The following is a 70,022-nucleotide window of genomic DNA, read 5'->3' on the forward strand; positions in this document are numbered from 1 at the left end:
AACTTATATGCAGAGTACATCATGAGGAACGCTGGGCTGGAAGAAGCACAAGCTGGAATCAAGATTGCCAGGAGAAATATCAATAACCTCAGATATACAGATGACACCACCCTTATGGCAGAAAGTGAAGAGGAACTCAAAAGCCTTTGATGAAAGTGAAAGAGGAGAGTGAAAAGGTTGGCTTAAAGATCAACATTCAGAAGACAAAGATCATGACATCTGGTCCCATCACTTCATGGGAAATAGATGGAGAAACAGTGGAAACAGTGTCAGACTTTATTTTTTGGGGCTCCAAAATCACTGCAGATGCTGATTGCAGCCATGAAATTAAAAGACGCTTACTTCTTGGAAGGAAAGTTATGACCAACCTAGATAGCATATTAAAAAGCAGAGACTAATATTACTTTGCCAACCAAGGTCCGTCTAGTCAAGGCTATGGTTTTTCCCATGGTCATGTATGGATGTGAGAGTTGGACTGTGAAGAAAGCTGAGCGCCGAAGAATTGATGCTTTTGAACTGTGGTGTTGGAGAAGACTCTTGAGAGTCCCTTGGACTGCAAGGAGAGCCAACCAGTCCATTCTAAAGGAAATCAATCCTGGGTGTTCATTGGAAGGACTGATGCTAAAGCTGAAACTCCAACACTTTGGCCACCTCATGCGATGAGCTGACTCACTGGAAAAGACTCTGATGCTGGGAGGGATTGGGGGTGGGAGGAGACAGGGACGACAGAGAATGAGATGGCTGGATGGCATCACCGAATCGATGGACATGAGTTTGAGTGAACTCCGGGAGTTGGTGATGGACAGGGAGGCCTGGCGTGCTGTGATTCATGGGGTCGCGGAGAGTCGGACACGAATGAGCGAATGAACTGAAAAGTATTATAAAGCTATTACAATACAGTATTAGTCAGTTGTGTTAGTTGGGTATCTAGGCTCATCTGGTTGGACTTAGAAACGTGTTCTTAGAACAGAACTCGTTCAAGTGCAGGGGCCTTAATGTATTGTGGTTTTCAAAGTACCTCGTACTGATCCAGAAACTCCACCTTTCTCTCTTATAAGCTAATATTGAACTTCTGCTCATTTGGTTTCACTGCTGTAGTTAAGTGATTATATAATTGCTCCAACTGAAGCTGGACAGATAGGCTAGAGAATCATAAACGGAGCTCCTTTGGAAGGGACATCCCCAAGCGCACTGCTTCCTCTCCATTTCTGGATACAGAATGGCAGCACCTGGTTGTGGCTGGCTGTCCAGATCCCAGAACAAACATTCATGTGAACCACCTTACTATTAGGGACATCGAACATATATTTCTGTGCACCAACAGCTCAACTTACTCTAGATACAAGAGTACTTCTGAGTAACTAAGTAAGGTTTGGTTTTAAAGAAGTAGTTGGGGATACGTTATATATAACAAACCATGCCTTCCTACAATACTCATCATAAACGTTAGGGTTAAGAGCCGTGAGGAGGTCTGCCCCTGTGGACACCATCTCCTGTCCTGCTCAGGATCCATAGCTGGAGGCAGGAACCAGGGAAAGGAGAGGACCAGGCCTGGAAAGGCCCCTGACAGAAAGGCAGGTCCCCAAACAGAGTGGTGGGTGCGGGGCCAAGGAGACCGACCATGTGATTCCACTTGGGGGAGTTGTTTCCAGCTGGCCCCAGTGGTAAAGAATCTGCCTGCTAATGCAGGAGATGAGGGTTCGATGCCTGGGTCAGGAAGATCTCCTGGAGGTGGAAATGGCAACAGCTCTAGTATTCTTGCCTGGAAAATCCCTTGGACAGAGGAGCCTGGCAGGCTACAGTGCATGGTTTTTCAAAGAGTCGGACTTGATTGCGTCTGTGTTTGCGCGCATGTGTGCGCAAGTGCCCGCGCGCACACACACACAAATACACTGGGTTGTTTGAGAAAACTTAGGACAGTGATATTTAACTTAAGGTTATTTTGCTTTCTACTGAGATCTCGCTCTCTTTTTCACTATGCCAGCAGCACAAAGTTAATCAACATAGAACTTGGTCTTGGGAAGTGGTAAGAAGGATGTGTGTTTGCTTGGGTGAAGCAGGAAAGACAACCAAGTGCTGGAGCAACTATGCAGATTGGCTAGTGGCACAAGACCAGAGAACCTGACAGGGAGGCGTCCCCACCCTCACCCCCCAACCCCGACTGCTCAGACACACTGGCAAGGACATGGGGCTTCCCAGACATCACAATGCAGAGTCAGCACTTGGGTAATAAGTGGAGACTCTCCCGGGCCGGATGGCTTGGGGCTATCTGGTCACACCTGGTCATCTAACTGTATTGGAGGCACACCTGTGCTGTGTGAGGAGTCTGCTTGGGGCTGAGGGCACAGTGGTGCAGGATCTGGACACGGCCCTTGCTCTCGGACAATGCATAGAGCCATGTTTCTCTCAATGTGGGTCCTTCATATTAGAACCAGGTGGAAGCTTGCTAAACAGATTTGAGAGCCCATCCCAGATCTTCTAAATCAGACCCTCCGGCATTGGGGGCTGGGGATCTGAATCCTGGACAAGCAGTTCTCTCACTGGAGACACATCCATTGAAAGGACATTTGTTGTGACAACTGCATGACCATTCTGAAAAGTTGAAAACCGAATGAATGCTAAACAACACTTACGGTATTAAAAACAATACGCCTGAGGAGGAGGAGGGTGAGGCCTGTATGACCTTTTCAAATGGCAAGTGGAGTAGGAAAGATATCTCAAGCCCCGTGGGCCGGGAAGACCGATCCTGGTCCCGATCCCTCTTTGAGAGCCTCTCTGAGGATCACGATTCTCTGGCGTCCGCTCTCACACCCGCCCTCCTTTCACCCGCTGGCCGCCCTCCCAGCCTCCGGTGGTTTGGGAGCTGCGGAGACACTTTCAAGGTGACTCTGAAGTCCGCCCTGCAGCCCTGGGGAGTTGGGAGGGTGGGGTGCGCCCTGGGCACGGACGAGGCGCCGCAGTAACCACCGGGCCCGGGGCGGCTTCAGCTCCCCACACTGCGCCACCTCAAAGCCCAAGGCGGGCGGGCCTCCCTTTAAGATCCAGGCGGCGGTCGAGCCTCTCGGGGACCCGGGCGAGCCTCCCCGGGGAACCTGGGCGGCGGGAGGACAACCCCTCGGAACTCGGGCGGCGGGAAGGCCCTAAGACGCCGGGACGAGGCGGACGCAAAGGGAGACCCCTGGCCGACCAGCCCGAGCCTGCGCGCTGTGCGCCTGCGCGCGCCGCCGGACCGTTCCCGTCAGGCGCGGCGCGGACACCCCGGCCGTGACGTCACGGCGGCGCGCCGGCCGCGGGAGAGGACCCCGGCGCGCCCGCGTCCCCTCGGGTCCTTGAGCCGCTGCAGACCGCGGAGCCATGGCCCTGAGGCTGCTGAGACTTGTCCCCGCGTCCGCGGCCTCGCGGGGCGTCGCGGCGGTCGCCCCGCGCGTGGTGAGCCGGCGGCGGGCGGGAGCTGCGGGGGGGGCCTGCCTTGTCTCCTGGCGCCGCCCCTTCCTCGCCTCCCGGGCCTCCCGGGGCCCTTCCCGGCGGGGGATCCCACTGTCCTCTGAAGGGGCTGGTCGTGCGTTGCGAGGGCAGAGCTTGGGAGGGCCGCCAGCATCTTCAGGCCATTTTCTCTCAGCTCCAGTAGCACGTGGGGCTCGGAGGGAATGGGCCGCCTGGCCGCCCTGCGGTTGTGGGGTGGGCGAGTGAGCAGCTGTGTTGGGCTGGGGCCGGGGGCGCGCGCGCGCATTCCCTCATTAACTCCCGAGGCGGCGCTGCTAATGGCCGGGTAAGGGGTGAGTGACGGAGAGCAGAAGTGGCAGCAGGCGTTCAGGTCAGATCGCGAAGCATTAGACCTTCTGGAATGACACTGTACTCAGAGCCAGCAAGACAAGCAAAATGAGCTGTGTCAGGAAAACCATTTTATGACAGTGACTGTATCATAGCTTCTGTGGCTCCTAGTGACTGGAGGAACGTTGGTGGAAAATTGTAAAGAGACTTGACCTCTGTGCTCAGGATTTTGATGAGCAAAGGTTATTGAACGCAACAGTGCAGTGGTCTTATTAAAAAGTCCTGTAGATGTCTTTAGGAGATAATTCAGGCTGCAAAAGAGAAGAAAAAGAGATAATTGTGTTTAACACCCAGTATACTTCCCTGCATTAGTGGAAGTGAGAGCCCCAGGATAGAGGGGGTACCACTCTGCTGCGAGGTGCTCACTACATGGACCCACCTGTGACTTTGTCCAGTGTTGAGCATCATTCTCTGCAGGGAATGCAGATGGACTTCAGTAGGTCTAGAGAAAAACAAGTAGGATGCAAAGGGTATGCGGCTTGTTATTAGGTTGGTGCAAAAGTAATTGCATTTCACACTGTTGAAATACATTCTTAAATGTGGCTATGTTATGCATCATTTTAATGCACATTTCTCACTTGATGTTTTTTGCTAATGACATTACTTCTTGTGTATTTTACATTTATTTTAGACTAGGGAAATGATGTTAGACAAAAGAATTTGAGTGATTTTCTTTTTTAGTTCAAAATGGATCATAAAGCAGTGGAGACAACTTGCAACATTAACGCGTTTGGCCCAGGAACTGCTAATGAACGTACAGTACAGTGATGGTTCAAGAAATTTTGCAAAAGAGACAAGAGCCTTGAAGACGAGCTCAGTGGCTAGCCATCGGAAGTTGATAGTGACCAATTGAGAGGATCGTCAAAGGTGATCCTCTCACAGCTACACGGGAAGTTGCTGAAGAACTCAGCATCGACCATTCTGTGGTTGTTTGACATTTGAAGCAAATTGGACAGGGGAAAAAGCTCAGTAAGTGGGTACCCATGAGCTGACTGAAAATAAAAACATCATTTTGGAGTGTCATCTTGTTTTATTCTGTGTGATAACAATGACCCGTTTTTCTGTCGGATTGTAGCACGTGACAGAAAGTGGATTTTGTATAACAATCAGCAGTGACCAGCTCAGTGGTTGGACTGAGAAGAAGCTTCAAAGCATTTCCCAAAGCCAAGCTTTCACCAAAAAAACGTCATGGTCACTGTTTGGTGGTCTGCTGCCCGTCTGATCCACTACGGATTTCTGAATCCTGGCGAAACCACTGCACCTGAGAAGTGTGCTGAGCAAATCGATGAGGCGCACAGTGAACTGCAGCACCTGCAGCCGGCACTGGGGAACAGAATGGGCTCAGTTCTGCATGACAGCACCCGGCTGCACGTTGCACAACCAACACTTTAGAAGCTGAACGAATTGGGCTACAAAGTTTTGCCTCATCCACCGTATGCACCTGACCTTTCGCCAACCAACTACCACTGCTTCAATCACCTTGATGACTTTTTGCAGGGAAAACACTTTCACAACCAGCAAGAGGCAGAAAATGCTTTCCAAGAGTTCATTGAATCCCAAAGCATGGATTTTTACCCAATAGAAATAAACAAATTTATTTATTGTTGGCAGAAACGTGTTGATTGTAATGGTTCCTATTTTGTTGAACAAAGATGTGTTTGAGCCTAGTTATAATCATTTAAAATTCACTGTCCAAAACTACGCTTTTTCATCAACCTAATACTTGAATAATTGAAGAAATTGGAAATGTGTTATGAAAGATCACTATCCCATGTGATTCCACAGAGCAGAAAAATGGGACTGAGGATAGGAAATTACAGAAAGACTATCATAAATGTAAAAAGTTACTTTCCAAAGATTTTGAAGTCAGAATGGCTGATAGCACTGTGCACCTGCTCTGTGCCACATCTCTGGTGTCTTCAGGTTGGGGACACGGATAAGGAACAGTTTGCACATGGCTCAGAGGTAGCCTGGAGGAGTGAGTGAAAGTCGCTCAGTTGTGTCCGACTCTTCGCAACCCCATGGACTATACAGTCCATGGAATTCTCCAGGCCAGAATAGTGGAATGGGGAGCCTTTCCCTTCTCCAGGGGCAAGAGTGACTGATTTCCAGGATGCAGGGTACCAATATGATCAACCCCATCACTTGTCTCCTCTGCTCTCTTCCCCCATCCAGTCCCCTGGCACCAGCTACCTTGGCCTTGCTGACCCTTGGAGGGCTCTAGCCTCGGGGCGTTGGCGCTCACTGTTCCTCTGCCCAGATATCCACGTGGCCACTTCGCTCACTGCCTTCCAGTCTTTCTTCAGACGTCAGTGTGTATCAGGGCCCTGTGACCGCCCGTTTCAATGTACATCCCATCCCAGGCACTGTGCTCCCTCCGCAGCGCTCCCTCTAATATTTCTTTTTTGCTTTGCTATCCTGTGGGATCTTTTTGACTCACTGCTGTATCCCCATATCCTGTCCAGGAAAACGACAGGATGGTACAGGAACCGAGAAATAGTTGTTGGATGAATAAGTGAATGACTGACACACAGTTTCTGCTCAGTGAGTTAGGGTTCTCGGTTGTTGGGATTTGAGACTTTGGGAATGCGGAGACTACCCTGCCGTTTACTAAGCTGGTCTCCTGTCGATGGGCCTTTGGGGGGGTCTGTCTTTCCAGGCGTCACCTCGGGAGCATTGTGACACCTGTCGTTCTGCCCGTTTGCTTCCTATGGTTGCCATGGTTTCTCAGGTTCTCCTGTATCTGAGGACTGCGGCAGTTTGGGGCAGTACTGGGCGGGTAGTTTGTCCCTCGGTGGGACTCGTCTGATATTTTCTCATGACTAGACTGGGGTTGTGTGTTCTGAGGAGGGGCACAGAGGTCACGTACTATGCGAGGTTGCTGTGAACGTGACTTGTCACTGTCGACCTCAGTCACCTGATTGGGGCAGCGGCAGTGTCTCTGCTGTGAACTTGCTCTTTCCTCCCTGCTTTCTGTTGAGTCCCCTTTGGAGGGAAGTCACTGCATGCAGCCCACAACCAGGGAGTGGGGATTGTGCTGTGTCCCCAGGGCAGAGTATCCACATGAATTATCTGGAATTCTATTGTGTGGGAGGCTTGTCTCTCTTCCACACTTATATATTTATACCAGTATGGACTGTGTATATTTGTTTTATATTTCGGGCTAAAACTCGGTGCAGCTGTACCCTGTGGCTCAGGGTCTTCCAGCTGTGGCCATTGGGCACTAGTTCAGGTGGCTCCTGTATCCCTGCAGCCTGCCCTTCCTGGTGTGTGTGTGAGCACTTCCTTACTACTTGGCCTAGCAAGAGGGTAGCCGTAGAATCAGCCGTTTCTCCAGGGAGCCCTTGATCCTTTGACTGGAGAACAGCATTAGGAACCAAGGTGCTCAGTGTAATTGATCGGGGGGTGTTATTGCTCTAGGCCCTTCTGGCAGACAGAACAGGGGAGTCCATTATACGCACCTCTGAATACCTGTGTTCGTGAGTGTTTCCCTGTCTGACCCCCTCTGTCTGTAGTGAACTGGACATGAGTTCACACCGATGTCTCCAGCTCTAGCCCAGTACTGCACGGGGCATTCCAGCTCCTCCCTGTGCTGATCTGTGGGGTTTTTTTTTGGGAGAGAGGCAGTGGTGAGGTGTGGTGTTTGAGTTTCAGTGTGGAGAATAGATCCGGATGCTGGAGATAGGAGAAGCAGGCTTTTGCGTTGCAGACAAGGGATGTGAGATGGCTGTGTCAGTGTGCCGAGGGGAGGGAGGGGCCGCTGGCCAGAGAGACTTAAGGGTTGGGGTCAGTGGGTTTGTGTGCGTGGTGATGGAGCTGGAGGAAGGAGGAGGGGCTCACAGGTGACCCTTGCCTTTGTTCTGCTTGGTGGGTGGTGGAGGGGAGCTTGTGAGGGGAGCAGATGGGGGTCAGGTGTGGATGCTGAACTTCAGGTTTAGGTCTGTTAGCTTTCACGTACTTTCAGGACATCAGGAGCTGTTTAAAAACATTGATAACCCGTTCCAGAGACAGAGGCCTTCAGGAGCTGTTTAAAAACATGTGATAAGCCGTTCCAGAGACAGAGGCCTTCAGGAGCTGTTTAAAAACATGTGATAAGCCGTTCCAGAGACAGAGGCCTGAGCTAGAGAAATGTTCTCTGTTCCCTTCCTCCCTGCCTCCCCTCCATCCTGCTTTCCTTCCTTCATACACACACACACACACACACACACACACACTTTTTATTGAACAAGGTAGATGTGTCCTGTTCCGCCCTGAGGATTTAGCAGTGGTCAAAACAGTATCCTGCCTTTATGAGCTTACGTTGGGGGTGGGGCTAGGAGATGGTAATTAAATAGGTTGTAAAGATGTTGATGTTGGTTTTTTTGTCGCTGAGGGTGTTCTTGGCATTTATATTTAATAATTGCTAAGGAAATGGCAACCCGCTCCAGTATCCCTGCCTGGAGAATCCCAGGGATGGAGGAGCCTGGTAGGCTACAGTCCATGGGGTCGCAAAGAGTCGGACACGACTGAGCCACTTCACTTCACTTCAATGCCTGCAGTAACCACGATGCTCCCTTGGTGGTAATGTTTGGTGTGTGTTTTTCAGGGAGGAATTCATACAAGTGTCCAGTGCAAGCTGCAGTATGGCCCGTTGGCGTACATACTTGGTGAAAGAACAACCAAAAAGATGACAGAGAACAGCAAACTGATAACTGTGGACGGCAATATATGTTCCGGAAAGAGCAAACTTGCGAGAGAAGTGGCAGAGAAACTAGGTATGAACTTGTGTTATGCCGAGTAACAGCACTTTCTCAGATAAACAGTTCCTTGTCTGGGTGTGATTTTATTTTCATATTGAGAAGGTAGGTATTTTACATTTTTGAAATACTTGTTGAAAAAGCTGTTTTTATCTTCCAGATAAGGGAAATGTTTGAAGTCCAAGCTGCTTGTGAGTTTGGACTGGGACTGTATGTTGACGATGTAAGCTGAGCACATTCATGTGAGCAGCCTCAATTGTGTAACAGCCCCCTGGAGCAGGGCCGATGGTCCCCTCGCTCATGGAAATGTGCCCTCAGTAGGAAGTGGTGGCATGCAGCTGCCTGGTGCAGAGCCAGCTGTCGCCCCGGCTCTGACTCTGGGCTGGTGTTGTCCGAGCCCTTTCTCTAGTATTTGAGAGGCCAGTGCCCACATGCACGCAGCGGATGCCCGCACATCCGAGTAGCTCTCCATCTTGGGAGGAGCTCACACAAGGCTGCGGGGGACCTGCTGTCGTCAGCCCTGGGCTTCATGCCACCCCTGCACACGTTGTCTCCAGGGTCTCCTGTGCTCCCTTCTGCGTACTGGGAACGCAGGCATCAGGGTACCTTTCCCCGGGTCTCAGCTGACCGGCCACAGGGACGGTGCTCAGCTGGGTCCCCGCTGCTCCCTGTGGGTGTGATGTCCCCACGTCACGTTTGTCTGGGGGCCTGTCTCCTCAGGCCTGAAGCACTTTCCCGAGGCGGGGATCCACTATGCGGACAGCACCACAGGAGATGGCAAGCCCCTGCCTGTGCGGTTCAGTGGCAACTGCAGTTTGGAGAAGTTTTACGACGATCCGAAGAGCAACGATGGCAACAGCTACCGCCTGCAGGCCTGGCTGTATGCCAGCCGCCTGCTTCAGTACGCGGACGCCCTGGAGCACCTGCTGAGCACAGGTGCGTGTCCCTGCGCGGACGGCTTGCCGGGCGCAGGCTGCACTCAGACTCCTTCTGGGATTCAGTCGTCCTAGATTGCCTCTCTGTAGAGCTGCTTTTAAGGGGTATTTGACGAGACATGTTATGGCTTTCCAATTAGATCATACTTGAGATCCACGATGGTGGTGGTGGGGAGCTGACCCTGGGGTCTTACTGAGCGGTTGGGATGGGGGCAGGATGGGGGTGGGGGCGGGGAGTCTACATTCAAAAATCGGTGCCTTTTCTCTGTTAGCTGATGTTTCTGTTGGATCTGCGAAAGAGCAAAACAGAACATTGTATTTTTGAAGTAGATAAGTATTCTAGTTTTAGAAAATGATTTTCTGCTTAGAAGTGCATATATGACATGTGTTTTGAAAATATTTGGTTTGGAAATGGAATTGTAAATAATTTTTTTCCATTTCTAAAGCGAACAGACTGGTTTTCACTGTTGTAATTATTCTCTGATTCTGATTTTTGTTTCCACGTTTTTAAACAGGACAGGGTGTGGTGTTGGAGCGCTCTATCTACAGTGACTTTGTCTTCCTGGAGGCAATGTACCGACAAGGCTTCATCCGGAAGCAGTGTGAGTTGGCTGCAGGCTGGCCTTGTGGGTACGGGGGTGGCTTTGTAAAGGCCCTGCTAGACCCACCGTGCAGCTGGCATACGTTCCGTGAGCATCTGTTGTTAATAAGTAAACGAATGCTGCTGTTCCTCAGGAAACGCAGTCCCTGCCTGCCCCGTCCCTGCTAATGCCGTCTCTCCCTGTGAGCACGGCGGGGAGCCTCAGTGGACCATCCCCCTGTCCGCCCTGTCCCTGCTAACGCCGTCTCCCTGTGAGAGCACAGTAGAGAACCTCAGTGGACCGTCCCGCTGCCCGCCCTGTCCCTGCTAACGCCATCTCTCCCCGTGAGCACGGGGGGAGCCTCAGTGGACTGTCCCCCTGCCTGCCCCGTCCCTGCTAATGCCGTCTCTCCCTGTGAGCACAGGGAGATCCTCAGTGGACCGCCTGCCCTGCCCTGGAGTCCCTCCTGCAGCCGCGCGGCCGGCTCCTGCCTGGGGAGGCCGCCTTCTCCCCGCCTGCTGTCCTGGTGCTGTCAGTGATAGCGGCACTGGGTGGGGGCCTTGAGGGAGCCACATGCGCTGCGGGTGCTGGCGAGGCCCAGAGGGGCCTGGGAGGGGATGGGCGCGCATGAGGGCTGGGCACTGGGTTCTTCCTGAGAGTGCAGGGGAGCCCCTCGGGGTTAGGCGAGGGAGACGTGTGGTTCCGTCTGAGATCGTTTGTCTGATGGATGTGTTCATGGAAGGGAGGTCAAGAAGGAGACCCTTGGCAGGAAGTTGGGGTTGGACGGGGCACCACAAGAGGAAGGCCCGCGGCGGGCAGTGGAGCACCTGCTGGGCCAGCTGGGCCTGAGGCACCCCGGGCGCGCCCGTGGCGAGCCTGCGGGAGAGTGAGAGTGGACCCGCCAGGCCGACGGGGCCGCCCAGTGTGCCTCACGTGCAGCCAAGGCGCGTGCAGATCTGGCCTGTGGGGAACCCTGAAAATGAAGTGAAAGCGTTACGAGGCTGGGCTTAAATCCCAGTGTCTGACTTTGGATTTTTGTGTTTAGTCGCTCAGTCATGTCTGACACTTTGAGACCCAGTGGACTGCAGCCCACCAGGCTCCTCTGTCCATGGGATTCTCCAGGCAAGAGTACCAGAGTGGGTAGCCGTTTCCTGCTCTGGGGATCTTCCCGACCGAGGGATCAAACCTGCATTTCCTCCATTGGCCGGCAGATTCTTTAGCACTGAGCCACCAGGGAAGCCCGTGACTGTGGGGTGGTCAGTAGTCTCTGTGGCCTGACCCTTGTGGTCCGCAGTGACGGGGAAGCACTGCTGTGTAGGGTGGCTGTGGGTGCCGTGCGCCAGCCTGATGTGTAGCAGCCGGTGGCTGTGGCCATGCCTGTCGTGTGGCTGCCGGTTGACATGCGGCTCCGAGAGCGGCCAGTCGGTCCCTTGATTTGGGAGGGACGTGTGTCTGGAGGCGGTGTGGACCGCTGGCCGACAGGTGGTGCTTCTCTCTCACCAGGCGTGGACCACTACACCCAGGTGAAGAAGGTCACCATCTGTGAGTACCTGCCCCCCCACGTGGTCGTCTATGTGGATGTGCCGGTTCCCGAGGTCCAGAGCCGGATCGAGAAGAAGGGAAACGTAACTCGGCCTTCCTGTCCTAGACCCGCCCCTCCTGTCGGCACTCACGCAGGCAGTGCTCACACGTGGTGGGGGACCGGCCCACTGACGGCCCCACGGGGACCTGGGTGTGCGCGCGCCGCCCCACAGGTGCCGGGGAGGTGCACTGCAGGCGGCCCTGCCTGCTCGCCACTCCCCCAGGGCCCTCCTGGCCCTCGCGCAGCCTGCCCTCATCCCCGTGCCTGTGTCCGCCGAGCACAAGTGACGCCGTGAGGACGGGCGTGCCTCCTGACGGGACCTCTCTTTCTGCTTTTGATGGGCTCGGCATGCTCTGTTGTTTCCTGCGAGTTGAGAACCATCTCTGACACCCTTCGAGTTTACCTCTCACATCTAACGGGGTCGGGCCCCTTGTCCTCTTTCTCCTGCTCAGACTCTCTCACCCCAGAGGGGGATCTGCACCCACGTCCATTCACCGCCTTAGTGGTGCTGAGACAGTCGGCCTTGGAAGCCCTGTGATTTGAAGTTGGCCCTGCTGGTGGGGTGCACGGTGACCAGGCCCATAGTCGCCCTTACAACTAGTCCTTGTTGGAAAGATCACTCCCGCTGAGAGTGTGTTTTCATGGGAGGAAACGCTGTCTTTTTGACACTGTGATGTGTGATGACAGCGTGGACTTGTGTATCTGTTGTCCCAGGGTCCGTCCTGGGCGCTGGGGCTCACGTGGGTCCTCAGCGAGCGCTACTCAGGGCAGGTCCTCTCCAGGGCAGCAGAGACGCTCAGGCGCCCTCGATGCGGCTGAAGGAGCCTGTGCTCGCTGCCCTCCTTCCCTGATCGGCAGTGAGCACGCCCAGGGCGCCTGTGTCTCTGCTGGTCACCTGGCTGCACCTGGGAGCGTTTGCTCCCGAGTATGCCTTGTGGTTTACACTTTGCAGAACGTTCCGTCTGGTGGCCAAAGAAGGGAACTACCAGTCAGAGTATTTAATTATCACTCTAGGGAACACTCTGGCTGATTAAAGTGACATTTGCCAAGAAGCAGGAAGTTATATGTTAATATTTACAGTTCTCTAGATAACGCTTGTTATCTGGATAGGAATATTTAAGAGACAGTTTCTAGGAGCAAATTAGATCTATTAACATTTTTGTTTTTCCGGTACTCGATAAGTACTGTCACCAGCTAAAACTACCACTGTGTCTAAGAAAAGGAGACGTTTTATCGAAGAAACATGTCACTTTTAGATGTGTATTACTGTGGCGGATACTAATAAACAAGCAAATGCCACGAAGAAACTTGAACATGGTGAAAGATAATCTAGCCTTTAGCATTGCTAAACTAAGAGGTTTTCAGAGTGGAAAGTTGCCACTTACGATTGGAAGTTTACGTTTCTGTACTTGGCAAGCTTCATCTGAAAGATTGAGAAGGTGGGGTGTGGGGTGCGTGGTGTGGGAGGAGTGGGGGTACCGTTGGTGGCAGAAGGGTGGGAGGATGGGGAGAGGTGGGCCCTCCGCTGCTGCGGCCTGTCCTCTCTCATCCCCGCGTGGGGCACGTGGAACGGGCAGGCTCTGTAGCCGCCCGCAGTGTGCGTCTTAGAGTGTGGGGAGAGAAGGTCGCACCCCAGGTCTCCCCGGGCAGACTCCCACTCTGTGCGGCAGTGGGGGCTATTTGCAGGGGCACTGCAGCCCCTTCCCGTCATGCCCAGGCCCTGCAGCGCCCACGTGACCTGTCCTGGGAACACTGTGTTGGTTGGCTGTCTCACATTTTATGTAAGCACGGGAAAACGAAAAGAAGTCCGGGCATTTCCCACATTTTCTTTCTGCTTTCGTTCAGCCACACGAGATGAAGATCACCTCAGCCTACCTTCAGGACATTGAGAATGCCTATAAGGGGACCTTCCTGCCCGAGATGAGGTGAGCAGGGGCACAGTGGGTCTGTGTGCCAGATGGGAGCTCTGCACACATGACCCCCCAGCCCAGGGAGCGCTTCTTGTTCATTTCACTGGATCTCGTCTGGGAAGACATCATCTGATGTTTATAAGCAAGAATGACAGCAGACGTTTCAGTTTGATTTGGTCGGCTGGGAGTTGGTTTGTTTTAATAACTTAGTCAATATTTATTTTGTCGTGTCGTTAGACTGTTCTGATAGTAGAAGTGAGTTGAAGCTGTGTTCGGTGACGGGTTTTAATGCTAGAGAACCCATGTTTTCACTCTCGGTGGCAACTGAATGACCCTTTTACCCAGAAAGGTCGTCTGGAGGGACTTGGTGGGTCCATGCATGGGACTGAAGGCTCAGCAGCGCCTGTCAGTCCTTTTGAAAGCTGTTGCTTCAGGGGCCTTTGGGTTCAGTGGAAACGCCACTGGCCCCTTTCCGGCTCTGCTTCGCCCCCTCCCGCTTTCTTCAGTGAGCGCACCGAGCATCGCGCTCTGGCCGGCGTCCCTGCGGTCCCTGTGTGTCAGGCACCGGCCGTCACTCACGTCCAGCTACAATTAGGGTGTTTCAGTAATGCTGTTAAGGTTTCTAGTAGAATTTCTCAGACTTTTAGAACACGTAAGCCTTTTTTGATACCTGAAAATGTTTTGCTCTTGTTATTTAAAATTTCAAAGTAACTGGAATTGTGAACAAAGTATTGTCCAGCAGTTTTGGAAGAAAAGTTTTAAATTAGAGTGTAGTTTTTTTTTTTTAGCTGTAAGCCAATGCTTGTGATCAGCTTTTCTCTCATGGGTAGTAGAAACAGCACTGCTCTGTTTTCAGGGCCAGAAATGCAGAAAGAAAGTTTTGTGAATCTCGCTGGGGCGGGTATGTAGAGGTGTCAGAGGGAGGTGACTGACCCTACACTCTCAGTTCCAAAGATTCCTTGTGGAGATCTTCCAGCTGCAAAGTCACTGCTGAGCAGAGGCTTCCTGGCCAGTCCCAAACAGGACAGTGAGCTGTGCCATCAGGAAAGGAAGTCTGAGATTTGGCTTACAGGTGAAATAAGGTTTTTCTTGCACCTGGCATTTAATCTTCAAGAGCCCACCCTGGGGCCTCCTGTTGGTGAAGTGTCCAGCAGGGGTTCCGAGTGTCCAGTGCTCCCGTGCGCTCTGTACGCGAGCTCAGTGGGGAGTCAGCTCGCACCCCTACAAGGGCTGGGCTCCTGAGGGGCTGCTTTGTGTCCTGCTGGAGGTCAGACAGCCTCATCCTTGGAGGTGACCCCAGCCCCACACTTGCTCTCTGGTGCTGGTGAATCCCCTGTGGAGCCAAGAAGGTTCACATCCTCGCCCAGCAGGGCAGACGGTCAGACGCTCGGCTCTCCAAAATTATAACAGCTCAAGTAACATGTCCCTCCCGCCACCCTCTCTGCCCCACCCTCCCGAACCCCCCTTGGCTGCTGTCTGTGTGGCCCAGTGCGGCCCTGGGCTCCCCGTGCCTTCCTGTGATGCGTGCTGCCACTGGTGGCGCTTTGCGTGGCCGCAGAGCTGACCCGGGTCCCTGCCCCGTAAACACTGGCCTCCTGCCTGTGCGGTGGGGGCGGTCCGGTCAGAGGAGAGTCAGAAAACTGACCACTGACCTGCCGCTACCACCGTCCAGCCTTGGGCGCAGACCTGCCTCGGGTTTGCCCGTCTTAGCTGGTCATACCCTGAGAGCCAGTTCAGAGGATGCAGGTGTTTCTGTTTCGACTGGGCGTCTTGACGTCAGGTATTCATTGGTGCAGTAACAGCCGCTTGGAAGACTTACATGAAATGTCATCGTCTTTTCGTTTACAGTGAGAAATGTGAGGTTTTACAGTACAGCTCATGGGAAGCTCAAGATGCAGAAAAGGTAAGAAAACGGCTGAAAATTTTATAATTTTTCTTAAATTTAACTCCTGTATAGGGGTTTTGCAAATCAAGTGATGAGTTCAGCTCCTCCTGATGTTAGAAGCATCTGTGTTTCACGATCTGACACAAGCTCCTTGCCCCCCCCATCACATTTCTCTGAGTGTGACGTTTTGATTTTCCTTTAAGTTATTCACTTTCTAGGATCTTAAAATTATGAAAGGGTGGAGATGCAAGGAATTTTGCGTTATCTGCACCAGCGTTTTCGTTAAGCACGTGGTAAAACTGAGCATTGGATTAGTTAATAGGAAAGATTTATTGAGACTGTCGGCCCTTGAGCAACAGGGGTTCAGACCGAGAGGGTCCGCTCTTTCGTGGATTTTCTCACTGGTAAACGCTACACTGCCGCACACTGTGCGGTCCTCAGTGGGAAACACAGCGACGTCTCACGGCACCAGGGATGCAGAGGAGCCACTATGTACGCACGAGGAGGCCCGCCTCCAGACCATGCTTGGGTTTCAACTCTGGATCATGTTGTTTGGGGTCAACCACGTAAAGATACCAGTTTTCCCTAAAGTAGTGGGTGCAGGTCACCCTCTGCCACTTTCAGGAGAACTTGAGTAATGCAAACATTTGGATAGGCACCTGGCAGGAGGTGGTGTATGATACAGGGAGCCCAGCCTATCTGACGACCTGGAGGGTGGGATGCAGGGCCCGGAGGGAGGAGGGCGAGGCTTGCGAGGGGTTTACACAGGCATTGTTGCATCTCAGTGTTGTGCTTCAGAAGCCAGCATGGCCTTGTAAGGCTGTCATCCTCCAGTTTAGAAAGAGGTTTTGAAAAAAGAATAGTATTTTCCTTCCCAAATGTAAAAACATGTTACAGATTTACGGTAATGAAGGCACTGCAGTATTAATAAAAGAAATAATAGGTAGTTTAAACAGAGCAGAATCCAGAAACAGGTGCGTGTGTGTGCTCACGGTTGGAAAAGTCAGTGCTTTAAACGATGATAAAAATAGAAGAAACTGGATTATCTCTTAAATGGTATTGAGGCAAATGACCATCATTTGGCTAAAAAAAATCCCATATTTTATATTAAGTATCAATTGAAAAGTGAAAGTGAAATCACTCAGTCATGTTTGACTCTTTATGACCCCATGGACTATAGAGTCCATGAAATTCTCCAGGCCAGAATACTGGAGTGGGAAGCCTTTCCCTTCGCCAGGGGATCTTCCTGACCCAGGAATTGAAGTGGGGTCTTCTGCATTGCAGGCAGATTCTTTATCAGCTGAGGTACCAGGGAAGCCAATTACTTATTTTAAAAAGTTTAAAAATTCTAAAACAAAATATAGGTTTTTTGGTCTGGCGTTGAGTAGGTGGTGACAGCAGACAGCTCTGCAGAGGTGGCTGCTTGAGTGACAGCAGAGCCTCGGCTCCCCCCACCCCCCCACCCCACCCCGCCCCCCCAGCGCGCGGAGAGGAGGGAGCGGGTGAGGGAAACGGCCCTTCTCCACAGTGGGGGGACCCACGGTCCAGTCCGGCTCTGGCCCAGCTCCGGGGGTTCCCTTAGGCTTGTTCCTTTCTGCCTGGAAACGAGGCTGCACTTCTTTCCTTCCAGTCTGCTCTGTCTGCGGTGTCTGCTGCTTTGTGTTCAGGGGATTTCTGTTCCTCTGGCGGAGGGTTTACATGGCATGGGTCTGAGCAGAAGAGTAGTGTGTGTTCTCTGAGACTGTTATCATTGGAGTTCATAACTGAATGTGCTCACATTCTTGGAACCTAAAGAGGTCCCCGAGTTTGGCGTGTTTTGGGGGAGACCGTGTCTGAAAAGGCCACCCCACTGGGAGGTCAGGCTGTCCAGACTGAAGGCTGAGGAATGTAGGTTCTTGGAACTCTAGGAATTGTGTGTATTCTCTTGTCCTGTTGTTGCTTTCGTGGCTGAGACTTGCCTCCTGGAGTCAAGTTGCTCGGGAGGAAATGAGGAGTCTGCAGGAGGGCTAGTTCCCTCTGCGCCCCCTCCCCTCCCCTCCTGTCTCCAGTCTTCCCACACGCTACTCCTGCCCCGCCCTCCCAGCCTGCAGGGAATTGCCGCACCACCGAGGGTCAGCGGCCCAGCACCCGCATGGGGGTCGCCCCTCAACGCCCTTGGCTGAAGGCTGACCATCAGACCTCCTTTCTTTCTGACTCTTGGGGCGTGATCCTTCCTGCCAGGGGTCTGTGGTTTGCCGTGCACTGAGTGTTCTCTGTTAAGTCTCTGTTAAATCTCTGCACGCAGGTGGTCGAGGATATTGAGTACCTGAAGTACGACAAAGGCCCGTGGCTGGATCAGGACGACCGCAAGTTTCATAACCTGAGGATGCTGTGAGTCCTGGCGGGGCGGGGCGGGGCCTTGGTGGGCGCGGGGCTTGGAGAGGTGGGGCGGGGCCCTGGTGGGGGCGGGGCCCTGGTGGGGGCGGGGCTTGGAGAGTCGGGGCGGGGCGGGGCCCGGAACCTGGGCTCTCAGAGCTCTCCGCAGGTGGCCCCTGTCTTCATAGTGAGCTGAGAGACCAATCAGTCAGGAGTGGCCTCGAGGCCGGGAGGCCGGATGTGAATGTGTGACGAGTTTAACGGGGAGGAGCTCTGTGGGCTCAAGCAGGGGAGAGGTCAGAGCCAGGAAACCCAAGTCCAGGCCGGACCCGGATCACGGGCGGTGTCAGAGTTTAATGTGGTTTCTTCCGGTCTTTCTTAAAAGTGTTTGCGTATTCCTGTATTTCTAAATAATATATGTCTTTGTACGGTGACCTTTAACATGAGCGTGTCCCTATTTTGTTAAATATTTAAAATTCAGTTTTTTAATGGCTACTCATGTCTCATAACGGAGAAGGCAATGGCAAGCCACTCCAGTACTCTTGCCTGGAAAATCCCATGGATGGAGGAGCCTGGTGGGCTGCAGTCCATGGGGTCGCTAGGGGTCAGACACGACTGAGCGACTTCACTTTCACTTTTCACTTTCACACATTGGAGAAGGAAATGGCAACCCACTCCAGTGTTCTTGCCTGGAGAATCCCAGGGACAGGGGAGCCTGGTGGACTTCCATCTTTGGGGTCACACAGAGTCGGACACGACTGAAGTGACTTAGCAGTAGCATGTTTCATAAATCCTCTGAATGAGGCAAGTCAGCGGCGGGGGACCACGGCGTGTGGGCCCATGCAGCTCTCAGCTGCCAAGAATGGTCCTCACATTTTTAAAGGGTTATAAGAAGCAGAAGGTGCGTATATGAAGCCACACGTAGGCCCTTTACAGAAAAAGGTGATCTCTGAGATACAGCCGTAGTCCTTTTTGTTTCTCTGTCATCACTCCCTTGGATTATTTTCACTTCTTCATATTGATAATAACAGTAATGAGCACACTGTACTTATTTTCATTCCATTTCAGGTTACTTTCCTGAAGCATGAAAGTGGAGTTATGGGTCAGATTATGTGAACACATTTTATGGCTACTGTGTATTGTGAAATTGTTCTCCAGAAAATATGTGCCAGTTTGCACACTTGAACCTGTATTCTGGAAGTCCTTATTTTCTCTGTTTCCTGATTTTCGGTTTCCTTGACATCTATTCCAGGTTTTGTTGTTATTTTTTAAAATCTGTTCTTTTAGATTTCAATTGCTCTTCTTTCTCCAGTTTCCTAAGGTACAAGCTTAGGTGATTGGTTTTAGATCTTTCTTCCTTTCTAATATATGCATTTGATGCTATAAATGTTCCTCTAGTTTAATTGTGTTGTGGTCTGAGAACACAGTTCGTGTGATTTCAGGTATTTTGCATTTGTTAGGGTGTTTTATATGGTTGGGGAGGTTTTGTTTGGGGTCCTGGTGGGATCATTGCCCGCTCTCCTGGGGTCATCTGCCTAAACCCGCCTTTTCCCTCCTGGCCCCACTCCTTCCCCAGGTCCCGCCCTCAGGGTGGGGCTGCAGCCCCTGGTTCTGGATCTCTGCTCCTGGTTCATTGTTCTTCATCCCACCCACCCCGTGTGCCTGCCCGCCAGCTAATCTTCACGAGTGTCACAGTGACCCTGTGTTTCCTTTGCTCAGAACTTTTCTGCGGCTTGACTGTTTAGGCGTGAATCCAAGTTCCGTTTCCCAGAATTAATTCACAGTCCTCTTCGTCTGCTTCTGCCATCAGGATGCAGACAGTCTCCTGAACCTGTCAACCCCCCACCCCCCCGCCCAGTAATTCCCTCTAGACCTGAGCGTTTTCCTAACCTTGCTCTGTGCACCTTCTTTTCTCCTTGCGCCCTTCTGACTCTTCCAGACTTTGATTTGACGTGGGTATGTGTGTGATTCTCGTTAGCGCCAGCCCCTGCTGGGCAGAGTGCATGACAACCATAAAACGGTGGCTGTCCTGGTGCCCTGCCGTCCTGCCAGCACTGGGCAGTATGGGGCGACATCACTCCTTCATCAGGGGTGTCGCTGTTCCCTTCTCCCAGTGTTTTCTCCTCTGCCTCCCAAGGATGATTCAGAACAATTGGCAACGGTAATTCTGCTTATTTTCACTTAAGTACCATTTCTTAATGTGGGGGGACGCAAGCGAAATTATGACCATTTTCTGAGATAATTACAGTAAACCTGCCTTTTACCAGCTATTCTCATCTTGTTCAGAACCTGACCAGATTATTGGTTTAGAGCATTTTTGTACATCTGAGAATGCGTGTTGGTGTGTAATCATGTACGTGTGAGTACCTATTCAACCTTGGTAGCGTTTTGTGTTCACACTCGTAATCCGTAACTGACCACTGCTGCCCTGCTTGCTTCATTTTTGTGCTGGAGACGCGTTCCCAGTCAGGCCTCCACGTGGGGCTCAGGGCCCACCTCCTCCAGAGCTGGGGCTTCCTTCTTGCCCCTGCTGCTTCATCGCTGGGACGTGTGTTTTCTACGACTTCTGGAGGATGTCTTTCTAATAGGGACTTCCAGTGCTACGAAAACTGGAGGGTAGGAGTTTGGTATCAGAAGTGTAGGGTCTCACACAGAACTTTGCCGTTCAGGAGAAGCTAAACGACAGGCTTTGGACATGTTTTAGGAGAAAGTGTAAGCACTCCGTTAATTGGGAAGCAGTTGAGTTGTCAGCCACAGTGCACTGTTTTTCTCTTTCCCTTCTTGCCTCACCATTTATGTGGCAGAGCACCTCGTTTCGTGAACGACTCAGGGACGCCCTGTCTTCTCACGGGGACACTGGCCTGTGAAGTGAAGGGGCCGTGCTGTCAGTGTTTGAACCTCCTTGATTAGACTCCTTGAATGTCTTCTCCCGCCTTAGCTTCCTGAGTCATAAAGCGCGTCCTGTTGTGTCCGTTGCCTGCTTATCTTCAGTCTGGAATGTGGCTGTACTTTCTGGAGACCCAGAGCTGGGATAACAGGAGATGGGCTGCACGGGCTCTGCTTAGTCATCACGGAAGCTCACAGAGCGTGAGTGAGCAGTTTAGACGAGTTTGAATACTGGTCGAACAGTCTCTGTAGATTATTTTCTTAATCTTCAAAAGTAGTTTGAAGATATTTGTTCAAAGATACACCCTCTCTGAGAGCTCCTCAGGTGGCTCAGTGGTAAAGAATCTGCCTACCAGTGCAGGAGAGGCTGGTTCAATCCCTGGGTCAGGAAGATCCCCTGGAGAAGGAAATGGCAACTCACTTGAGTATTCTTACCTGGCAGATCCCAGGGACAGAGGAACAGAGGAGCCTGGTAGGCTACAGTCCATGGTGTTGCAAAAAGAGTCGGACAGGGCTTAGTGACTAAACACCTTTTTTCTAAGGGGGTGTGCAAACTGTAGTTCTTCAAGATTAAATGTAGATGGCGCTGTTGGTCTCCATAACACACGTTCCTAGGCCAGTTTGTTCAAACTATAGAGAAAACCAAATCATACCCCAGTTTGATATTTATTAACATTTGAAAACACAAGATTCATTTTTATTTGAAATTGTTTACAGTGAGATCACTTTAAAAATTATCCTTACTATATAATAAGTATTGAAGAAGGAAATGGCAACCCACTCCAGTATCCTTGCCTGGAAAATTCCATGGACAGAGGAGCCTGGCAGGCTACGGTCCATGGGGTCGCAAAGAGTCAGCCACGACTGAGCACGTCAGCATATAATAAATATAGAATCATGTACTTTATTGATACAGTCTTATGAAAGATATTCTGTTACCAGTTTACAGTTAAAAGGAAGAGAAAACTCTCATATTTGAGTGTGTATGTGATAGCTGTGTGCACGACCAGTGAACTCCATGTGGACACATTTAGGACAGCAGTCGTCCCAGCAGCGTTCCCTGGGGGTGGCGTTTGGTTATGGGGTTATCGGTCCTCCTGGGAGTGACGATGGGATGCGCTTCTGCCTCCTGGTCACTCGCATGCAGCCTGTCCCGGGTTCTCAGTGCCCTGTGGTCCCGGCGTGGAGGGGCCGAGTCCACCCAGGGTCCTTACAGCGTGGCTGGGAGCCAGATAGAGAGCTTCCATCTGGGCTATTTCAGCGGAGGCATCTGCCATTATAAGTCACTAATGGGAAAGGGGCCTTTAAAAGGAATCATTTTCTTGGTTTTGAGCCCTGAAGAAAGGAGACTTAACGTTTCTTCCTAAAAGCACTCAAAATGCTTTTCATCTTCTAGTGGTTATAGTCAGAGTAAATTTAAAGTAAGCAAATTATAACAAAGCATAAACATTTTAGCATTCAGAATAAAACGGCAGGACAGGGAGTGAGTCCTCTGATTGTCTCTGTGCTGAGAAAAGCAGGGGTGGAGCAGGCGTCCCACGGGGGTTCGCCGCGCCCAGCCTCCTCCATGTTGCCCTGGTCAGCCTCCGCTCCTGGAATCAGTCCCCACGTGGCGGGGGCCTCCGGGCGGAGTGGTGAGCCGGCAGTGGCGCTCCAGCGACGACAGTGGCGCTCGGGGGCCTCCGGGCGGAGTGGTGAGCCGGCAGTGGCGCTCCAGCGACGACAGTGGCGCTCGGGGGCCTCCGGGCGGAGTGGTGAGCCGGCAGTGGCGCTCCAGCGACGACAGTGGCGCTCGGGGGCCTCCGGGCGGAGTGGTGAGCCGGCAGTGGCGCTCCAGCGACGACAGTGGCGCTCGGGGGCCTCCGGGCGGAGTGGTGAGCCGGCAGTGGCGCTCCAGCGACGACAGTGGCGCTCGGGGGCCTCTGGGCGGAGTGGTGAGCCGGCAGTGGCGCTCCAGCAACGACAGTGGCGCTCGGGGGCCTCCGGGCGGAGTGGTGAGCCGGCAGTGGCGCTCCAGCGATGACAGTGGCGCTCCGCTCTGTCCTCAGCTTCCTCAGTTGTGCAGGTTTTTCAGGGGCGCCGACCAGGCGAGCAGCCCTGTGATGGGTGGCGCTGGCTCTTACCTGTGTGTTCCTGCAGAGCACACGCAGGTCCTTCTGTATGTTTTCAGATCTATGTCTTTTCCCCAAAGGGAGTGACCTGTGGCTGTGGGACTCTTAAAAGACCGTCTGTTCTGAGAGTGGTGTTGGGAGGGTGGCTCCCACAGCCCCACACGGTCTTTGGGGCAAGTTTGGCTTCTGAGATGAACGGGGTGGATGTTTTAAACAATCAGCCTAATAGCTTACTTTATTGTATTGACTTTATGTTTAGTGTGCCATATTGATTATTGATGTTGCTGTATTGATTTTGACGTTCGGTCTGTCTGACATCTGCTTGACTTTGCTGGATTTATCGTATTGATTATTGATGTTGCTGTATTGAGTTTGACGTTCGGTCTGTTTGATTGCAGGGTGCAGGATAAGCTGGAGGTGCTGAATTACACGTCTGTTCCCGTCTTCCTCCCAGAGGTCACCGTCGGCGCCCACCAGAGTGACCGGGTCTTCCAGGAGTTCACAGAGGTGAGGCCCTCGGGCAGGGGTGTCAGGCAGCCTGCGCGCAGTCCGTTCCCTGGGGAGTGCTTTCTGTGGGTCTGTTTTCGTGAGAGAGCTCCGTTTTCACTGAAATAATTCTCCTCCCCCCTCACCACTGTGCTGCCGCAGCTTCTCGAGCGGCAGGGCCGCACGCAGGGCGCTGCTCCCCCGGGCGGCCGTCTGAGCCGGCCTGTCGTCTGTCCCTCAGTTTCTGTCTGTCCTTTCCCGTCGGCCCTCACTCCTGGTGTCACGGCATGTCATCCATGAGGAGGGGAGGTGTGCGTGTCTGCGGAGGCCTAGGGTGGACGGGCGCCCTCGGGGAGGACGAGGGCAGGCGTGAGAGCTGGGCAGGTCCACAGGCTTTGTGCAGAGTGGCATGGAGAATCGTAGAGGCTGGGTAAACCTGGAGGGCTCTGGAAGCTCTGTGTTGGAACCTGGCTGGCAGTGATCTCTCCTGAATCATGGCTCCAGTGGTACTGAGAACGTCCGCGGTGGCTGTGATTGGTTATCGGCAGAAGCGCAGAATGACTGTATTTAAATCAGAGCTTCAGCCTGGGTGGTCAGTGCTCATGTGTGTTAGTTGCTCAGTCATGTCCGACTCTTCGCAATCCCATGGACTGTAGCCCACCAGGTTCCTCTGTCCGTGGGATTCTCTGGGCAAGGCGGTCGGTGCACAGACGAGTTGGCGTCTTAGTTCAGTGTTTTCGTGTGATTCTCTGACTTGTGTCCGCACATCGCTGGCTCAGCACTGACTGGGACCCGAGGACGTGCACTGCTTTCCTTACTTGAGATCCTCGGCGTTTGCTTTAAGGTGAAGTGCCTCTCAGCATAGACGTTTGGGGAGGACCGTGAAAGCGTAAAGCTGTCGCTCGAGGTCCCTGCAGTTCGTGTTTCTTTCTTCCTGATGCGTGCGTCTGTGTCTCACGCCCTCTGTCTGAGGGGAGCTGGCAGGTGTGGGGTAGGGCACTCAGCTGGCCCGTCACCACAGCTGCTGCCTCCATGCTGCTCTGCTGGGCCAGGGGCCCTGCCCCTCATGTGGTGACCCAGCGGCCTCGACAAGCCTGGCATCAGGGCTGCCTCCACGTGGTGGCTGCTGCTGTCCTGCTTGAGCTCATCCTGCCATGCCCAGCTCCGGAGTTCCAGCTCCTGAGGCCAGAAACCTAGAAGTCAGCCAACCTCTTTCTCACTTTCCAGTGCAGTAGAATACAGACTCTTGGTTCAGTCCACAGTCTGACCACCGTTCAGAACGTCTGCAGTGACCGCTCTGGTCCAGACTGGCATGCCTCCCAACCCATGCTCCTTCACCAGCCTCCCAGCTAACTGCCCTGTTTCTGCCCACGCCTGTACAGTCTGTTCTTTAACCAGAGACCAGGACGTTCTCCCCAGGTTCATGACACATCTTTTTACCTCCCCGTATCCTGCAGAAGACAAGCCAGAGCCCTCTCGGTGGCCGGAGACCTCCCTCCCTCCCTCTGCTCTAGGCGCAGGGGCCTCCTTCCTACCAGGAGCCTCCTTCCTACCTCGGGAATGTCCCAGGAGCGCTGAGCCTCACTGCATCCCTGCGTGGACCTGTGTGGTCCTCCCCAGCATCCCATCCACCCCCTTCGCCCCTGCAGGTCTCTGCTCACCCGTCACCTTCTCGGCAAGGTCCTCCTGGACCATGACCAAGACTTGAACTTCAGCTGCCCCAGCTCACAACGGCTCCGCCCTGCCCTCTTCTGGGAATTCGTTTTCTCCACAGCAGTTGCCGCCATCATTTAAAATTCTCTGCTTCACCTTCTGCTTGTTTTCTGTTTCCTCCCACTGTGTTGTCAGCACCTGTCTGAGGTCAGAGATTCTTGTCTGTGTCACACCCGGCTTTGTTCCCAGGGCCTGGGACAGCTCTGGTGCCTGGCACACGCTCAGTGAACATTTAGCGGAATAAATCATTGAGCTAACGAACAAACGGAGTAAATGCATGAAGGCGCTGGCACCTGCAGAACCCGAGTGAGCAGAGGCGGCTGCTCAGGTGCTCCAAGGGCACCTTGCCCGTCAGGAGACAGCTGCAGGCCAGGCACCCTACCGTGTGCATTAAAAAAATGTGGTACCTTTTTTTCCCCACAAATTTATTTTAAAAGGAAGCTTTATGTCAGTAATGCAAGTGAAAAGCCACTGCCACTCATCATAAACAGTAGGAAGACTCGCACGACCCAGCCACACCACTGAATTCTAAACTGACAGGTGTGGGAGACCGGGGTGCAGCAGCCGCGCCAGCCTTGTGGTGACTGCAGGAAGCACTGGGGGTCTCAGAAGTTAAAGCTGTGTGCAGAGCGGGCATTTACAGTTCCCACGTGGAAGGAAAGCACTCGCCAGCACAGAATGACGGTTCTGGTTCTCTCTGATCTTTATACTGTTCTTAACGTTACTGTGTGGGGTGCACCTTTAGTTCACGGTTGGATGGACGTTGTGACAGGGCTCGTCCTTCTCTTGTTTCCATCCCATGGAGGAAGTTCTCAGTAATTCGCCAGAGCGGTAAGTTGGCTTGATTAGTCACAGATTCTCTTTCCCAGACCAGGGAAGGTCCATTTCATTAGTAGTTTCCAGGGAGCTGCTGTTGAGAATGGGTGTTGAGTGTTGTCATGTTTTTTGTCATGGGTGATCTGTTCTTTCTGTGAATGTGGTCATGAAAATTACATGGGTTGATTTTCTAGTGCAAGGCCAGCCTTGGTTTCCGGGAGAAGTCCTGCTGTGTACTTTGTCCTCTGCGTGTGTAGCTGAACCTCTCACAGGTTTAGTTTAGGATTTTTGTATTTATATTCCTGAGAGATTAGGTTGTAATTTTTCTTTCTTGCAGTAGCCTAGTTAGGTTTGTCAGCAAGACCGTGCTGACATCGAGCACTGAGTTGGGGGCCCTCATTCCAGCCCTGGCAGGGTTTGCTCAAGGTCGCCATTGCTCCCTGCTGCAGTGTTCAAAAGGCTTGATTGCTGGAGTCGAGTGGAAACGTCTTCATTATGACCTGCCTTCATAGACGCGGAATCTTCAGCACTCTTGTTTCTTCTTGGGTTTTCAAAGTTGTGTTTGTTGAGGACTCTGCCCCCGTCTCACGTTTTCTGATTTCGTGGCGTGGCGCTGTTCAGAACGCCCTCCAGAGTTTTACCCGATCGCGCTGATGGCGGCCTGTCCCCCTCCTCACCCTGTTACTGGTCCTGGCGCTTTCCCTCCTCCCGTTTCAGACTCTCGCGAGAAGTCCGTCGTTCAGGGAGCCAGCTTCTGGCTTGTTCTGTTGTACATTCCATTCACTGACGACTGCTCCTCATTTTTCACTTTTCATTTGCTGCTTTTCTAACTTCTTAGTGTGAGTGGGTGGATCATTGATTTTCAGCCTGTCGTGCTTTTGAATATATGCATGTAAAGCTGGTCACATTGCCCTCCTAATTTGGTTTAATTAACTGGATCTCATAGTTCTTGATGTTGTGTTTTCATTAACATTCAATTCAAAATATTTTCTAATTTTAGTCTGATTTCTTTTTTGGCTGTTGTGCTAATTGGAATTATATTAGATAATTTAGAAACAGTCGGGGTGTTTCTAATGGTCTTTTTGTTGCTGGCTCCTGGCTTAACTCCTGTCTAGTCACATACAGCCTGTGATTTCAGTCCTTGGAAGGCGGCTGAGACTGACTTTTCGGCCCAGCGTTGGTCACCCTGGTGGCGGTTCACGGTCCTGGCGGGGAAGGCCCTGCCGCCCCTCGTGTGCCCGGCTCTTAGCGCCCTTGAAAGGCCGTCCGCTCGTCGCGCTGCTCAGACGTTCTGTCTCCTCGCTGATGCTTGTTGCTTCCTCTGTCCGTTTGCCGTGAGAGGCCTGGGGGAGGCTGCCGCTGCCTGGGGGTTTGTTCCTCCTTTAGTTCTGTCAGGTTTTGCTTCGTGTGTGTCTCGAGGTTGCATTATTAGGCCTGCACACATTTAGAATTGCTGCACATCCCTAATAGAGTCACCCTTCTGTTGTTCAATACCTAAGTCGTGTCCGACTCTGCGACCCTGTGGACTGCAGCACACCAGGCTCTTCTGTCCTCCGCTGTCGCCGGGTGTTTGCTCAGACTCCTGTCCGTCAAGTCGGTGGTGCCATCCGGCCACCTCGTCCTCTGTCGTCCCCTCCTCCTCCCGCCTTCAGTCTTCCCCAGCATCGGGCCTTCTCCAGTGACTTGGCCCTTCACATCAGGCGGCCAGAGTTTTGGAGCTTCAGCGCGGGTCCTTCTGTGTGTGGTGGAACTTCCTCGTGTCCTTGCTGCAGGTTCTTGCCTCAGGGTACTTGACTGCTGCCTTCCGCAGTGTCCGCAGTTTTCCTTTGGCTAATATTTGCTTTTTCCACATCTTTTAATTTCGTTCTTTCTGCACATTTGTATTTCCAGTGGACACCTTCTAACCTGAGAACAGTTTTGTCTTTAGTTTTTGCCCAGTCTAACTATGGGGAATGTTTATCCATTCACATTTAGTGCAATTGCAGATACATTTGTGTTTAAGTAGTTTATGTTAACTATATATTTTATGTTTTTCTTACCTCTTCTTTGTATTTAATTTTTTTTCTTGCCTGCTTGTGGATTAAAGTGTTGGGTTTTCTCAACATTTTTATTCCATTCCCCTCCTGTTCGCTTCCTAGTTACGGTTTTTTCAGTGGTTTTTCAGTGGCTGACCTGGTAATTACCGTGTCCGTCCTTGCTTTGTGGCTCCTCCTGTGCGTTGGTGGTCCTCTAGGGCCACAGCGTCAGGCCCCTGGAGCCCTCTTGCCTCCCTTTCCCCGGTTCTCGTGTGCTGTTTCTGTCGTCCGTCGTCTGTCTGCCTGTGACCCTTTGGGACGCTGGCGCTGCTCATGTGGTCAGTTCACGCACATGGACCCCGGGCTGCCCTGCTGCTACAGCCTCCCTGGTCTGCACACCTCTCTGGATGTCCTAGTCCTGTCTGCGGAAGCTCTGCTGACAGCAGATTCTCACCCTTGTTGGTTAAGGTGCTCTTTAAGTGTTCTGATTTTCATCTCGGAATTTTCCAAATTTACTAAAATAGCAGGAATAGAAAACTAAGTTCCGAACCTCTGTCAGTGATCAGTGTCATGCCGTGATCTTCAGCCGTCCTAACGCACGGATTCTCAGGGTGTGATCCCGTGTCAGGGCACCTGGGTGCCCGAGAGGAATGCCAGTTCCCAGGCCCTAGCCCAGTCCCCTGGAGCAGTCTCTGGGGATGGGGCCAGCAGCCTGTTTTAGGGAGTCCTCCGGCCAGTTCTGATACACACTAAGGTTTGAGAACCATGGCTTTAATGTGTAATTCTTACAAACAAGGACATTCTCCCACATGACCACAGTACAGCTGTCAAAGTTAGGAAATTAACATTCATGCATTACTACCTCTGATCCACAGACCTTGTTCAGACCTCATCACCTGTCCCAGGAAGGTTCTTTTTTTTTTTTTATTTTACAATATTATATTGGTTGGTTTTGCCATACATTGACATGAATCTGCCCCTGGTGTACATGAGTTCCCCCTCCTGACCAGGAAGGTTCTTTAGAGCAAAGTCATCGAAGCCAAGATAATGGATTGCATTTAGTTTTCTTGTCTCTTTAGAACCTGTGAATATGATCATTTCTTCAGACTTTCCTTGATATTCAAGACCTTGGCGCTTCTGATCACAGGATGGTTGTTTTTAATATCCCACAGTTTGGTTTGGTTTGGCTGTTTTCCCATGATTAGACCTGGGTTTTGTGTGGTTTTGTGGGGATGTTAGGGAGCTTACTGCATCTTATCAGGCAGCACGTGACTCCTGTCTGTCCTGCCATGGGCTCTGTTAACTGTGCTCACGTGACTGAGATGCTGTTCTCACTGTAAAGTTACTGTTTTACTCTTTGTAGTTAATAAATATTTTCAGTGGAAGTACTTGGAAACCATGTAAATGTCCATTTCCTTGTCAGCCTGTGACCCAGTAGTTAGCATCTGTTCACTTTCTTGGCTAACTTGCTGGTTAACATGATGGCTGTCAGAGCATAATCATCCGGATTCTGTCACCCCTTCTACGCTGTTAGTCTCTGTTCTATCGAGCGGTGGCCTCTCCTCTCGGCTTGTTCATTTCTTCACTGAAACTCCAGTCACTGTGGGTTCCCAGGACTCCTACCTTACGCGTGTGCGTCTGTGTTCGCTTCTGTTTCTCAGTGTACTGGCCGCCGCGAGTGCACACCAGCGCCTGTGATTCCGGGCTCCTCCTCGTTGTCCCCATCCCACGTCCTGCTCAGGCAGCGAGACCCCTGGCACCCTCGGTTCAGTTTCCCTCCTGGCCGTGCCCCCGGGCGTCACCACGCTCCCTCTGCTGCCTCTGCCCCCGTGCACAGGCCTGCGGAGGAGCCTGGTGGCGCCCCGCAGTGCCCGCTCCCCACCCCGGAGCTGCCAGCCTCTTTTGAAAGTCTTTTCCGTATGTCTCTGTCAGGGTTTTGCTTTCGGACGTGGTTCTGAGTATCTGTGCTGTCTTGGGGGGTGTGCGTCTGTACCTTTGTGTGTACTTTGCGTAGAGTTCACAGCATTCTAGGCTGATGCGTGTTGTTGGGTTTAGAACAGTCTGGCTCGCACCCCGTTTTCTTTCCTCTCTTGACCCCACGCGTTGGGCCCTTTCTGCCGTGCCCTGTGTCCTCCTCCCTGTGTCTTTCATCCTGTTTGCTCTGTGACCTTCAGCCCGGATGTGTTCTTCACGCTGTCTTAATTACTCCTTTCAGCTCTTCCGGACCTGCTCTTAGGCCTGTATTTTCTATATTTGAGATTTTAACTTTCATCATGTTTGTTTTTGATTTTAGAATTTCCTTCTTTTTTTTAAAAATAATTTTAAGTCATCTGTTGAAATTATTTTGTTATCTAATTTCTCTTGTGCCTCAGTCACAAAGTTATCTGGTAACTGTAATATCTGGACCGCTCTTAGATCTGTTTAAACTCATTCTCCCTCTGGTCTTTTCGTTTGGGGACATCTAATCTTATGTTTTGGTATACTGGTACTTTTTTTAATGCAAGTCGTTATTTTGGAAGAACAGTTAAGATGGTGTGAGGCTGCGGCAGTGTGCTTACTGTCTTCTGGCAGCATTTTAGTTGGCAGGCTCCCCTCTCCGTCAGAGGCCCAGCTGGCGGGCGCTGCTCTGGGGTTTGTGAGGTCCGGCGTGTTTCCCGTGTGCCCTTCCTGATGGAGCCCTTGTGCTGGACTGCTTCTCTGGGGGGGGGGTCTTGACCGCTGCTGGGGCTCACTCGGCTTCTGACTCCTGCCAGTAAGGGCGGGCAGGGCCCCTGGACGGAGGCAGCCCCCCTTTGCCGTCCTCTTCTGGGGCCTTGGAACTTCCCTCCCTTTGATGTCTTGGCAGACTTTTTTTGTGTGTGTTGTCCATTTTTCCTGGTGGCTCGGGGGGACTTGGTCTGTGCTTGTCCACCAGATGCTGGACATATTCGTCATTTCACCGAGCGACTTAGTGAGGCTGTTCGGCAGCTTTTCATCCTTACGGTGTTTTCTCTTATTTTTAATCTGTCCATTAAAGGGAGGTTGCTATATTGGATTTAGGATTGTAATGGTTAGAAATGTTGGGATTTTTAGTCAATATTTAAATGATTGGGGAAGTCTAGTTCTTAAAATTCTTAAGTGTTTTTAAAAATAACTTCATTTTTTAAGAATGATTTTAGACTTATGAAAATTTATGATGATATTAGGGCTTCCCAGGTGGCGCAGTGGTAAAGAATCTGCCTGCCAGTGCAGGACACGTAAAAGATGTGGGTTCGATCCCTGAGTCAGGAATACCCCCTGGAGTAGGAACGGTCGGTGCACTCCAGTATTCTTGCCTGGGAAATCCCATGGACGGAGCAGTCTGGAGGTTTACAGTCCGTGGGGCAGCAAAGAGTTGGACCCGACTGAGCGCGCACACAGGGTGCTTGTTGCTGCTGGTCAGTTGCGGCCGACTCTCTGCAACCCTGTGGACGGCAGCGCGCCGGGCTTCCCTGTCCTTCACTGTCCCCCGGAGCTTGCTCAGACTCCTGACCATCGTGTTAGTGATGCCATCCACCATCTCATCCTCCGTCGTCCCCTTCTCCTCCTGCCTTCAGTCTTTCCCAGCACCAGGGCCTTTTCCAATGAGTCGGCTGTTGGCTTCAGGTGGCCAAAGTATCGGAGCTTCAGATTTAGCATCAGTCTTCCCAATGAATATTCAGAGTTGATTTCCTTTAGGATTGACTGGTTTGACCCCTTGCTGTCCAAGGGACTCTCAAGAATCTTCTCCAGCACCAGAGTTTGAAATGATTAATTCTTTGGTGCTCAGCCTTCTTTGTGGTCCAACTCTCACATCCATACATGACTAATGGAAGAGCCATAGTTTCTGCCTTTTAATACACTGTCTAAATTTGTCATAGCTATTCTTCCAAAGAGTAAGCGTCTTTTAAATTTGTGACTGAGTTTCCTGCATTGATGTCTGTATTCGTGTGGTGTATTTGTTATCAGTACTAAACACTGTTGATATGCTCTACTCAGAAGAGACCAGACCTTATTTAGATTTCCGTAGTTTTTCCTTGATGGCCTTTTTCTGGCCCATGATAACACAAGACAGCTTGTGGCTTTTGGTTGTCCTGTCTCCATAAGCCCCTCCTGACTGTGTCCACTTCTCAGACTCTCCTTGTTTTAGTGTGTCTAACAGTTTTGAGGAGTACTGGTCAGGTGTTTTGTAGAGTGTCCATCCCTTGGAGCTTGTCTGGCGTTCTTCTTGTGATTGGCTTGGATGTGTGTGTCTGGGGGAGGAAGAACGCAGAGTTGAACCCCCATCAGTGTGTCATCACTGCTGGTGCGGACATCGGACCCGCCAAGACATCTGTCAGATCTCCCCGGGATGCCCTCCCCCTCCCAGCGGTCAGCAGGCCATCAGAGTCTTTGTGTTTATTTTGTGGAGTAAAACGTGTGTCATAATTTAGAGTTTTTTTTTAATGGAATTCATTTACTTGATATTTTCCAGTTCAGTTGCTCAGTCAGTTCAGTTCAGTCGCTCAGTCGTGTCCGACTCTCTGCGACCCCACGAATCACAGCACGCCAGGCCTCCCTGTCCATCACCAACTCCCGGAGTTCACTCAAACTCATGTCCACAGAGTTGGTGATGCCATCCAGCCATCTCATTCTCTGTCCTCCCCATCTCCTCCTGCCCCCAATCCCTCCCAGCATCAGAGTCGTTTCCAGTGAGTCAACTCGTTGCATGAGGTGACCAAAGTATTGGAGTTTCAGCTTTAGCATCAGTCCTTCCAATGAACACCCAGGATTGATCGCCTTTAGAATGGACTGGTTGGATCTCCTTGCAGTCCAAGGGACTCTCAAGAGTCTTCTCCAGCACCACAGTTCAAGAGCATCAATTCTTCGGCAATCAGCTTTCTTCACAGTCCAACTCTCACATCCATACATGACCACGGGAAAAACCATAGCCTTGACTAGACGGACCTTGGTTGGCAAAGTAATGTCTCTGCTTTTTAATATGCTCTCTAGGTCTTTCATAGCTTTTCTTCCAAGGACCTGGCATCTTTTAATCTCATGGCTGCAGTCATCATCTGCAGTGATTTTGGAGCCCAAGGAAATGAAGTCTGACACTGTTTCCATTGTTTTCCCGTTTATTTCCCATGAAGTGATGGGACCAGATGCCATGATCTTAGTTTTCTAAATGTTGAGTTTTAAGCCAGCTTGTTCACTCTCCTCTTTCACTTTCATCAAGAGGCTCTTTAGTTCCTCTTCACTTTCTGCCATAAGGGTGGTGTCATCTGCATGTCTGAGGTTATTGATATTTCTCCCAGCAATCTTGATTCCAGCTTGGGCTTCATTCAGTCTGGCATTTAGCATAATGTGCTCTACATATAAGCAGGGAGACAGTATACACACTTGATGTACTGATGTACTCCTTTCCCAATTTGGAACCAGTCCATTGTTCCATGTCCAGTTCTAACTGTTTCTTGACTTGCATACAGATTTCTCGGGAGGCAGGTTAGGTGGTCTGGTATTCCCATCTCTTTAAGAATTTTCCACAGTTCGTTGTCCACACAGTCGAAGGCTTTAGTATAGTCACTGAAGCAGAAATTTTTCTGGAATTGTCTTGCTTTTTCTATGATCCAGTGGATTTTGGCAATTTGATCTCTGGTTCCTCTGTCTTTTCTAAATCCAACTTGAACATCTGGAAGTTCTTGGTTCATATACTGTTGAAGCCTGGCTTGGAGAATTTTGAGTATTACTTCACTAGCGTGTGAAATGAGTGCAATTGTGTGGTAGTTTGAACACTTCTTTGGCATTGCCTTCCTTTGGGATTGGAATGAAAACTGACCTTTTCCAGTCCTGGGGCCACTGCTGAGTTTTCCTAATTTGCTGACATTGAGTGCAGCACTTTAACAGCATCATCTTCTAGGATTTGAAATAGCTCAGTTGGAATTCTATCACCTCCACTAGCTTTGTTCGTAGCGATGCTTCCTAAGGCCCCCTTGACTTCACATTGCAGGATGTCTGGCTATAGGTGAGTGGTCCCGCCATCGTGATTATCTGGGTCGTCAAGATCTTTTTTGTACAGTTCTTCTGTGTGTTCTTGCCACCTCTTCTTAATATCTTCTGCTTCTGCTAGGTCCATACCATCTCTGTCCTTTATTGAGCCCATCTTTGCATGAAATTCTCCCTTGGTATCTCTAATTTTCTTGAAGAGATCTCTAGTCTTTCCCATTCTATTGTTTTCCTGTTTCTTTGCATTGATCACTGAGGAAGGCTGTCTTATCTCTCCTTGCTATTCTCAAACTCTGCATTCAAATGGGCATATCTTTCCTTTTCTCTTTTGCCTTTCATTTCTCTTCTTTTCTCAGCTATTTGTGAGGCCTCCCCAGACAGCCGTTTTGCCTTTTTGCATTTCTTCTTCTTGGGGATGGTCTTGATCACCACATCTTGTACAGTGTTACAAACCTCCATCCATAGTTCTTCAGGCACTCTCTCTAGCAGATCTGATCCCTTGAATCTGTTTGTCACTTCCACTGTATAATCGTAAGGGGTTTGATTTAGGTCATATCTGAATGGTCTAGTTGTTTTCCCTACTTTCTTCAATTTAAGTTTGAATTTTTAAAAAATGATAAGTTGAAATTAGAATGTAAATAATAGTGAGTGTGTCTCTTCATTCACAGAATTTTGTTTGAACCTTAAAGACGTGAGCAACAGTTATTGCCAAATTTCGCTCTAGAAAGGGTGTTGTGGGGAATAAAGATGAACGAATAAAACCCTTCCGTGAATTTCTTCTCCATTGGTTTGTATCCAGAAAGGTTTCTCTCTCCTTGAAGGTTCCCTGGCCCGGCTGTGAGCATAGTTCTAGAAATGGCTGAGCTAGCAGCCAGTGAGGCCGCTGTCCTCTGAGACACCAAGACAAGGGTGGTTCCGTGCGGGGGTGAGCGAGCAGCATGGGGACATTTTAAGGGGTTGTTTCTTTCCCAGCCGGATTGGTTCAGTACTAGAGCAGAGGGTGTTTGTGGCCGTTTACTTCCTGGAATAAGCGAGAGTTGACAGGGTGCTTTCTATGGCGATGGTCTGCAGAAATCAGTTACCCTGGTTTCTTACTGTTCAGGAAAACAGCATCTAAAAGTGAGTGTTTTAGCCAGTCTGAATATAAGAAGTTTGTCCAGTTGGGCCTTGTACAACATGGGGGCAAGAACTTACAGGTGGCCCCCTCCATTTCCACGGTCTCTGGTTACCCCGTGTTGTTCAAGGGTCAGCTGTATCATCCTGATTAATCTAATAAAGGTAATAAACCGAAACCTGCATCATGGTTCCGTCAGAAACCTGAGGAGCTCTGGCACTGTGCTTGTGGGGGCCTGGAAATTAGGAGGGGGTGGTGTTCTCAAGACACACCCATTGCCTCTTGTGTTGGAAGTGGAGAGGCGGAACTTAGGTCCTCCAGGGGAGGCTGAACTTGTTGACGCTCTGCGGTTGGAGATTATTGGTTAGTGCTTCCAATTCTTGGAAAAAGGGATGGCACGTTACCCTTTTGTTTATGTAATTAGGTATCTCGGTCTTTCTTTTTTTCAGGAACTGTCTGCCCTCTCTGCCTCTGGTGCCCCTGCGTCTAAGCAGGATGGGCCTGGGTTTAAATCTCTCTGTTAAGCTGGCGCCTTCTGACTCGTCGGTAGGGTCTCACCCCTCGCTTCGCTGCTCAGTCCCCTCTCTGACTTTCACCGTCTTGAACGCAGCCGAGTACTGCGTCTGTGCTCTGTGTGTGGCGTTGGGGTTGGAGCCTGACTCTGTCATTCCCCATTTTCTGTGATTCCTACCCATGGTGGCTTATCTCCTGCTGCCTTTTGGAGACCTTGGCCCCCGAGTTCATGCTTCGGGTGTTTATCGCTGACCCTGCCCGGGACAGGAAGGTTCAGGAAGTTTTAAATTCAGGTGAGCCCGGACTCTCTGGAGATCAGTCGCCTGGGTTTGCGGCTGGCTGTACTCCCCCCCACCCCCGGGTATTGCATTCGCGGGTTATCCTGTGTTGTTTGCTGATGCTGATGGCCCTGCTCCTGGATGGACTGCGCTGGCTCCAGGCCCAGGGGTTCAGGAAGACCCAGGGTTGAAGCTTCCTTTGCTGCTTATGGGATTCCAGGCCCAGATGGTGAGGATCTGGAGCCCACGCTTGTGTGAGGACCGGCTGAGGTAGTGAATTCTTAAGGTCCCCGTTGAGACGTCCTTGTGTGTTCCCCGCCCCCCATCACTTCAGAGCGGCACACCTGTGCAGAGGTGCATCGCCATGACCGCCTGCCCGGGCCGCGCCGCAGGCCTTCCGGGCGGCTCTGCAGGTGCGCCGGGGGTGGAGCCTGCCACCCCCTCTCCATTTCAGCCCCAGCTGAGACCTCACATTGCTCAGCAGTGCAGTTAAAAGCGTTTCTGGAGGTTTTGTGTCAAGAGGTTTTTCAGGGTACTGGGCTGTTTTCCTGAAAGTGGAAGGCTTCTCTGTTTAACTTGTTTGTGATCTGAAAGCTGATTTGGAGCTGGGTCTCCTTTTGCACAGTGGACAGAGAATGGTTCAGCCCCAGTGCAGGGCGCGTGAGGGAAGCCTTGCGCTGTGATGCTCCGGAAAGCTGCGGCGTCTCGAGCGTGCTGAGTGGTGGGGCTGCTCACCGCAGCGCCTGCTGCTGCGCCAGGCACACCCCTGGTGTCCTGTCGCGTGTTTCCTGTCTCAGCCGCTGTTCCGGCACCAGGGACATGGAGGAATAAGAGTTGGCGGGGAGTGGACGGTGGCAGACAAGTGCACAGCAGGGCCTCCAAGTGCCATGGGGACTCAGGTGGGAGTTGCCGTGTAGGCGAGGCCTTGGGTGCCTGCCCGCGTGCTGTTGGTATTCCCGCCACACTTGGGGCAGGGGCAGTGGTCCTGGGAGACAGAGGCAGGCTCAGCTCATTCCAGGAATGGAAGCATCCGTGCGGTGGGGAGAGGGGCAGGCTGAGAGGGCCGTCAGCTCTTTCGGTGAGAGTGAGGCCCAGGGAGGTCATCTGGGCTCCCAAGGCTCCAGCAGGGGAGGTGGGGCCCTTCACGGGGGGGCTGCGGGGCGACCCCCCGAGACTGGGCTGGTGCCTTGCGTGTCAGTCCATGTATGGGCTCGGCCACTTCACCTGCTGTGACACGGGGGCCTTGACTAATGAAGGGTGACCTTTCTTAGGAGAGAAAGGGTCTCGGAGTTTGACGTGCTAAGAAGGACTGGTTTGGTTTGGTTTTGCTAACCTGTGGCGGCCCTGTCTGGGCTTCTGCTGGCCTTCGCCTCCATGCAGTCTCCAGGGACTGCCTGGAGTCTCAGAGGGACAAGAGCCGTTTATCAGCACGTTTTCCATTCATACAGCACTGCCCTCCGCTCTGAAGTTGGAAGTGACCCTTTAAACAAATTCATACAAATACTGAATGTGTGCATGAGCGCCTGCTAATTTTTTTAAGCCATTTTCAAACACTGCATCAGGTCACTTTTTATTTCTGCACAGCCCTTCCTTGGGGTAGACAAACCGTGAATCGGTTTCCACTTTACCGATTCTCTTTCCAATTTAAGGAGGCCAGATGCTATTAAGATACTGTGTTCCCTCCATGAATCAGATCATGTCCAAGACAGTTGCTAGGACAACAGGATCTTCAGTTTTCTCTCCTGCTATTTTTATTTCCTTATTATCTCAGGTTACTATTTTCATTTTCAGTGTCAAGTTCTCCTTTACCATTTTTTAAAATAGAGTCGTTTAATAACTTTAATATGTTAATATTGTATATTCTTGCCTTTACAAAGTTCACTTTACTAAAGACAAACTTGGAATAAACAGAAAAGCCTTAGGATCAGTTCATCTAAATCTGCTGAAGAAGACAGGTACAGACTTGGCTGGTGTGTACTTCCTCTCGACATTCAGACCTCAGTTAGAGCTGGTTTGGCGCCTGTTTTTGTGTTGGAATGCCCGTTCTCAGTTCAGTTCAGTTCAGTCGCTCAGTCGTGTCCGACTCTCCGCGACCCCATGAGTCACAGCAGCCAGGCCTCCCTGTCCATCACCAACTCCCGGAGTTCACTCAAACTCATGTCCATCGGGTCGGTGATGCCATCCAGCCATCTCATTCTCTGTTGTCCCCTTCTCCTGCCCCCAATCCCTTCCAGCATAAGGGTCTTTTCCAGTGAGTCAACTCGTCGCATGAGGTGGCCAAAGTATTGGAGTTTCAGCTTTAGCATCAGTCCTTCCAATGAACACCCAGGATTGATCTCCTTTAGAATGGACTGGTTGGATCTCCTTGCAGTCCAAGGGACTCTCAAGAGTCTTCTGCAACACCGCAGTTCAAAAGGATCAACTCTTCGGCACTCAGCTTTCTTCACAGTCCAACTCTCACATCCATACATGACCACGGGAAAAACCATAGCCTTGACTAGACGGACCTTTGTTGGCAAAGTAATGTCTCTGCTTTTTAATACGCTATCTAGGTTGGTCATAACTTTCCTTGCAAGGAGCAAGCGTCTTTTAATTTCATGGCTGCAATCAGCATCTGCAGTGATTTTGGAGCCCCCAAAAAATAAAGTCTGACACTGTTTCCACTGTTTCCCCATCTGTTTCCCAGGAAGTGATGGGACCAGATGCCATGATCTTAGTTTTCTGAATGTTGAGCTTTAAGCCAACTTTTTCACTCCTCTTTCACTTTCATCAAGAGGCTTTTTAGTTCCTCTTCACTTTCTGCCCTAAGGGTGGTGTCGTCTGCATATCTGAGTTAAACGGAATTAAGACGTTTGCCTGTGTGATACTGCGACCCTGAGGCGTGAAGATGAGCCCCGAGTGTGGGTGTGTTTGCAGCGGGCGCTCCCCTTCTCCTGTGTCCGTGGGGCAGGGAACACTCAGACCCCTCCACCCCTCCAGCATCGTCCACCTGCTGCTGTCCCACTGCCTGACTGGCTTATGTGTTCTATGTATTTTACAAGCTTAGAGAAGATAGGACTTGCGTTCATGTCTCCCAAAGCAGCTAGGACACAGTGCGTCAGAGGTGGAAGGATTTGTTTCCTCCAGGAGAATGAGTGAATATGTGTTTCTTTTCTCAGTTGGCTGGTATCTGAACAGCTGGCTAATTCAGCCTGTGCTGGCATCTCTAAGCACCCAGAGTATCCTCTCTGACCTTGGACGTCTTGAGCCACTTTAGGCACTCTTGTCATCTAGCCTGGAGCGGGTAGAGCTGGGTGCCTTTCCTAACATCAGAGCTCACCAGGGCCTCAGATACCTTGTGGTCAGACTCAGTGGCATCACTTTGTTCCCGCAGTCTCTGGAGCCCCATTCTGAACTCACACCCACCGTCGCTGCCAGCTCTCCCCTGACGCAGGACGGACCCGCACGGGCCAGAGCGCTGAGCTCCAGCCAGGTCCAGGGGCTGCACTCCTGCTGGCTCGTCAGGCACCTCCTGAGGGACGTGCTGGCGGCCCTGTGACCTCTGCCTTCATGGCTCCACGGAGAGGGTGTACAAATGAGGACCTGGATTAGTGGTGGAGGCGCAGGTTGGTGCAAAGGGGATACGGAGTGAGAAAAAGGAAAAGGCTCGTTTGCATGTCACTGAATCACCGCAGACGGAAGCCTCCTGGGCTTCTCTGTCTGCCTTTCCCCACTGAGAGGGCCACGGGGATCTGGGGACTGCGCTCTGTGCCCACGGCCTGTCAGGTGCTGCCCCGAGAGGGCCAGAGAGCAGACTGTGGCACAGTTCCTAGAGGCTGGCGGACTCTGCGGCTCCAGACTCTGCTCGTGTTTATTCTCTGCTCTGTGGTTTAAAATCCAATTCACAAAGAAGACGGCAGAGCCTTCCTGGACCTTCCTGCAGTGCTGGCGGCTGGCCTGGTGGGGTCTGCTGCCGTTAGGGAGGCTGTAGAGTCTCTCAGAGCATCCCTGAGATCTGAACTCTGTTCTCTGGATGTGAGGCTGCAGTTCTTCATTCAGATAAAACGTTACTTTCTGATATGATAAAAATGAAGGCATGATAAAGTCTTAGATTGTTCTTGCTACAGCCACTGTGTGTTTGTGGCAGTTGGCTCGGAGTGCCTCGTGGACGAGAGTGGCGGAGGGGAGACGTGCCTGCAGCTCCTGCTTCGTGGCTGCGCCTGGTTCCCACCCTGTGTCCCCAGGCCCCGGCCCCTGACCGGCCATGCGGTCCCTGCGGGTGGCACAGGCAGGAGACGGAAGGGTCGGGGGAAGGGGGCTGACACGTCTCCTGCCGCCACCCTTCCTGCATGGCTGCAGCTCCCCTGGGCCAGAACCGCTTCTCCCGGTGGCTCCATGGCCCCCTCCTGACAGCAAGGCAGCGCTTGGGTTGGTGTGTGTAGTATTTGTGTTTATAGCGCCCCGCCAGGATGGAAGCTCTTGGGGGTAGGGTCCTGTTGTGCTCTTTCCCCGAGGAGCCCCTCACCCTTGCCACAGGAGGCCCCAGGGGCAGGCCCCCCTGCCCTGGGGCACGAGGGGCGGAGCGGGGAGGCTGTCGCTGAGCGGGGCATGCGTGTCTGCTATAAGCTGCTGTAACCACGCTCTGTCCCGCAGCTGCCGGGCCGCAAGTACTGTGCCGGGTACAACGAGGACGTTGGGGACAAGTGGATCTGGCTGAAGTGACGCCTCCCGAGGCCGCCTCGCAGCGACGGAGACACACCAGGCCCCGGCTCTCGGACGCTGCTCGCCTCATGCTGGGGGCAGGGGTGCGAACATCGCACCGGGAGCAGGGTAGTCACAGGAGCGGACGGAAGCCCTCCAGTTAGGGGGCCCAGCTTGCTTCTGCAGTGCCGGTCCCCGGGCAAGCAGCGTCCGCTGTGAGACGCCGCCACCCGCCCGCAGCGTCTCCTTCCCCACACCCGGCTCTGTTGGGCGCAGCCTGCCTGTGTCTTCAGACTGGAGAAATAAAGCTGTTTCTGTGGGGCCTGTCTCCGTGACGCGTCTGCACACGGACATACATGGCACATACATGTGTGCACACCGTTAGCTCACGGTTTGCTTGGATGTGGTTTGGTTTAAGACACGTTTATTCTGCGTGTTTTAGAATGTAACTCCCGCGTTAGAGGAAATACCCGAAGAAGGGAGAAATTACCCCCGATTTATGGAGCCGGGCATTTGTTGTAGCCGAGCTCTGGAAGTCTCTTGTGAGGACAGTGGTCAGCTGACCTCGTGACTCCTTCCTTCGAGGGGAGGTTCACGGAGAGGATGGCGGTGGGGCAAAATGCAAAGGCAGATCAGTGTACCTACCCCTCCATCGCCTGAAAGTCCAGTTGTCAGAAATGAGTCGCGTGAGAGGAAGTCACGCTTCTCTGTTCACCTCCATTGAAACCTGGAAAACAGAAGCGCGATGGCCTATAGGCTCGCTGTCACCGTGTGCTCCTCAGGACTCGAGCTCTTACGCTGCGGCGCCGAGTCAGGGTTTCCTTCCCAGGGCTAAGCGCGGTCAGCACGCAGCTCCAAGCCACAGGTGACTGCTGAAACGTGTGTGAGGTGAGATCCCGTCAGTGTAGGGCTCAGGTCAGGTGCTCCCCCGCCACGTGGCCCGTGGCCCCAGTCCTGGACGGTCCCCACGGCAGGAGGTGCCTGGAGGTCACTGCAGGAGCCCCGCCTCCTGTCCACCCCTCCTTCCCGTCTCTCCCCGCCCTCCCGCCCTCGCTGGGCTTGCTCTGGTTAGATTTTAAGAATTAAAATGTTTCCCAGCAGTTTCTGGATTGGAATCCAGAGTTAAGTGACCAGTGTTTTGCGTTTCACAAAAGAGCTGCTTTTGTCATTAACAGTGGGTGCACCAGGCGGGGGCCAGTCCAGAGGCCTGGTCCGAGCCCCTCACAGACCTGTTGGGGAGGAGAGGACGGGAAGGAAAACACATCTGATTATCTCGGCTAGGCCAGCGTCTTGGCCTAAGGAGCCTGTCACGGCCGTGGGTCTGAGGCCAGCGGGCAGGTCGATAACAGGCCTCGGGCAGGAGGGTCAGTGCTGACCCGTGACCCTGCTCCTCCAGGCTCCGGGTGTGATCTGTGGGCTGAGAGGGGGATCGCATTGTGCTGGGAGTTTCTTTTCCTGGGAGATTGGTCAGAAGAGCACATGTCCGAGCCTCTGCACGCACGGAAGGCCCGAGGAGCCACTGCGGCTCCGTCTCCCAGGCAGGCCCACAGCCCCGAGAAACCCAGGGGGGAGGTCACGGCGCGCTTCCAGCCTCTCCTGCTCCAGGCTCGGGAAGGAAGCCTGTTGTCACAACCACACGTGTGTGTCTCCAGGAGGGAGACTGAGAATATGCTCGTTTTCCCCTCAAGCACCTTTTCTATCAGGTTTTGTCACCAGGTGGGTGAGGACACCAGCTGCTCAGAGGGGGTGGCAGACAGGTCCTTACGTCCACCCCAGCTGGCGGGTCACCAGGCCTCACTGCCCCTGCAGCTGCCCGCGGCCCGTGGCCCAGCGCTGACCAGGCGCGTGGCCCAGTGTGGGGCAGGTGACCCAGGGATGCTCTGTCCTCGTCTCGTCTCAGGCCAGGATCTTGATGCGACAGGAAGGAGACACGCCCTTGCCCTGCCCGTTTCAAAGCCCGTTTTGTTTGTCGAAAGCCCGTCAGCCCCCAGTTTGGCCGGGGTCTCTCTGTGTCCTGTTCCCTCACCAGGGACCCGTTTCTGGGCTGGTCGTTCTTAGCGGTGCACATGTCAGCGCCGAGAAGCAAGCAGGGAGTACATGTTGGTCGGCGTCAGGTTCTTCAATACGTGTATGTGTGTCTGTGAGTGTAGTCTCCTGGGTCCCAACCGCTGTTTGCAGCCCTGGACGGGGGACAGAAAGGACACGGACCCCAGCTCCAGCTCCAGATGCGGGGTCCCTTGTGGGGAGAAGCCCAGGTGGGCCCCGGGGCGTCCCAGTGCAGACGCAGTGCTGTGCTCCTTCGGGGGAGGGCAGTGGGCCTGGAGCCAGCCAGGCGGTCCCAGTGTAGCCCTTCAGAGTCCACCTTGTGGGTTGGACATGCACCAGGAGGGCTGGCGCCCAGCATTGGGTTCCGTGTCGCAGTGCCTCTGCCGTCAGAGGCCTGCACATCTCCACTGGCTCGGACCTCGCACAGCCGATGCCCTCTACGCTGCTCTGACTCCTCCACGCTCTCAGAGGGTCTTGCTCCCCCAGCCCTGCAAATGCTGGGATTGCCGTGCGGCCCTGCTTCCAGGGCAGTTTTCCACGTGCTTACGTCTGTAGTATTTGCGTACTTAATGTGAAGCTTGCTTTCTTAAGAGATAAATTTAATAAACTCATTTCTGTTGAAATAAAAAGCAAGAAGGCTTTGTAGCGCACCAGCCGAAGCCAAAATGAAAATGGATCCCTTCTGAAAAGAGGGAAAATCTTGCTGAGAGAATGTAGCGTAGATGAAGAAGGAATTCCAGTGGCTAGAGGTCCCCACTGCACAAGACCGGCAAGCGAGCCACTTACCTGCGGTCGCATGGCCGTCTGTGGCAGGAAGAGGTGGCGGTGATGGCGGGGTGACACCCGGGACTTAGGGCCTGTCCTTCTCCTGTCATTGAGTCACTGCCCACCAGCCGTGCTATGCGCTTCAGCATCTCTGGTCTTGTTCAGTCGCTCGGTCGTATCCAACTCTGCGACCCCATGGACTGCATGCAGCACGCCAGGCCTCCCTGTCCATCACCAACTCCTGGAGTTTACCCAAACTCATGTCCATTGAGTCGGTGATGTCATCCAGCCATCTCATCCTCTGTCGTCCCCTTCTCCTCCTGCCCTTAATCTTTCCCAGCATCAGACTCTTTTCCAGTGAGTCAACTTGTCGCATCAGGTGGCCAAAGTATTGGAGTTTCAGCTTCAGCATCAGTCCTTCCAATGAACACCCAGGACTGATTTCCTTTAGGATGGCCTGGTGGGATCTCCTTGCAGTCCAAAGGACGCTCAAGAGTCTTCTCCAACACCACAGTTCAAAAGCATCATCTCTGGTCTGGCTCTGGCTTTTTCTGACGGTTAATCAATTTGCATTTGAGAGTACAAAAAATAAAAAAATCTAATGATAACTTTTTACCTGGTCAGAAGTGACTGGAAAGACTCCAGGCTTTAAAATGAAACACCCCTCTCCTCCGGCAGGTGTCATCACGTTTGCTTGTCTGGTGAGTCCGGGCCTCTCTCTGCCGCTTCCCTGGAAGGTGCGGGGTCGGCCGTGTGCCAGTCACCTCGCCCTCCTTAAAAGCAGCTTTCGCTTCTCAGTGCCCTCTGCTCCTCAAGCTGGTTGGCAGGAGCCCCTTGGGGCTGAGATGGCCCCCAGAGGACGCCACTGCAGGCGCCGTGGGGACACTGAGGGCCCAGGCCCAGGATCCCTGGGGAGGCAGCGTGTCCTCTGTGAGCTCCTCCCTGGAGGTGTCGGGAGGCGGGCATGTGAGTGCAGTGCTGTGACCACGCGGACGGAGCCTGCCCCGGGGCCTGGATGCGTCGCAGCCCCTGCCCGAAGGTGGCCGTGTGGCCCGCAGCGGCCTCCAGCCTGCAGAAGGGGTGGAGGGCGGATGCCCCGAGGAGGGCAGTGACCAGAGCTGCAGCCCCGCTGAGGTCACGGCGAGGGCCCCGGGGTGGGGCGCTCAGCAGCGTGTCTGCCGGGACCCAGGCCCCTGGGGGTGATCCTGCCTGGTCTCGGGCCACCACTGAGCCTAGAGTGGCCCCTGGTGCCGCCACAACCGACTGGGACGCCGCAGCTTGAATCACGCCCATGTGCTCTCGCAGGACGGCTCTGGGCCAGCTGTCCACAGGGGATCCGTTTTCCACCAGCTTCGGGACGCCACCCAGGTCCCGGGGTTCACAGCCCTTCCTCGGGTCCCTGGCCTCCTCCCCTGACCCTGGCCCTCCTGCCTCCGTCCAAGGGCCCCGTGAGGACGCGGCCCCAGAAAATGCAGAGTGGCTGCCTCCAGGCCCACGGCCATACCTGCAGGGCCTCCGCCCCACCCACGGCTTCGGGTTCTGGGGGCAGCACGTGGACGTCTGGAGCCCGACACTCCCGCACGAGCCCCACGATGCAGCAACAGGAAGGCCGTCTAAGGACGGCGGGCGGCCTGGGTGTGCTGCTGCTGGGCCCGCCCTGCGCCCCCCTCCCTGGGGCCTCCTCCCTCCCCGGGGGCTCCCTCCCCTCCCTGGACCCCAACCCTGACCCAGGCCAGCTGCCCCTGTAAGCTCACATCCTTGGGGGCAAGTCTGAGCGGTCACCCTGTGACTTGAAGGAGGGTCTCCAGGGGCTTGCTTGGTGCAGAGGCTGCCCATCGGGCAGGGCTCCAGGAGGCAGGGACAGCCTCGACTCAGCATGGAAGTTGAAGAAAAGCCAGAAAAAGGACCCAGTGTCGCCGAGGCCAGAGCCCCTGTCCCCTTGAGGGCCCCACTCTGTGCTCCCCCGCCTGCCGCCTGTCTGTCCTGGGGCCCATGCCCCCGTCCACCTGCGGACTGGCTCCTCCGAGACCCAGCTTTGGGCCGCGTGGCGTGACGGCGCAGGCCAGGCCCGGCAGGGCGCCCCATGTGCAGACATGCAGACCACGGGCCAGAGCAGAGGCTGCGTGGGGCGCTAGGGGAGCCCCGGCCTGAGCGCTGTTGGCGCCGCACCTCCCAGCTGGGCAGGGCCCCCGCCCGGCACTGCCCATGGGCTGCAGGGGCACGCCCTCCCCGCACCCCTCTGCTGCTGGGCAATGACCAGGCGGAGCCCCGGAGGTCAGGGCCGGGCCGGAGCGTCAGTGCACTTTCGTTACCGCCCTCCTCCTCCACCCCCTGATGCCAACTGCACCGTGCATGGGGGAAGCGCGTTTCCCTCCATGGCCAGTGTGGCCCTTGGGCCTGGTCAGGGCCCAGACCCAAGACCCGCTGCGAGTGTGCAGCGGCCCCAGGGCCGCCAGGGGGCAGTGGAGCCGTGTTCCCCGAGTGATCCCGTTCCCTGGGCAGCCCCAGCTTCCGTCTGATTGCAGGCTGCCAGTCCTGGTGAAGGAAGGCACTCCCAGCCTTGTCTGGACTCAGGCTGGCCCAGGCCCAGCTGAACTAGGAGAGAAACCCCACCCCCGTGGGCTGCCGCCGCCACCACCAAGTCGCTTCAGTCGTGTCCGACTGTGCCACCCTGTGGGCTCCTTGGCAACAAGGCTCCAGCCTGGGTCTCGGGGCTCAGGGCACCCCTGAGGGGCTGCAGAGGCCCACCCCCACCCCATGGGCTGCTTTCCCGTTACGTCCTTGATGGGAAAGGCCTTGGCGTCCGTGGGTCCCTTCAGGCCTGGCCTTGGGACGCCCGGGAGGAGGGCCGCAGTGCCCGGGCAGGGGGTGGCCAGCCTGCCAGCAGCCTGGGTCTGGATCTATGCCCTGCATCCTCCGGAGGACCAGCCAAGGCTGCCTTGCACCCTCAGGCTACTGGGGTCCTGTGACGCACGGGAAGGAAGGAGCCGGGACCTGGAGCCCGAGGTCGCCTGGCCGTGGTCACTGGGCTGCACTCAGCTCCCAGCCCTGGGCACCCGTGTGCCAAGGTCTACCCCTGAGAAGACATGTAGGGACCCCAGCCCTGAACCGAGGAGCAGAGGAGGCAGGAAGGTGGTACAGAGAGGTGATGGGGAGGAAGGGCTGCCGCAGGCTGGCGGCTCCCTGTCCCATCGAGCCCCGAGGACCCAGGGCCCCGACTGGAGGGTGCACAAGAGCCCGACTGTCACTCCTGAGAAGCTGAAGCAATGAGGTGGGGTGTGAGTGGTCTCCAGATGGGCCGGCGTCCAGGAAAGGGTCCATGCAGGGAGGGCGGGAGTGCTGGGCGCCCGGGAGCCCATTCCCAGGAGGGGCCAGGACCCATGGTGTGTTTGGAAGGTCGGTGTGGCTGCAGAGTGGGTGTGAGGTCCGAAGGGACGGGCGTGGAGGAGGACGGGGTGAGTGGGGGCCGTGCTGGGGCGGCCGTGCGCCCGGGGTGCTCCAGGTCCCGCTGGCATCATTGTTTACCCACCCGCCTGGGGCTGCGACAGGCGCAGGGCACCCGAGAAGCACCTTGCTAGCCACAGAGCTTGTGTCCCGCCCGGGAAGGCGCTGTCAGACCCAGAAACTGCCAGGGAGATGTCTCCCTTCTTGGTCTTGATGTTCCTGTCTGCTTTTCTGACCTGGATTTCAGGCCTTCTGGTGCCCAAAAGCACCAAGGTGCTCCTTCTCATGGACGTTCCCAGCATCCCCCAAGTCAGATATGTTCTTACGGGACTGAGAGTTGTCCCTGCTTGTGGACATTTGAAGAGAAGGTCAGAGACAGTGGTGAGGCAGAATCTCCCCAGGATGAATAGAAAGGAAATAATTGGGAAAAATCAGAAGAATCCTGGCAAAAGACAAGCAAGAACACGAGCTTCAGACACTGGGTGCTGAGCAAGGAGGGGACAGCTCCCCTGTGGAGCAGAGGCACAGACGGTGTGGTCCCTGGGCCGCCCCCTGCCCCAGAGTCACGCCAGCCGGTGACTGGGGGCCGGGAGCCCTGGTTTGTCTACACATACCGACCCTGGGAAGTCGTGGAACAGCAGAAAAGGGGTGGCTGTGGGCTGACCCTCCCAGGAGGGCATGGAGGCTCCAGGCACACCAGCCGTGGGCCTGGGATCCGGGACTGGACACACTGCCCTCCCCCTGTGAGTCCAGGACATCTCACAGATTGCAGGAGGAAGCAAGGCTGCTTCTAGCAACACCCCTCCTCCTAGACTTGCCTTCTGCCACCAGCGCCCCCTGAGCTTCCCACGGCGTCCAGAACACAAGTATTTGTGCCTCCGACGGGAAAGCAAACCATTGCCAGGCTTTGAGGGACGAGGGTTACAAACACACGGATACGTGGACGGTTGCTCAGGCTTGAACAAGATGGAAAGGGGTGGGGAGGCCAGGGGTGTGCAGTTAGCCACAGGAAAATAAGTGACTCAGTGAAGACGACTGCACAGCCGACGTGTTATAAACAGCCAGCGAGCAGAACCGAGTCTCCCACGCTCTGCCTGAGAGATTTGATAAGAACAGGGACTCGGGAGATAAACATCAAGAATATACAAAAGGCTAAGAAATGAAAATCAGACTCCAGACGTCAGAAAACAAACTGAAAACCAAACAGTATCAACAAAGAACCAGCAAATGAATTATAGAGAGCAAAGAGCAAAACAGACAAGGCGGAAATCAAGCGATTGACACCGAGCTGTGTCCTCAGAGTGTGGTCCTTGGACCCAGGTCTCTGTCAGCATCCTGTCAAATACAGATTCTCAGAGGGGCGGGGCCAGCAGCCTGTGGACCAGCAGGCCTTTCAGGTGGCGCTGAGGCCACTGTGTGGAAGCCACTGGCCTCAGAAAGGTTTCAGATGACCCAGTAAATGAAGTAAAACGAGAGGTGTTTATTAAGAGTTTTGTAAACCTAAATCACATTAGGAATAGACAAGAACACCCAACGTCAGGATAACTGGTGCTCTTGCAGTAATGCACCCAGCGAATGGAGCAGAAACAGTGTGCCTGTGGGAGGGTGTGCATGCATGTGTGTACACATGTAGTGGCTGCGTGTACAGTTGTGGGGTGTACACGTGACTGTGCATGCATGCACCTGTGTGCATGTTTGTACATCTGCACGCGTGTGTGTAGTGGCTGTGTGTACATGTATGGGGGTGTGTGTGTGTACATGGATGCGTGTGTGCATACCTGATGTGATCTTTTAAAATACAAAGCCAGTTTAGGTTTTTAATCAGAAGTACAGGCTGTCAGACTTCCCTGGTGGTCCAGTGGTTGGGAGACAGCCTGCAATGCAGGGGACACGTGTTTGTGCCTGGCCTGGTAGATGGGCGCATGCCCCAGGGAACTAAGAGCGCATGCCACAGCTCCTGAGCCTGCACACCCTAGAGCCTGCTCACCACAACTAGAGTGGCCCCTGCTCACTGCAGGCCTGCACACAGCAGCAGAGGGCTAGCACGGCCACAGACACGCGCGTGAAGAAACAAAAAGGGACAGACCGCTGCAACAGAAGCATTTCAGGCCAGAAAATACACTAGTTCTGCTTGTCACGTTGACACTGATGCTGAGCGAAGTTACCTGTACTCTGAAGTGTGAGCGCATCCGCAGGAAGGTTCCATTCTACGAGAGTGCAGCTGCCCTCCAATTGGTGCACCTTCAGCGCGTCAGGCTCGCTTACGTTAACGGCGGGCTTGCTGCAGAGAAGAGCTTGGCCGGGATGCCTTCTTCCCCACGTGGTTCTGTGGTGCGGACGGATGGAGGGCCGTCTGACACCGGGGATCGAGGTGACCAGGCTCTCTCCGGGCCGCAGCCCTCCTCAAGCGTTTGCTGATGTTTTTATGTCCTGTGTCACCCCAGCAAAAGGGCCACGCTCCTGTGCTGAGCGCTCCAGTGCCGTGTGTGTCGTGTGCCCGCCTGTGCCGTGTGTGTCGTGTGCCCGCCTGTGCCGTGTGTGTCGTGAGCGCGCCTGTGTTGTGTGTCGTGAGCGTGACTGTGCCGTGTGTGTCGTGAGCGCGCCTGTGTTGTGTGTCGTGAGCGCGCCTGTGCCGTGTGTGTCGTGTGCGCGTCTGTGTTGTGTGTCGTGTGTGCGTCTGTGTTGTGTGTCGTGTGCGCATCTGTGTTGTGTTTTGTGAGCGCGTCTGTGTTGTGTGTGTCGTGTGTGCGTCTGTGTGTGTGTGTCGTGTGCGCGTCTGTGTGTGTGTCGTGTGCGCGACTGTGTGTGTGTGTCGTGTGCACACCTGTGCCGTGTGTGTCATGTGCGCGTCTGTGTTGTGTGTCGTGAGCGCGTCTGTGTTGTGTGTCGTGAGCGCGTCTATTGTGTGTTATGTGCGTGTCTGTGTTGTGTGTGTCGTGTGCGCGTCTGTGTGTGTCGTGTGCGCGTCTGTGTTGTGTGTCGTGTGTGTCTGTGTGTGTGTCATGAGCGCGTCTGTGTGTGTGTGTCGTGTGCGCGTCTGTGTGTGTGTGGTGTGCGCGTCTGTGTGTGTGTGGTGTGCGCGTCTGTGTGTGTGTGTCGTGTGCGCGTCTGTGTGTGTGTGTCGTGTGCGCGTCTGTGTGTGTGTGTGTGTCGTGTGCGCGTCTGTGTTGTGTGTCGTGTGCGCGTCTGTGTGTGTCGTGTGCGCGTCTGTGTGTGTGTCGTGTGCGCATCTGTGTGTGTCGTGTGCGCGTCTGTGTTGTGTGTCGTGTGCGCGTCTGTGTGTGTGTGTCGTGTGTGCGTCTGTGTGTGTGTGTCTTGTGCGCGTCTGTGTTGTGTCGTGTGCGTGTCTGTGTGTGTGTCGTGTGTGTGTGTTGAGAGCGCGTCTGTGTGTGTCGTGTGCGCGTCTGTGTTGTGTGTCGTGTGCGCGTCTGTGTTGTGTCGTGTGTGCGTCTGTGTGTGTGTGTCGTGTGCGTGTCTGTGTGTGTGTGTGTCGTGTGCGCGTCTGTGTTGTGTGTCGTGTGCGTGTGCGTGTGTCATGTGCGCGTCTGTGTTGTGTCGTGTGCGTGTCTGTGTGTGTGTTGTGTGCGTGTCTGTGTGTGTGTGTCGTGTGCGCGTCTGTGTGTGTGTGTCGTGTGCGCGTCTGTGTTGTGTGTCGTGTGCGTGTGTGTGTGTCGTGTGCGCATCTGTGTTGTGTCGTGTGCGTGTCTGTGTGTGTGTGTCGTGAGCGCGTCTGTGTTGTGTGTCGTGTGTGTGTCTGTGTGTTGTGTGCGCGTCTGTGTTGTGTGTCGTGTGCGTGTGTGTGTGTCGTGTGCGCGTCTGTGTTGTGTCGTGTGCGTGTCTGTGTGTGTGTGTCGTGTGTGCGTCTGTGTGTGTGTTGTGTCGTGTGTGCGTCTGTGTTGTGTGTCGTGTGTGTCTGTGTGTGTGTCGTGTGCGTGCATTTTGCTGCACTCGCCTGGCTGTGGGCTCCGTGGCCCTGTCCGCTTCCTGGATGCTTCCCCCTCGCTGTGTATTGGAGACCCGTCCGCGCTGTGTGCTCCTGGCCTGGAGGAATCGGTGGTGCCATTCCTTCTGTGGGGACGGACACTCAGGCAGGGCTGCGAGGACAGCCCGCAGCTGAGCAGGTGTTCCTGCTTCAATACTCAAGTGCATGTTGTCTGGAGAACACGGTCCAGGTTCCCTCGCCCGTCACAGCTCTGGGCTGTTTCCCAGGCACATCCCGCTCCCCGCCGTCCATGGCCGCTCAGGACCGCTCGCTGCCGCCTCCACGCGCAGCGTCCTCAGCCCATCGACCCGGGCCCGTCAGTGGCAGTTCCCTGGGTTCTCTCTGAACCAGTCTTATTCTGAGAGTGAGTGGAATAAAGTCTCCAATGCGTTCCATTTTCTATGTCTCCCGAGGGAGACCTGACCTGACTTTTTTTCCGAGAGTCCTCTTGTCCCCAGAGGGGGCCAGTCTCCTCACGGAGCTGTGTGAGGGTTTCTGTGGGAAGCAAGTCAGAGGAAGAGCTGGCTGATGGGCCGGGCATCGCTGGCCCATGCCAGCGTCACCAGGGTCTGCTCTCCCCAGCCTCCTGTGTCTCACAGCCAGAGGTGCCCCTCTGCTGGGCACCCTACCCCACCGGGCCAGGAGGAGAGGGGATTCAGCGTCTCCAAGGCAGAAGGGCCCCGCCCTGATGAGAGAATCGCTTCCCTGGCCCTGGGGATGGGTGATGCTCTAGATCAGGGGTCAGCTGACTGGCCCACGGGATGACTCACCACCCGTGTTTGTAAATAAAGCTTTATTGGAATGTGGCCTGGCACTTCTGCCAGGCAGTGATGGATCTTTGCAACAGACAGGAGTCTTGCTCACCCGTCCGGGGTGGGGAAGCATCCATCACGTGAAGCAGACCCACTTGCCGCCCAAGCTCGAGCCTGTCGGGGATCCGGTCCTCTGCTGGGTGGCCACTCAGTCTGCCTGTGACGATGTGGGCTGCTTCCCAGCGCAGCCCACCCCACACGTCGGGCCGTCCCCTCTCTGAGCGCTGCTCCCTGCAGAGCCCTGCTCTCGAGGCCATTTCCCACGGGCTCCTCCTTCAGGTCTCTGCTTCATGCTGACCTCAGATTTCTCCCGCGTTGCCCGCTGCGTTCTTGGCCCCTTTCTGGCTGGCAGAGCCGTCCCTTTCTTGCTGATGTAGAGAAAATCCTTTTATATTCTAGCAATTGTGCATGTTACAAATACCTCCTGCTATTCCTTAAGTGTTTCAGCAGGTCTGGAACCCTTTTTAATGAACCTGCAATAATTTTTGCCCCCGAATGAGGATGTCCTTCGAAGTACACACAAGAGCGTGGCAAGCACAGAATCGCTCTGTGCAGTGACGGGAGCCTCTGGACGAGCGAGCGCCAGGGAGCCGCTGTGGGTTTGGCAGCGTCACTTCCTGGACACGTGAGCTTCGCTGATGGGTGTTTCTGCCTCTCTCCTTCCACGGAGCCCTGCCCGCCTGCTCCCCGCAAACCCACAGTCATTTCAGCAGCCGCCCTGTTGGGGGAGGAGGGCTGCCCGCGTCAACTCCTGGGAGAATTGTTGGAAGGCGCCAGGAGGGTGGGGCCTGCTGAGCTGAAGCCCTGTGGACCCCAGGGCACTGCCTCTCTCCGCACTCACTGACCCCCAAGGAGGATGGATGCCATCTGCCCTGACTGGATGCAGGCCCCAGACCTGCCCTGTCCGGATGCTCAGTGTCACGTGTGTGATGGTCCCTCCACTGAGTGACATTTTTATGACTAAACGGGAACCAGACAGTGGATGGGAGGCCCTGCTGGCCCGCATCGCCGCGGGGTGTTTATGGGCACACGCTTGCCAGTGGACACTCCTGCACCCCTGCCCACAAGCCCCAGGCAGCCCATCTCCCTGGCCACCCCGGTTTAGGGGTGCAACCTCACAGGACTTGCAAACTGGAACTTGACCTGGCCAACACTACTGTGTCCCTGTCCAGAAGCGTGGCCCTGCCTGGCTGGACCCAAGGCAGCAACCACCCAGAGCCCAGGGGGCAGGGAGGGGACATGTCCCCTGCACAGAGACATGGGGTCCCTTCCTGCACTACCTGTGCAGCCTCTGGCCAAACAGGGAGCGATTCCCCTGTTAGATAAGCCACAGGACACGCATGACAGCTTGTGACCCCATGAACTCTTTTGTGGTGATACTGGGTCTGAGCACTGGGTCAGGTATATCTGCCAGCACGGCTGACAGCTGAAGATCTTGGGCGGCCAGCCTGGTCGGGCGTGTTTGCAGCAGCAGCAACACAAATGTCCCAACCATGCAAACAGGTACTAGGGACCTGGCGTGAGGAGGCTGGGAGCTAGACACTGCTCTCCAGGGCTGGGACCGGGCCCCGGGGCCCCGTGGGGACAGTGTGCTGAATCGGGGTGCTGTGAGCAGCTGTGAGGCATGTCACAATCTGCCACAATGAAGGTTAGTGGGCTCCCACCAGAGTGGCTGAAAACAGACCCAGACAGTAACAAGTGTTGGCACGGATGTGGGGAAGCTGGACTCTGCGCAGATGATGGCAGCCGCTCCGTGAACAGCGAGTCACCCGTGACCCGGCGTTCCACTCCTAGGCTTACACTCAGGAAATGGAAACACACGTGCACACAAACCCCTGTACTGAGGCGTTCAAGCAGCCCAAAGGGGGGCCCCCCAGAGTCCGTCAGGGTGGGGCACATCCATACAGAGAGGTAGTGGTCGGCCATAGAAAGCGATGACGCCCTGATAACACAATGCAGCACGGATGAGGCTTGAAACATGACGCTACATGGATCAAGCCGCTCAGAGAAAGATCACGTGTTGCAGGGACTCCGTATATTTGAAACATTCAGAGTTTCAAAGCCGGAGCAGCAGAAGGCAGATTAGTGGTTGCCAGGGCCTGGGTGGATGGTGGGGCTGGGGTGATGGCCAGAGGGCAGGAGGGGTCCCTTGGGGTCGGGGGAATGTTCTAGCATCAATTGCTGCACAACTCTGTCGACTGATGGAAAGTCACTGAGTTGCGCTTTTAAAATAGGTAAATTTTATGGTGTGTGAGTCACGCCTCTATAAAGCTGTTAAAAAACAAGTGGAAAAAGATCAAGCTAATGGGTTCCAGTCTGCATATTACCAAGGCCTCTGTCCATCTCAGCTGAGTGGAGACTCTCTCCAGCTGGTGGCTGCTGGCTGAGCCTCTGCGTCCTTCTGGGGACCTGAGGCTCCATCTGTGTTTCCGGCTTGGGGAGGTGACACAAGGCTCACAGGACCAGGGTCTCTGCTCCTCTGTCGTCATGGAGACCTGGGTGGTGACAGGGAGAATGTGGGCTGGCCTGACCGGAGGTGCTTCTGGGCAGAAGTGACACCAACGCCCAACGCACACCCTCCCTGGAGCATGGAGGGGCTTTGACAGCAGCAGGCCAGCTGCCGCCCCGACACTTGGGGCTCACTCTTCCCACTCCCTGGAGGGCTTGCCCTGGCTGGATGCATCAGAGGACCTGCCCAGGATACGAGCCACTCGGGGCCTTGGGGCCCCTCCAGGCAATGGGGACCAAGCCCTAAGCCCAGCTTGCCGCCCGTCACCTGGAGAAGCATTTCTGGGGGGAGACCAGCTATTCAGACATCCTCCGCCCTGGCCCCGGCTGCCTCCATCTGGACAGAATGGGTATAGGTGGGCCCAGCAAGAAAAACGCTGCAGCGCAGAGGGGGCCCGGTGCTGGGTCACGCGTGGTGGTGAGGAGGGGCAGTGGGCAGTGAGTAGGGGGCCTGCCCCACCTGCTTCCTGCTCATGGTGCCGCGGGCCGTCTGAGTGCCTGCGATGTGGCTGGATGCCTGGTCCCTGCTGGTTGTGTTCCTGGATGGCCCCCGAAGGCACGCACACACAGTCTTGCTCTCCTGAGAGCACATGGCCTGTCACCGGAGCGCCCCACACTGCCCTCCTGTGGCCAGCTCCCTGCAGCCCATGCCACGCACCTACCCTCTGCGCTGGCGAGGGACCCGGGCGTCAAGGCCATGAAGACCTCCCAGTGCCCCGGATTTAGGAGAGCTGTGGTCTCCCCGGCCCCTGCTGCCCCGGTGGTTCCGTTTCAGCAGGGCCAGCGCGGCCATCTGTGAGCAGGGACGAGACTGGCTCTTGGAGTGGCTGGACGACGGGAGAGGAAACTGCGGGAAATGGGAGGACATGACAGAGCCAGGCACAGCCCAGACCACATGTGTAGCAGGGGTCATTTATATCTTTTCTTATCAAGGCTTGCGGGTGAGTGCCCTGCTTGTCCAGCAGGGCCGGACGTGCTCATGTCTCATCCGTGCCTTCTGGAGAAGCAGGTCTTCGACCTGGGAGCCGGCATGCAGAGGAGGGGCCTGCTCTCATCACTGACAGCTGAGGGCCACTGCCCTGCAGGTCACGTCCAGACAGGGTTCACGAGGGGACTCCCTGCTCCACGTCCAGTGAGGAATACACACACGGCATCCCTAGTTATTATGGTCATGTTCCTGAAGACTCAACTGAAATTCAAAGCACACTCGAGAAGTCTGCTTTTCTAGAGAATTCACTGCAGCTTTTTATACTGTTCATGGAGTTCTCGTGGCAAGAACACTGGAGTGGTTTGCCCTGTCCTCCTCCAAGAGAGGAGGAAAATGGTTTGCATTTCCCTTTCTCCACTGCTTTCTGCTCCTCTTCTTTTATCAGCTATTTGTAAGGCCTCCTCAGACAACCATGTTGCCTTCTTGCATTTCGTTTTCTTGGGGATGGTTTTGGTCACTGCCTCCTGAACAATGTTACGATCCTCTGTCCATCTTCAGGCACTCTGTCTATCAGAACTAATCTCCTTGAATCTATTGGTCATTTACACTGTAAAATCATGAGGGGTTTGATTTTGGTTATACTTGAATGACCTACTGAATTCAGGTTATACCTGAATTTCCCTACTTTCTTCAATTTAAGTCTGAATTTGGCAATAAGGAGTTCATGATCTGAGCCATGGTCAGCTCCTGGTCTTGTTTTTGCTGACTGTATAGAGCTTCTCCATCTTTAGCTGCAAAGAATATAATCAATCTGATTTCGATGTTGACCATCTGGTGATGTCCATGTGTAGTCTTCTCTTGTGTTGTTGGAAGAGGGTGTTTGCTATGACCAGTGCGTTCTCTTGGCAAAACTCTATTAGCCTTTGCCCTGCTTCATTCCGTGCTCCAAGGCCAAATTTGCCTGTTATTCCAGGTGTTTCTTGACTTCCTACTTTTGCATTGTGGTCCCCTATGATGAAAAGGACATCTTATTTCATGTTAGTTCTAGAAGGTCTTGTAGGTCTTCATGGAACCATTCAACTTCGGCTTCTTCAGCGTCAGAGGTTGAGACACAGACGTGGATTACTCTGATACTGAACAGTTTGCATTGGAAAAGAATCGAGATCATTCTGTCATTTTTGAGATTGAATCCAAGTGCTGCACTTTGGACTCTCTCGTTGACTGAGGGCTACTCCATTTCTTCTATGGGATTCCTGCCCACAGTAGTAGACATAATGGTTAGTTCAGTTCAGTTCAGTCACTCAGTCGTGTCTGACTCCTTGCAACTCCATGGACTTCAGCACACCATGCTTCCCTGTACATTAGCAACTCCCGACGCTTACTCAAACTCATGTCTATTTAGTCGGTGATGCCATCCAACCATCTCATCCTCTGTCATCTCCTTCTCCTCCTGCCTTTAATCTTTCTCAGCATCATATTCTTTTCCAATGAGTGAGTTCTTTCCATCAGGTGGCCAAAGTATTGGAGTTTCAGCTTCAGCATCAGCCCTTCCAGTGAATATTCAGGACTGATGTCCTTTAGGATGGACTGGTTGGATCTCCTTGCAGTCCAAGGGACGCTCAAGAGTCTTCTCCAACACCACAGTTCAAAAGCATCAATTCTTTGGTGCTCAGATTTCTTTATAGTCCAACTCCCACATCCATACCTGACCACTGGGAAAACCAAAGCTTTGACTAGATGGAACTTTGTTGGCAAAGTAATGCCTCTGCTTTTTAATATGCTGTCTAGGTTGGTCATAGCTTTTCTTCCAAGGAGCAAGCATCTTTTAATTTCATGGCTGCAATCACCATCTGCAGTGATTTTGGAGACCCCCCAAAATAAAGTCTGTCACTGTTTCCACTGTTTCCCCATCTATTTGCCATGAAGTGATGGGACCAGATGCCATGATCTTCGTTTTCTGCCAACTTTTTCACTCTCCTCTTTCACTTTCATCAAGAGGCTCTTTAGTTCTTCACTTTCTGCCATAAGGGTGGTGTCATCTGCATATCTGAGGTTATTGATATTTCTCCCGGCAATCTTGATTCCAGCTTCTGCTTCATCCAGTCCAGCATTTCTCATGATGCACTCTACATATAAGTTAAATAAGCAGGGTCACAATATACAACCTTGATGTACTCCTTTCCCAATTTGGAACCAGTCTGTTGTTCCATGTCCAGTTCTGACTGTTGCTTCTTAACCTGCATACAGATTTCTTAAGAGGCAGGTCAGGTGGTCTGGTATTCCCATCTCTAAGAACTTTCCACAGTCTGTTGTGATCCACACAAAGGCTTTGGCGTAGTCAATAAAGCAGAAGTAGATGTTTTTCTGGAACTCTTGCTTTTTCAAATATCCAGCAGATGTTGGCAATTTGATCTCTTGTTCCTCTGCCTTTTCTAAATCCAACTTGAACATCTGGAAGTTAATGGTTCATGTACTGTTGAAGCCTGGCTTGGAGAAATTTGAGCATTATTTTGCTAGTGTGTGAGACGAAGGCAATTCTGCAGTAGTGTGAGCATTCTTTGGCATTGCCTTTTCTTGGGATTGGAATGAAAACTGACCTTTCCAGTTCTGTGGCCACTGAATTTTCCATATTTGCTGTCATATTGAGTGCAGCACTTTCACAGCATCATCTTTTAGGATTTGAAGTAGCTCAACTGGAATTCCATCACCTACACTAGCTTTGTTCATAGTGATGCTTTCTAAGGCCCACTTGATTTCATTCCAGGATGTCTAGCTCTAGGTGAGTGATCACACCTTGTGGTTATCTGGGTCATGAAGATCATTTTTGTATAATTCTTCTGGTATTCTTGCCACCTTTTCTTAAGACCTTCTGCTTCTGTTAGGTCCACACCATTTCTGTCCTTTATCGAGCCCATCTTCACATGAAATGTTCCCTTAATATCTCTAATCTTCTTAAAGAGATCTCTAGTCTTTCCCATTCTATTATTTTCCTCTATTTATTTACACTGATCACTGAGGAAGGTTTTCTTAATTCTCCTTGCTATTCTTTGGAACTCTGCATTCAAACGGGTATTTTTTTCCTTTTCTCCTTTGCCTTTCGCTTCTCTTCTTTTCACAGCTATTTGTAAGACCTCCTCAGGCAACCATTTTGCCTTTTTCCATTTATTTTTCTTGGGGATGGTCTTGATCACTGCCTCCTGTACAATGTCATGAACCTCTGTCCATAGTTCTTCAAGCACTCTATCAGATCGAATCCCTTGAATCTATTTCTCCCTTCCACTGTGTAATCATAAGGGATTTGATTTAGGTCATATCTGAATGGTCTAGTGGTTTTCCTTATTTTCTTCAATTTAAGTCTGAATTTCGCAATAGGGAGTTCATGATCTGAGCCATGGTCACCTCCTGGTCTTGTTTTTGCTGATGTATAGAGCCTTTCCATCTTTGGCTGCAAAGAATATAATCAATCTGATTTCGGTATTGGCCATCTGGAGATGTCCGTGTGTAGAGTCATCCATTGTGTTGTTGGAAGAGGGTATTTGTTATGACCAGGACGTTCTCTTGGCAAAACTCTATTCAGTTCAGTCGCTCAGTCGTGTTTGACTCTCCACGACCCCATGAATCACAGCACGCCAGGCCTCCCTGTCCATCACCAACTCCCGGAGTTCACTCAAACTCATGTCCATCAAGTCGGTGATGCCATCCAGCCATCTCATTCTCTGTCGTCCCCTTCTCCTCCCACCCCCAATCCCTCCCAGCATCAGAGTCTTTTCCAGTGAGTTAACTCGTCGCATGAGGTGGCCAAAATATTGGAGTTTCAGCTTTAGCATCAGTCCTTCCAATGACTGATCTCCTTTAGAATGGACTTCCAGGACTGATCTCCTTTAGAATGGACTGGTTGGATCTCCTTGCAGTCCAAGGAACTCTCAGGAGTTTTCTCCAGCACCACAGTTCAAAAGCATCAATTCTCTGGCGATCAGCTTTCTTCACAGTCCAACTCTCACATCCATACGTGACCACGGGAAAAACCATAGCCTTGACTAGACAGACCTTTGTTGGCAAAGTAATGTCTCTGCTTTTTAATATGCTATCTAGGTTGGGCATAACTTTCCTTCCAAGAAGTAAGCATCTTTTAATTTCCTGGCTGCAATCAGCATCTGCAGTGATTTTGGAGCCCAAAAAAATAAAGTCTCACACTGTTTCCACTGTTTCCCCATCTATTTCCCATGAAGTGATGGGACCAGATGCCATGATCTTCGTTTTCTGAATGTTGAGCTTCAAGCCAACCTTTTCACTCTCCTCTTTCACTTTCATCAAGAGGCTTTTGAGTTCCTCTTCACTTTCTGCCATAAGGGTAGTGTCATCTGCATATCTGAGGTTATTGATATTTCTCCCGGCAATCTTGACTCCAGCTTGTGCTTCTTCCAGCCCAGCGTTCCTCATGATGCACTCTGCATACAAGTTAAATAAGCAGGGTGACAATATACAACCTTGACATACTCCTTTTCCTATTTGGAACCAGTCTGTTGTTCCATATCCAGTTCTAACTGTTGCTTCCTGACCTGCATACAGGTTTCTCAAGAGGCAGGTCAGGTGGTCTGGTAGTCCCATCTCTTTCAGAATGTTCCACAGTTTATTGTGATCCACACAGTCAAAGGCTTTGGCATAATCAATGAAGCAGAAATAGATGCTCTTCTGAAACTCTCTTGCTTTCTCCATGATCCAGCGGATGTTGGCAATTTGATCTCTGGTTCCTCTGCCTTTTCTAAAACCTGCTTGAACATCTGGGAGTTCACGGTTCACATATTGCTGAAGCCTGGCTTGGAGAATTTTGAGCATGACTTTACTAGCGTGTGAAATGAGTGCAATTGTGCAGTAGTTTGAGCATTCTTTGGCATTGCCTTTCTTTGGGATTGGAATGAAGACTGACCTCTTCCAGTCCTGTGGCCACTGCTGAGTCTTCCAAATTTGCTGGCATATTGAGTGCAGCACTTTCACAGCATCATCTTTCAGGATTTGAAATAGCTCAATTGGAATTCCATCACCCCCACTAGCTTTGTTCGTCGTGATGCTCTCTAAGGCCCACGTGACCTCACATCCAGGATGTCCGGCTCCAGGTCAGTGATCATGTTATCGTGATTATCTTCTATTAGCCTTTTCCTACTTCATTCCATGCTCCGAGGCCAAGTTTGCCTGTTTCTCCAGGTGTTTCTTGACTTCCTACTTTTGCATCCCAGTCCCCTATAATGAGAAGGACATCTTTTATTCATGTTAGTTCTAGAAGGTCTTGTAGGTCTTCATAGAACCATTCAACTTCGGCTTCTTCAGCATTACTGGTTGGGGCATAGGCCTGGATTACTGTAATATTGAATGGTTTGCCTTGGAAACGAACTGAGATCATTCTGTCGTTTTTGAGACTGCATCCAAGTACTGCATTTCGGACTCTTTTGTTGACCATGATGGCTACTCCATTTCTTCTAAGGGATTCCTGCCCACAGTAATAGATATAATGGTCATCTGAGTTAAATTCACCCATTCCAGTCCATCTTAGTTCGCTGATTCCTAGAATGTCGACGTTCACTCTTGCTATCTCCTGTTTGACCACTTGCAATTTGTCTTGATTCATGGACCTAACATTCCAGGTTCCTCTGCAATATTGCTCTTTACAGCATCAGACCTTGCTTCCATCACCAGTCACACCCTCAACTGGGTGCTGTTGTCGCTTTGGCTCTGTCTCTTCACTCTTCCTGGAGTTATTTCTCCACTGATCTCCAGTAGCATATTGGGCACCTATCAACCTGGGGAGTTTCTCTTTCAGTGTCCTTTTCCTTCTGTTTATGGGGCTCTCAGGCAGGCAGTGGTTTGCACTCCCTTCTCCAGTGGACCACATTTTGTCAGAAGTCTCCACCGTGACCCGCCCAGCCCTGCAACGCATGGCTATAGTTTCATTGAGTCACACAAGCCTGGGATCCATGTGATAATTTTGGTTAGTTTTCTGGGGTTGTGGTTTTCATTCTGGAGGCCATGGGATTGCAATTCTTGCTTCTTCTCTCTGCCCTTCTATCTGGGAGGTGATGAATAGACTCAAGGGATTAGATCTGGTAGACAGAGTGCCAGAAGAACTATGGACAGAGGTTCTTAACACTGTTCAGGAGGTGGTAAGTAAAACCAGCCACAAGAAAAAGAAATGCAAGAAGGCAAAGTGGTTGCTGAGGAGGCCTTCCAAATAGCTGAGGAAGAGAAGCAAAAGGCAGAGGAGAAAGGGAAAGATATACCCAACTGAATGCAGGTTCTGGAGGATACAAAGGAGAGCGATAAGAAAGCCTCCCTCAATGAACAGAATAAAAACAGTAATAATAATAAAGGAAAACAACAGAATGGAAAAGACTAGAGATCTCTTCAAGAAAATTGATGATATCAAGGGAACATTTCATGAAAGGATGGGCACAGTAAAGGACAGAAATGGTAAAGCCCCAACAGAAGCAGAAGATATTAAAAAGAGGTGGTAAGAATATACAGAAGAACTATACAAAAAAGGTCTTAATGACCCAGATAAGCATGATGGTGTGGTCACTATCTACAGCCTGACATCCTGGAGTGTGAAGTCAAGTGGGCCGTAGGAAGCATCACTTCAAACAAAGCTAGTGGAGGTGATGGAATTCCAGCTGAATTATTTAAAATCCTAGAAGATGCTGCTGCTAAAGTGCTGCACTCAATATGTCAGCAAATTTGGAAAACTCAGCAGTGGCCACAGGACTGGAAAAGGTCAGTTTTTGTTCAAATGCCAAAGAAGGGCAATGCCAAACAATGCTCAAACTACTGTACAATCGTGCTCATTTCCCATGCTGTAAGGTTATGCTCAAAATCTTTCAAGCTAGGCTTCAGCACTACATGAACTGAGAACTTCCAGACGTACAAGCTGGGTTTAGAAAAGGCAGAGGAACCAGAGATCAAATTGGCAACATCCACTGGCTCACAGAGAAATCAAGGATATTCCAGAAAAACATGTATTTTCGCTTCATTGACTAAGCCAAAGACTTTGTGTGAATGAAAACAAACTTTGGAAAATTCTTAAAAAAGATGGGAATCCTAGACCACCTTACCTTTCTCCTGAGAAACCTGTATGTGGGTCAAGAAACAATAGTTAGAACCTTACATGGAACAACTGAGTAGTTCAAAATTGGGAGAGGAGTATGACAAGGCTCCATACTGTCACCCTGTTTATTTTACTTATATACAGAGTACATCATGCGAAATTATGGGCTGGATGAATCCCAAGCTGGAATCAAGATTTCTAGGAGAAGTATCAACAGACTGGAGATGCAGATGATACCACTCTAATGGCAGAAAGTGAAGAGGAACTAAAGAACCTCTTGATGAGGGTGAAAGAGGAGAGTGAAAAAGCTGGCTTAAAACTCAGCATTCAAAAAACTAAGATAATGGCATCCAGTCCCATCACTTCATGGCATGTAGATGGGAAAAAGTAGAAGCAGTGACAGATTTTATTTTCTTGGGCTCCAAAGTCACTGGGGACATTGACTGCAGCCGTGAAATTAAAAGACGCTTGCTCCTTGGAAGAAAACCTATGACAAACCGAGACAGCATATTAAAAGGTAAAGACATCAGTTTCTGACAAAGGTCCATCCAGTCAGAGCTCTGGTTTTTCCAGTAGTCAAGAACGGATGTAAGAGTTGGACCATAAGGAAGGCTGACTCCAAAGAACTGATGCTTTTGAACTCTGGTGCTGGAGAAGACTCTTGAGAGTTCCTTGGACTGCAAGTACTCAAACCAGTCCATCCTAAAGGAAATTAACCCTGAATCTTCATTGGAAGGACTGATGCTGAAGCTCCAATACTTTGGCCACCTGATGGGAAGAGCCGACTCATTGGAAAAGACCCTGATGCCGGGAAAGATGAAGGCAAAAGGGGAAGAGGGCCACCGAGGATCAGACGTTTAGACAGCACCACCGATTCAATGGACTAGAATCTGAGCAAACTCTGGGGGACAGTGAAGGGCAGGGAAGCCTGGTGCTGCAGTCCAAGGGGCCACAAAGAGTTGGATGTGTTGGATGTGACTTAGTGAGCGAATAACAGCAAATAATTTAAACTAGAGGTGGACTAGTGCTTCTTTTGAGGGAACTTCTGGCTGAGCTACTTCAAAATAAGTATTTCAGGTGCATCAGAAAAAGCATGACAATCTTTGCCTCACTGTTTGCTACTCTGTCTATTCTAAGGATTTTCCAGACATCTTTATCATATATGGGTACTTTTCCAATAAACAGATATTGCACAACAGCAACAAAAAACAGTTAACTTTATCCCTCTGGCTTTATTAAGGCCAAATTTAATCAGATTCAATCTACTTCTATTCTCAAGCTTGTCTAATTTGCTCATCTGTAATGTGTGCACAGTCATGTTTTTCACTATGAGAAAAAATAGGACATTAAAATTGTTTTTCTCTGTCCCTGAAAAGTCATGGAGGGTAATTCATCTCACATAATTTTAGTGATAGATTTTTAATAAAAATAGAATCTGTTATTAAATAGAAACTTGAATAATTAGCCACTTAGATGTGCATATTTACATTTTCAAGAAAGAATGTTCAAGCGCATCTGAGCACTGAGAAGATTTCCATATTGCTCTAAGCAATGAGAAGACAGCTACGAAGTTGAGACAGTATTTTCATGCCAGGATTCTCAGGCATTGACTGGAGAATTTAAGTATTTTCATTAACTGCTTAATAATTTGTTGCATAAAAGATAATTCAGTGTTGAAAATAGAATTCCTTATAAACTAAGAGAAAATGTTTGTTCTTTAAAAACACATAATAAAAATGATAAATGTTTTGTTTTCCTTCTCTCCACTACAGAAAATTTAAAAATACTTAAAAAAGTAGAGAGAATAAAATGATGTACCTATAACCCAGATGCAAACATTTTAAATGTTTCCAATCTTGTTTCCTCCATTCCCTTGTCCCTTTTTCTAAAATAGATTAAATGTCAAGCATCCTGTCATTTTACCGGTAGACACTTTTGCTTGCATCTTTAATTGATAAGATTTTTTCCTCCATAACCAGCACACTATTGTCACATTTGACTGTTAATAAGACTTCCTTTATACCATCAAACACAAGTTCATATTCAAATGTCCCCAATTATCCACTCATCATTGACTCAACAGACACGAGTCTGAGCAAACTCTGGGAGACAGTGAAGGACAGGGAAGCCTAGCGTGCTGCAGCCCGCAGGTTCGCCAAAGAGTTGGATATGAACGAGCGACTGAACAACAACAAAATTTACCCAGGAAGGTGTTTTGCAGGTGATCTGAATCAGGATTCAAACAGCCCACCTTGCAGTGGGCTGTGCAGTGTCCTTTACTCTCTTCCTCTCAGCTCCTGTGCCCCGGGCTTCTTGCTGAAAACAGGTCACAGACCCTGCAGAGTGGCCCATGATCTGGATTTGCTTACCTGTGTCATTTAGCTTGTTCCTCTCTCTCCACATTTCCTGCAAGTTGCAATTAGGACTAGAGGCTGAGTTGCTTTCAGGTTCAGTTTTTTAGAGAACATTGACTAGGTGATGCTATGGATGTCTTACCATATCGAATCTTGATGTTTGTGATACCTGGTTGTTCCACTTATAATAAGGCCAAGAATGACAAGTAATTCAGGTGGTATTCAATGGAGGCTAAGTTGTTTTTCTTCTGAACATTTATGAGACAGAAATATTCTTGGTTTTGCCATCAATCTTCATAAAGACATACGTAAGGTCAGGCAGCCTTGTTGGGGATGTCCATGGGGCAGGGAAGGTCACTGCATTCCCTGGCATAGAATATTCATCTCTGGATCCAAGCTGACCCAGGGCACAGATGGGTCAGCCATGCTCAGCTCTCTCCCGGGTTCCCTGTGCTCAGCATGGACTGGTCATGGGGAAGATACCTAAGTGCCTGTGAATAACTCAGCGTATGGAAGCAAGGGGCCTCACAGGCATCCTGGGGAGGAAGAATGAGGTGTGAGCTGGACTGGTGATGCTGGGGATGAAGAAGAGGATCAAGTCAAGACTCTTCTCTTCAGGGCACCGTCAGCCTTGGGGCTAGAATGGGTGCTGGGGAGGAGAGGAAGGGGAAACAGGCTCCAGGTTTCTGGTTTGGGTGACTGGGCAGAAGGAGTGCCTGGAGAAGGGGGTCAGGTTTGTTGGGCAGCAGCTGCAGGATCTACTGGGGACCTGCTGAATTTAAGGTACTTCAGGAACATTCATGTAGACCCACCCATCATGGAAGAGGGCACCTCGTGGGGGAGTTGGTGGCCCCTAAGTTTCAGCCTGTGCTGTGAGAAAGATGGGACATCAAGAGAGTCATGGGCAGAGCAGAGGTGAGGATGTTAGAACAGGGGCTCCATGGCGAGATAAGAAGGGAGAGTCGCAGAGACCAGAGGACAGCTGAGCGGCGGTGCCGTCACAGGGATGGATGGACGTGAAGATAAGGGTGCTGACGGAGCAACACGGGCGGAGTAGCAGACTAAAGCATGCCCTGGAGGGGCCCGCTGGACGTGAGAACAGGACTCAGGCCAGAGCCACTGCTGAGGGAGAAGAAACAGGCCTTGGAGACAAAGGTGAGACTGGGGGCCGAGGGCACGGAGATCTGCGGGAGGCAGCGACCTGACTCTCGCCCTCTGGAGCAGTGAGTGAGCGGTGGGGTGGTGGACAAGGGAGGCCAGGGACAGCGGGAGGGAGACGACGGGAGAGTGGGCGGGCGGCGCTCAGAGACGCGTCACTCCCAGTGCTCGCCAACACCCGCGGTCACGTGGGGGCGGCCATATTGGCACACTAGACCCCGCCCCTGGTCTCAGCCAATTGGCTCGGGGGTGAGCACGTGACCCAAAGCAGTCCAATCAGGGCCCTTCAGTGCAGACGCCGTGCTGTCCTTGCAGGTGCAATAAGGCCTTTTCCAGCCACTTTCTGCGTGGGAAGTGGAAATGTTTGGCCGGCATCACTCTCCCTGCCTTCTGGCTCCTTGTTGGGTCTGGCAGGTGGGAAAGTCCAGCAGGAGACTGGAGGAGAGGTCCCGCCAGTCAGGGTACTTATTCCCTACTGGCTGCAGCCCTGGTGGTTTCCTGTCGCTGGTCACAGCCCCCCATGGCAGGATCTCCTTGGATCCGCACTCCCACACTTCTGGGCCAGGGGCGCTGTTGCCCTCTACGCTACCCTCATACTTTACGCTATCACCTGTAGTTCACTTACCCTCTACGTGTCCACCCATACAGTCTCTGTATTAAACCCTCCCTGGATTACCCTCACGGACTATGCCATCTGATTTCTGTCGCGACCCTGATCGCCCATGGAGATGGTGAACCAGAGCGGAGGAGGAAACTCAGAACTTGCCTGGGTGGCAGAACTAAGGCACTAAGCAAGCCCAGTGGCTCACGGGCTAGGAGTGGGGCCGACGAAGGAGATGCGGAGGGGGACGGGCTTCTCCCTTCTCTGGTCCCCGCGGTGCCAGGCCTGCAGCCCCGCCCTTGTACTCAGAGCTGTCCCCTGAACCCCTGCATAAATTTGCTTTTCTGCTTAAATCACCCCAGTTTGTTCTCTTCTGTGCAAGCGAAAGCCCCAGCTGACGCATCACCACAGAACAGAAGGTCTCAAAACGGGTCAGGCGGCTTTCGTGTGTGCGCCTCCCTTTCAGCTGTTAACTCTTCCACAAACCCAGCATTGTAAGATGCTGACTGCGGGCCCCAGAGAGAAAGGCGCTCATTACGGGACGAAGCAGGGATGGCTCGCTGGAGCAGGACGTCCTATGGCAGGACTCAGGCGTACCAGAAGCTCACGCAGAGCAGACGCTGGTCAGCTCAAAACGGGAGGAGAGCTGAACCCTGCTGCTGTGAACCAGGATGAGTTTTCGCGGAATTTCTAGGGCTCCCTTGCCTCTTGCCTCTCTCTTCGGCACCCTCCATCCACTTGATGATCTACATACCTCCTGGGCCCCTGGGCCCTGCTGATGTCAGTCCTGGGTCCTCCTCGTTTTGAAGGCTGTGCTGGAACCCAGGGGAAAGACTGAGAATGTAATAACTACTTCTTGGAGGTCAGCTTAGGTCCGAAATGTCCACGTCATGATGGGTCACAGACAACTTGGTCAGTGAACAATTTCATAAAAAATCTGATGTCCTGGCCAAGCTGTTTTTCAGGTACACAAATAACGATTGGGAATGTCAATAATAACTGAAGTTGGGTTTCATGTGAAGATGGTGAGAAATGTGTTTTCAACACTGATATTTGTGATCATTCCAAGGGGCTCCTGGCCTCTCCACGAAGAGCCCAGTTAGAGCAGTTTCTCCATGTGAGGGCTGAGCGGGGACCATCTTTCCTCAGTAACGTGCTGAGTGGGATCAGGAACACCCCAGAAGATATCAGGTATGCATATTTTATGAGTCACAGTCAAACATGCAGGCACTGATGCTTTCTTTAGACATTAAAGGGAAACATAACAAAACCTGTCCACTCTGATGTGTTGTAGCTCAGAAGTTCCAACCCAGGGCTTCCTGAGTTAGCAGAGACAGCTTTGGCACAGTGTGCCCACAGGTGTGGCTGGATGCTGTCCACCCACCTGCAGAAGCTGTTGTGATGCTGGGGACAAGGTACCCAGAGTTTCCCTCCCCTTCTTTGCTCTGCTTTATTGAAATGCAAGGTGTGCACCGGTGCTAAGCCCTGGATGGTGTTGGAAGTGAACACACGTCCACCTGTTCCTCTTTGGAAGATGTGATCTTGTCTGCCTGCTCCCCGTTCTGTGTGTGGTCCCGGTCTTACAGCCCTTCTGTAATTCTCAACTAATTCCCACATCTCCTTTTTACTACAGGTTCTCGAAATTACTTGTCCCCGTCCTCAGTGTCTGATCGTCCATCTCCCACAGAACTGCCAGATCTGTCCACTCCTCTCATGCACGACAAGCAGCAGCTTGGTCCTAGCTTGTGTTTCTGAGGTAACAACAGGTGTTTTGTTTGTGAATCAATTGTTGGAGCGCTGGCTGTTGACTGACCCCAAATAGAGGTTGCTTGTTGTGCTTTGTGTCCTGAGATGGCTTCAGCCTTGATCTTTGGGGACAGTGACATCAGGCCTCCTCTACCACCTCAGCGGGCGTCTGCCAACACTGTCCACAGGCTTTCTTGGGGCTTCACTCAGCGCTGGTGGGCACATCCGAAAGCCTGGCCAGGCCTGCAGCAGCTGGGATTCCAGACTTCTTGGCCTTCCCGTGTGCCTTGGCAGAGCTCGTGTTGGCTGGGATACAGGGGTGGAGGCCACCCCTGGACCCTGACCTTGACTTTGAGAGTGTCACCATCAAATTCCCCAAAGCCAGGACCCTGACCCCTGCTGGAGCTCCACTCTGCTCATGTTTGAATGGTTTAGACCCAGGGAAGAGTCCTTGCCCTCTGGTCAACACGGTGGGGACTCTGGTGGGAGACTTGGCCCCAGCCCAAGTCCATGTCCCTCACGACCCTTGTTTGCGTAGCAGGGTGATGATCTGAACTAAGCTCTAGGCAGGCCTCCACCTGCAGGCACTCGTATAAGTAGGCCACCGACGTGCTATCAAGACCCCACTCAGAAGAGTGGGCACCCAAACACTGCTGTCCTGCGGAAGGGGAGGCAGCTGGGGTGGGCCTTGAGGGGATGGAGCCAGGGCTCCCCTGGGGAGAGTCACAGCCTTGAGTGCTTGAGGGATGGAATTCCGGCCCTGTGTTTGGCCTTTTCTTATGAGTTTCAGGGCAGGAAGGCAAGGCCTATATAAGACTGGGCCAGACATGAGTGGGTCCCATGGACACCCGTGGGATGGGCTTCAAGGCTCACCTTTATAAGGGGGTTCCTGAAGCCAAGACCAGCCAGACCTCAGAGCTGGACGGGACCAGCAAGTGTTCTGCTCTTCGCTCAGGATGGTCCAAGTCCCAGAGCCACGTTCCAGCCGCCGCTTAGCACCTGAAGGGCTTTATTGTTGCTCTGGGCTAACTTCACATTCCTGGCGGTTACTTTCCATGCTTCTCTGTTGCATGGCGGGAGTTCTGCTGAACTTTTCTCATTTTTTTCAGGTGTGAATTATTTTCCTATCTGTGTCTTGTTTTGTTCATCTGGCTGATGATTTGTGTGTGTGTGTATGTTACTTGTTAAGTGTACAGTCCAGTGATTTTTAGTATATTCATGGGTATATACAACCATCCACAGTAAATTGTAGAACATTTCATGACTCCTGAAATTCCAAAACCCTTTAGCTATCATCCACATTTTCCTCCCATCCCCCCACCAAGCGTAATCTACTTTCTGCGTTTATTTGCCTTTTCTGGACGTTTCTTTAGGGACTGGCTTCTTTCACTTCGAATGATGCTATAGAATCTGTTAGTCTGTCTTTCCTTTTTGTGCTTAAATGATATTCCACCATACGGATAGACCATATTGCCTCCATCCATCATGAGTTGATGCACTTTTGGCTTCTTCCCACCCTCTGAGAACTATGAATAATGCCGATACAAACGTTCATGGGCGAGTTTTTGTGTGGACATGTGTTTTCATTTCTCCCGATTGTTTCCCTGTGAGTGGAAGTGCTGTGTTGTATGGGACTTCCCAGGTGGTTCAGTGGTAAAGAATGCCTGCCAATGCAGGGGACGCAGGACTCTCAGGTTTGACCCTGGGTGGGGAAGATCCCCTGAGGAGGAAATGGCAACCCACCTCAGTATGCTTGCCTGGAGAATCCCACAGACAGAGAAGCCTGGCGGGTTACAGGCCACGTGGTCCCTCAGAGCTGGACCCAGCTGAGCACAGAGCACAAGGCATACACAAGTGGTGCTTCTGTATTTAGCTGTGGAGACGCTGGGCCGTTTTCTGAAGTGACTGTACCGTTCACATTCCCACCCCACCCCGGCCACCGTGCAGAGACCCCGACCTCTCCTCAGGCTCAGCAACGCTGGCGCTCCTTATGATTCTTCGTATTTTTGTAAGACTGGGCGCCATGGCCCCTCATTTTCTTTTCTGATTCTAGAAGTTTTCGTCTCCCGTTTTTTTCTTGGCCGGTCTGGCTGTTAGCTTGTTGCTTCTGCTGCCGTTTTCAGGAACCGGTTTTGGTTGCACTGGTTTCTCTCCATTGCTTCTCTGTCTGTGTTTCATT

The 70,022-nt window shown here is 52.4% G+C and overlaps 1 protein-coding gene across 1 annotated transcript; it reads left to right on the forward strand.

Moving 5' to 3' along the window:
* The first annotated feature begins 3,270 nt into the window (after positions 1-3,270).
* On the forward strand, positions 3,271-40,726 carry NDUFA10 (NADH:ubiquinone oxidoreductase subunit A10). The gene is made up of 10 exons (XM_055402283.2): positions 3,271-3,429; positions 8,417-8,585; positions 9,288-9,503; positions 10,018-10,104; positions 11,587-11,708; positions 13,511-13,590; positions 15,424-15,478; positions 17,745-17,830; positions 23,211-23,319; positions 40,359-40,726. Exons 1-10 carry the CDS (start codon positions 3,355-3,357, stop codon positions 40,425-40,427), a joined length of 1,068 nt encoding a protein of 355 aa, XP_055258258.2. The 5' UTR covers positions 3,271-3,354; the 3' UTR covers positions 40,428-40,726.
* Positions 40,727-70,022: the final 29,296 nt, after the last annotated feature.

The sequence above is a fragment of the Moschus berezovskii genome, chromosome 4, assembly GCF_049115385.1.
Source record: "Moschus berezovskii isolate FMDL1 chromosome 4, NW_MosBer_1.0, whole genome shotgun sequence".
NCBI classification, from domain to species: Eukaryota; Metazoa; Chordata; class Mammalia; order Artiodactyla; family Moschidae; genus Moschus; species Moschus berezovskii.

Bases quoted from the DNA above. Each gene is read 5' to 3' on its own strand.
- NDUFA10 (XM_055402283.2), top strand. From the start codon at position 3,355: ATGGCCCTGAGGCTGCTGAGACTTGTCCCCGCGTCCGCGGCCTCGCGG. The intron at 10,105-11,586 runs GTGAGTTGGCTG...CTCTCTCACCAG, and splicing joins AGGCTTCATCCGGAAGCAGT to GCGTGGACCACTACACCCAG. The intron at 23,320-40,358 runs GTGAGGCCCTCG...TCTGTCCCGCAG, and splicing joins TCTTCCAGGAGTTCACAGAG to CTGCCGGGCCGCAAGTACTG.